Below are 72089 nucleotides of genomic sequence, written 5' to 3' on the forward strand. Positions count from 1 at the left end.
ATTAAGGATGACCTCCAACGCATCTGACTCCAAAATCCCATTTGGAATACCTTTTAGCCAACTCAAAGCCTCTCGGATGCCCAAAATCTCAGCCACTCTCGGACCAAAATTACCCGGAATATTAACTACCGGAGCGCACACCACCTTACCTAAATGTCTCTAACCAAACAGCCAACACCACTAGAAGAACCATCAACGTTACATCCAGCATCTACATTAATTTTGTAGAAACCTGATTCCAATATAATTTAACATCGATATTTTGACTTTAATTTTTATATTTTATAATATCAGGTTTACAGTTAGTAAATTATTTGTAGTTTATGGACTTAAGTGGCAATTTTCCCCCTCAACTTGTAAACAATGGGCAATTAATACATAACTTAACTTTGTGGGTAAATTAGTCACAAACTTGTTAATTATGAGCAATTAACCCTATTTGGACAAATTACAAGTTGAGGGGGCAAATTGCCAATTTAGGGAACAATTAGCTTACAAGTTGAGGGGGCAAATTGCCAAAATGGGATTAATTGCATAATTAATAAACTCGTGACTAATTTGTCCACAAAGTTAATTTATGTGTTAGTTGTCCATTCCATACAAGTGGAAGGGGTAAATTTCCACTTAAGTCGTAATTTAAAAGTTACAATTATTTTTATAAAATTATCCTTTAGTATACATTTAGTACACCATCAGTAAATCATTGGTAAAATCCAACGTATTCTGATTTATTGTTCAAGGTTTCAATTTTCACCTTATTTTTGTATTTCATTTTATGAAACTATAAAACTATTATTAGCAGTGACAAATCTAGACTGTAATTGAGGTAGGGCACAATCTAATTGAAAAATTTAAAATATTATACTCTTAAAAGTATATTGTAGACACTTATTTTCCAGACAAGTAAAAAGTGATAGGGAACTGAAGCGTCCAATGATGATTTCCTGAAAAGTCCGTCCAGGTGACGAGCTATTGATTAGGTTGTTTGAATTCAAGCAGACGCGATCAGTGCATAACTACGAACTTGAGGGATTAAAATGTAACTAACCGTAAAAAACCTACAAAAAATCCAAAAAATTGTAATCTAAGTCTAAAAATTGGACTAATTGTAATATTTTAAAAGTTTATGGGCCAATTTGCAAGTTTGACGGAATAAAATTGACCATACCCAAACTCATAGAGTCCCATAAGCCCGTTTTAATACTTCTAGGCACCAAAACAACCTTTTAGCGCCCTTTTTCTTAGCCACCAAGATTAAATACGAATTTAAACAAAATAAAGGAGGTTTTACCTTATCCTAATTCTAATAATTCTATCGCTTAACACACTTGCACATTCAACTTAAACACTAACACCTAATTAATAGAAACCTAAACTAACTTAGACTCTAGTAAACCCTAGATCTAACCTAACCTCTATAAATAGACCATTAACACAGGTGTGAGCGGAGCAGGGTTTGGGGGCCGCTCGCCCAAGGCTTATGGCTGACTTCTCGATTTGGAAATGGGTTTTGAAAATGGAGTCGCCACCTAGTTAAAATAGGAAATTCCTTTTGACCGACTAGGTATCCTTACTCGTTTATGGGTAAGATTACCGTACATCGAACCAAAGGATCGGGTTCGTGGACCTCCCCGAGACTCGTGTGCTTGGCTTATCGGTTACCAGTTTTATTTGTCGGACATATTTGCATTAATTTCATCTCAACAGTATATGCAATTCATAGGATATAAAGCTAGTAAATAGACAGGTATGAAAGCGTATAAATAGGGATGAAAGCGTGTAAACAGGTTTGACCCGCATATGACTCGACTTGTACTGGCATTTGAGGCAAGTAGCAGGTACTCCTAAACATACATCTAACCTTTGAGGTTTCTAGCAAGTAACAAAAGTCTAGATATTTTATATGCATAAAACCTAAACCGGATGTAAAATTTTGATTGATTGATTTTATTAGTGACTCCTAAAAAACCTATACAATCATTACTACGTTTTCATGGAAACCCTATAATGTCTAAGTGACGGGCTGGAATTGCATTAATTGGCTAATTTATGTGATTAGTCCTTTAACCGGTTAATTGACATGCTTTTTAAAAGTAGTAAACATTGTAGGCATTGCTCAGGGGTAGTTTGTGTTACATATAATGTTAGGCATACTTTTAAACCTCGTTGACTTTGAGTGCCTAGCATTCGTGCGGGTTTCGACTATCGGTCTGGTTGAAACCGGTTCTCGTTCAGATCACGAGAGTTTTGCGTCTCGTTAATCTGGTTCTACTAGTTTGATTCAGAGTCAATTTCAAGTTCGGGTTAACCCGAAATCTTCTCTGGAAGTTGCTGGTTTGCTGGGCCTTGAGCTCATAGACCCGGTTTATACTTTATGTTACATCGATGGACTTTTGGATCCGTTTTACATCGGGTCTGGCACATTATAGTGCGGATATTTAAAGTACATAAAATCCCTATTTCTGGGTCTAAATTGGGCCTAATTCTAAGCCCAAATGAGCCCGGAAACCTAAGTTGAAGATATGGGGTCGGACTTTGGAATCTAGGAATGAAAATTCTAGGGCAGAGGAGGAAAAACTCAGCGCCAGTGGGATTGCCGGCGCCGAAAGTTGGCAACCACGAATCGAATCAAGCGATAAATCAATGATTTATAATGGAAAATATGAATTAAAACACTTACCAAGTGATTGAGGCACCAAAGATTGAGTGAGAAACGATTAGAAACAATTTAGAAATGAGTTTAGTGCTTAGAAAATCGAGTGGGGGATGTTTAGGTTGCGAAACAACAAATTTATAAGAAACCCGAACCGTACCAGTTCTATGCCCGGTTTTGCTAGGGAGAACCGGTTGGTGAACCGGCTTGCTCACTACCCAACAAAACGAAGAAAACCCGACCTCCAGACCGGTTCTACTCAGTAGGTCCGGTCAAGGCCTAAAAACCAACTTAAAACACGTCCGAACACATCCCGAGAGCTACGATACAACCCACCAAACACACAGAAGTTGTGAACCAAACCAATACCAAACACATGAACATGCCGAAGCAAAAACAACAACCAAAACCCACCAACAAACCAAACTTTAAACAGATAGTCAAACCATCAAAATAAGTGGGAAAAACATGTGATATTACAACTATTGTTCTCATTACTTTCATTACAAATTTATTTCTAGGTATATCTCAAGTTTAAAACTCAAATTCATTTAAATTAATTTTATTTCTCTCGTACATATAAAAAATATCTTCATAAGTACACCGGGACGATGACACCTCTCATTATTAAAGAGTTATCATATCTCACCTTTTTCTTTACCATCAATATAATGCACATGATGCATGTCCTAATAAGGCATATAATGCCCTTCATGTAATGATTCGATTCTAACATTGTTATGATAAATGCATATTTATACTAGGTCTGGGAATAATTATATGTTTAAAATATTTTTACACATTATTCACAATAGTTTTATGAAACTTATTTTTCTGTGAGTTATACTAGACTTAAAACTTTGTGAGAAACTATCAGATTTCATAATTTTAGAATATCTATTAAACTCAAACCAGGCAACGAACATAAAACTTGTAGAATTTCAGAGAGAATATGTGCATCATAACATCAAATTCAGATGCATCTTGAGGAGCTAATCCAAATATTCTTGTTTGTCCTAAGTTTGTTTGAGAGGCATATCTCACAGTTCTACCTTTGCAATTTTGACCTCCACCACCTATAACCCTACCATATGGCATAACATGTTAAACTAGTCTAAAAAAAACATTTTAAAGTGGGTCAAGTTTGCTAGTAGAGTGGTTAAATTACACTAACCTGTCCATTTTAAAGTCTAAAAATTAAACACTCCATTACAAAGTGGCCTTATTGCCACATACAAAACAAGCACCTGAAACAAGATGGTAATTACCAAAATGTCTCCTTCCACAAAGTTGACATGAAGGGTCCTCAATCCTTGAGTCATCTCGTCCAGGATTCAGACTCTTAGTTCTAAATGTATTACTCTCTTTTCCACTTTACGCTTTTTATGGGTTTCGTCATGTCGGCGTTCAGTCCCTTTATTAAATATTGGTGAGCGGAAAGCGACGGTCATCATTGAATCCATTTACAACCATCATTCTTATAACTAATTATTTAACAGTCCATAATATCAAATGTGTATATATAATCTTTTTCTTATTATCGCAAATGAAGTATATGAGAAATATAGTATACAGAGAATGTTTTCTCTCTTCTTACTTTGTTTGTAATTAATAAGTCTATTATTTTGAGACGTGGGAGAAATGACTTTATGCATTCCACCAAAACTTGTTGAAAGAGTTTCTAGCCTATCTAATCTATATCATCGATTTAGCATTGTAATACCCCGTTTTTTAAGGTATTAAAGTTATGTCACGTGTTTTAAATTGTGATAATTAAAGTCAATGAGGCCAAATATAAGTTAAGATATTAAGGATATAGACCGAAGCGGGTCTAATATACTTATTGTAAAATAATAATTTAATTGAAAAATTATTATTCGTTTGAACGGGTGTAAGCGCGATTAAGGAAACCATAAGGAATTAATATATTAATATGCATCTCTAAATGGAGAGCTAAAAACTTCAGACAAAATCCAAAATTAAAACGTTGAAATACAATATTTAAGAGGTAAAAATTGAACGATATAGAAGATAACGACTACGGACATATGGAAGTATAGGAGTGGCGATACGTGGCGATGCATGAGCAGAGGCACGCGGCGTGCATGCGCATCGACACATGTGGCGCATTCACAGCAACACATGGCACACACGCACAACGACACGTAGCACTCATATGCAGCGACACGAGGCGCACATGCAAAGCGACACGCAGTGACATGTGGCACGCATGCATAACAACACATGGCACGAATGCGCAGCGACACATGGCGATGCTTACATCTATATAAAGAAAACGTTTATAATACATTTTTCTTCTTAAATCGATATATTTCTGAAAAGTGGTTTGATATGTTGAGCTTGTTTGGTCGATATTGCTCAACTCCGATATCAAAATTCGACGTTCTTTTATGTCAAATTGAAGCTATCGACGTGCTATTCAACTCTAACATTTTATTTTGTAAAATTTGGCAAAAAAATATATCAAATCAACGACTTATGTTTTGGCCTAAAACGACATGTTTGATTCGTCGTGCTCCGATTTTCTCGCCGTTTGAATCTCGAAAATCCTTTAGTTAAAGTTTTTGAAATTTAGAGAATTTAATTCTAAGGATTCGACGGGTAATCTAGCTATCGGATCAGGAGTTTGACCGTTTTAATATACGTAGTGAATTAGAAATAGCGGTGTCTGTGAATTTGCAATTTGCTTTTGTGTATTATTATTATAAGTTGTTGTTTTGTGTTATTAGTATATTAAATGTATTGCATATTCTTCGATTCTGTGATATGTTTGTTATATAATAGTTTATTTGTGAAGTGTGATTATGATTTAACGATCCGAGAAAACGCGCTACCTATAGGCCGTTAATAGGAATGCATGATCACTGGTACCAATATGAGTCGTAGATGTCTATATGTTTGATTATGTTTCGATCTGAATTTGTTATGATTTTGGTTATGAAATACAATGGAGGATTATGCATGATAGATACGAGGTTAACTCGGTGGAACTATCTCGGGACCTGTATCTCGTGAGTTAACTCGGCGGAATTATATCAAGACTCACAACTTGGGATTAAGCGATGCTATCGGTTAACTCGGTGGAGTTATCTCGGGAGCATACCACATGGATTGATTTGATTTGATATGATATGAATAGAATAAGATAAATTAGATATAGTATAAGTAGTTGTGACACGATTTAGGATTAGGGTTTCGATCGGGTCAGATATTTGGTTTGTTTTGATGTATGTTTTCTATAAATGCGATTTATATTTATATACCTTTTGTAAATGCAAACTCACCCAGTGTCGACTGACCCCCCCCCTCCCCCGCAGTGTTTCCCTTTCAGGTTTACATTGATATGAAATGGTCGAGATTCCATTCTTTGTTCCGGAAGTCTCAGTTTAAAGTATATATGGAAAGCTTTTGTTCCTATCTAGAGTTGCAATAGTCAGTAGTGATAGACCCGGTTTGTATGAAACCGTTTATATTATGTTTAACTCTAATATGATGTCTATGTTTGAATGAAGTTTCTTTTTTTTTATAACAACTGTTTGACCGTATACTAGTTATTATATGAGAAACTAGTATTTTTTTTATATGATTTATATATGGGTTAATTCTTAAAAAAATCACGAACTTTACACGAAATTTCATTTTAATCATGAACTTTAAAAGTTATCATTTAAAGGCACGAACTTTCATTTTGTTTCAAATCTATCGCCAAAGTAAAATCCGGTGTATTTTATCGAACCAAAAATTCCTAATCCTATATACTCTAATTAAAAGATAATAAGATTTAATGTCGATTTATAACTTGGGTCTTTCATTAATGGTTTATTGAAGAATTTAGTCAATAAAAATATACTGAAATAATAGATTTGAAACAAAATGAAAGTTCGTGTCTTTAAATGACAACTTTTAAAGGTCATGATTAAAATGAAATTTCGTGTAAAGTTCGTGATTTTTTTAGGAATTAACCCTTTATATATTGACAGAACAATATATGAGATATGCAATGTTTGAGTAAGACCCTGATTTCTAAATTGTTAAGTAGTGATTTTCAAAAAACAATTTTAATGTTCATTGTTATGTTTGTTAAAGGATGTTTTCTGGAAATGTGCTTTGTAAAGCGAAAAATTTATAATAATTCTAGGCTTGCTACGGGTTTCAGAGCTATCAGTCTCATTCTCTAGTGCTGGTTTCGACTAACGGTTTTGGATCGTGACAAGCATTTTATTTTTATGAAAATATATTAGATTGGATGGAGAGGAGAGTAATAAGTTTGATAAAATTAACAAAAATAAAGTTATTAAATGTTTCTTCCTCTTTTATTTTTTCATTTGTTTGGAACAATTAACATTAAGAATAAACACTAGTTAGATTTTTGGATAACTAGTTTGTAGATTGTTGATAAAGTTTAGACGAAATTTTATGGAGGCATAAAGCTTCACATTGAAAGCTGCACAATTCATTCAGAGCGACACGTGTTTTTGCGACAGTCAAAGGTATTTAATTATAGCGGTATTTGCAAAACAAATTTTAAAGTTTTAGTTTTACAGAGATTTAATCCTAATATTCAAAACATTACGAAATAAATTCCAATTTTTCCTATTTTTGCAATTTGTAGCCCAAATCGTTTCCTTTTAACTTTGTGCACACGTGACAGCCATATCAGATACATGTATTGGGATATTAAATTCCTACATTTCCAATAAAATCATAACATTTCGTGCTTTTTTACTTTATTACCTAAAAAGACAAAACTGCCGGAAAACTGATAGATGCTGCAAATTGAAAAAATATAAAAGGTTGAGATTTGTATCGCAATGTTTGAACTTTGGGATTAAATTGCTATAAGAGTGAAACATTTGTATTTGTTTTACTAATACCCCTTAATTATATGTGCATGGAGCAACTGCAAAAGGCAAAGTTAGTAAGAAAATTATCATAAAATGCCGTATTTCTTTCTTTTTCAATTCTAATTTTCGGCGCAATTTTACTTTATAACTTAAGATGCTATTAGTTTTATTTATTTTATTTGCCTATTATTAGCCAAATAAAACTGTATAGATGTGAAAGGTTACTTTTTCTTTTTATTTAACTTCCAAACGCATACACGCACATTATTCAGAAAAAAGTAGCCCAGATAATAAACAATAATTATATTATCCTATAGGCGCCATAGATTCTTGATTCTTGATGGAATTAGACGAATCCATTAAATGACAACATGGCGGTTTGCATCGATAGGCACATAGTTGTATGGGAGCGTAATGTTTTATGCATTGATCAAAGCAACCTAGATAGCAATCTCGATCAAACCTGCATGAAAGAACTAGCATAGGTAAAACTAGCGTAAAAATAATAATAAAACTTGCTAAGACACTTCTCCTTTCCATTCTTATTCTTGTTGCAGTTAATATGTATTTTAGAAGCAACCAACTAAAATAGTGTTGTTGTGTTTTTCAGTTGTTCTTATAATAAAATTTTGTTAGCTTTTATACAATCTAAGTATTCAATATCATTCATAAAAAAAGTATTCAATATTAGGAAAATAATCAAGTGAGATCCTAGTGTATCCTATTTTGTCAGAGTAATTAAAATAAATCTGTAAAGTTTAGATTTTAGATTTTGTCATTAAGACAAAATATCGTGATATGGTTTGTTTCTAAAATTAAACAGGAAAATGCTTTTAAGATTTTGTAATAATAGTCAGTTCAAATTGGTCGTACTTTTTCTAAATTTAAAATTTTAAAAAAGTTATTTTCTCAATGTAGTATTTGTTATGTTTGATACACAAATTAACTTCACATAATCTTTTTAGGGTTAATTATATATAAAATCACCATCTTTACACGAAATTGCAAAAATAACACGACCATTAAAACGTGTCAATTCAGGGCATCACCTTTCATTTCTTTTCAAAAACACCATGAGCACATTTTTAGATAAAATTTTGCTGACTTGAACACCCGATGAGAGTGTCGCGTGTCATGTCATATCAGCAAAAACGACACTAAAAATGTGCTCATATTATTTTTAAAAAGAAATGAAAAGTGGTGCAGTAGATTACCATATTTTAAAGGTCGTGATATTTATTAATTTCGTGTAAAGGTGATGATTTTATATGTAATTAACCCTTTTTTTATTAGTTCATATTAAATTAAAAATGATAATGCTCTTAATATCTAAATTCATTATCATTTAAAATTGAGTAAATGACAAAACTATTTAAAAAAAGGAAGAAAATAACAAAAATGCTAAGTTTGCTGAAATATTACATCAGCACCTAAAAAAATTGAAACTTTACATTCAATACCTTTTCAATGAGTATGCAACACATGGCACACTTCAAACAAATGAAAAAAAGTCAAAAACGTGTTAAAATTGGTCAAAAACGCGTCAGAAACGTGTCAGATCTGCGCCTGACGCGCGCTCAGATATGTGCTTGACGCGCGTGTCAAAAAAATGCATCAGTCACAAGTTAAATACTCAAACATGTATCATTTATGTATCTGTTATGTATCTGCGATGTATCAGAAACATTTTTTTTTTTATCATTTTTCCTTATTTTTTAAACAATTATAAATATATAAATACACACACACATATATTATTTATATTTATTATTTATATGCCTCTAAGGTATATGTATAATATATTTTAAATTAAAATATACATGTATTATATATTTTAAAAATACATAAATTATGTTACAAAAAAAGTATCTATAAAAAATGTGTCTTCCTATTACATGTTTGATGCTTGCATTGTTCTTTTGTTAATTGCTATTTTAATTTTTGAAATAAATAATTCATTTATTTAAATTCATTTGAGCTGTATTTGAGTTGTATATTTAACGCATTGAATATATAATTTACGGGTAGTTGAAATATATCAATAACATATATTAAAATAAAAATATGCCACATGCTCTGTAAATTGTATAAAATATTAATCAATGATATGTATTAAGGATATATTTATCATGTATAAATTATATATTAAAAATTTATCTATAAATACATCTAAAAAACATGTCAAACACGTTTTGATGAATTAATGTATATTTAAAAATAGATGTATTTGAGCTGATTCTGACATGTATCTGATATGTATACCATATGTATCTGATATGTATCAAAAATGTATCTCCAAGACTGTCACATACTATTAATGAAACTTACTGAAAAAATTATCTCATATATACAACACATTTGATACATAATCTTATAGTTATTTAACGTAACAATATAAAAAACGATTTATTCACTTCCAGCAAATGGATTGAATGACGAGATTGATGAGGTTTGGTTGCAACGAACTTTCATAGTTCTTCTGGCTATCAATACCGGAAAGTTCTAATCGCTTCCTCTACATCTTTATTCCACGATGTATCAGAGATGTATCGACAATGTATCAGATACAACTGAGATACATTTTGAATACATCTCAGAGACAACTCAGATACATTTTCTAAAAAAATAAAACAATATACTAAACTTCTCATTAAAGACATTGTTGAACCATAAATTACAAATTAAAAAAAAACATAAGAGAAATTAGCAAATAATAATATACTAATCTATACCACATAATATATAAAAAAAATATATATCTCTTAAATAATATTACTGATTATAAAAATTTATGTCATAAAAAAATATATATATCTTAAATAATATTAACGAATTTTAAAAATTTATGTCATAAATAAAAAATTTGAAAAATTGAAATATTTGTCAATTTTTAAACTCATCTAAAAAAATTCCTCAACTCTGTTACAATTTGGATTAAATATATATAATTTTATAAAAATTGAAGTTTCAGTTCAAATGAATTCAAATATAAACTAAAGTTCAACTATCACCCACCATTTTCTCAAGAAAAACACCGAAATCAGACAGCAATTCTCTCATTTAAACAAACAACTCAGCTCTTCACTAACCCAATCTATCTCGTTAACAATCACCCAAACCACTACATGTTGCTGCAAAATTACAATTCGTACGATTCCAAACCAAAAGAAATACCACCACCAACAAACACTTATTCAAGCCAAATCTTAAATCAATTGAGATGAAAATACAAAAAAGAAAAAAAGAAAAAAATTGAATCTTCAATATTTAACAATAATCACTTATAAAAGTCGAGCCAATTAGATATGCTCCAACATTGATTCGTCAAAGACGAACGACCATCTCAACGGTGTTAAGAAAAATCGACGGCGGCGATTACTGCTCCTTCGCCCCCAATGGATGGTACCATCATCCTTAGTAGTGCCATCGTCACCAAAAAGCAAGTGATAAATAATGGTGAATGAACAACAAGCTTGAACAACAGTGGACGAATCGTAAGAATGTTTCCGACGACAACTTTGGACAAACAACGAAGAAGAGAAAAATTATTTCATTCCAGCTTGAGAATATTCTGAGTTAGTAGAAAAGTCTTTTGGAACGGGGTTAGTGGTGATGGTCAGAGAGATGCCGATTGTAGGGTTTTCATGGTGATAGTTGCGGTGGCGATGGCAGTAGAGGAGATGTGAAAGGGGTGGAGGCCATAATTAAGAAAGTTGGGAGTTTAAAATGTCCAGATTTGTTACACGTGTTGTATTAGGGAAGAGTTAGTACTATGTGAAATAAATATGAAAGCTGTGATATTATTTGTAAAATTAAAATTAGCATTGATGTAAATATTTAGGAGTGTTAGCATTTTTGTAATAGTTAAGCGTGATTAGCTCAATTTTGTAATTTTCTCTTTAAAATTTAGACAATATCGCAATTTCATTTTTATTTTATTAGAAGAGCACAACGTCTCTAAGTCTTGCTATGTAAATTTACTTTTCTTGTTCAAGAAAAGTGATGGCTTACATTTAAAAAAAATTAAAATAAAAAGGATCGTTACTTAAAAAAATTAGTATGTTTCATCTCCTCTCCTTTCTTCTTTCATTTCATCTTTGATATATATTTTTTATTTAGATTTATATCCTAATTATTTTTACCATGGTACTTACTAGTTCAATCTTGGTCTAAATATGAAAACTCTAGTCTTGATTTAATAAATTTTAGAATTTGAAACTCTTAACTGAAAAAATGAAAGAAATAATTGATAGTTCAAGATGAGACTCACTATTGGTCTCCATAAAAAAAATAAGAGATGTCGTTGATAGCATTTTAAAAAAAGTTTATGGAGACATATTTGCTTGGAGGGAATTGATTTGTACATTGCAAGACATAACATAAGTTAGTCTGTTAGTGAACAGTATAAAAATAATTCAACAACTAACAACAATAATTAGTCTAATTGTTTTTTTAGAAATTTATGTGTTTATCTAAAAATAAAATATGTGCATTTTTTATCTCAATACGAAAAATTAAAAAATATATCTCATATTTTTTTCAAATTTATTATTTTACTAGGTATTTAAATAATTTATAATCTAATTCCATTATCATATAGGTATCATTATTTATCAGTATCATAATCTTTTTGTAAAATTATTTAATTTTATTCCATTATTATATGTACTTTATCATACTAATATCATAGCTTTATCATACTATTATCATAACCTATTTAATAAAAATTATTATAATATTATCATAATGTATTTTATTATAACATTATCATGATGTACTTTATTATAAAGTATCATCAAATATTATCATAACATTATCATGATGTACTTTGTCATAATTTTATCATAATATTATCATAACCTTATCATACTATTATCATAAACTTTATCGTACTACTATCATAATCATATTTATCTTTTATCATAATCGTTGTCCGTATCATATTATTATCATAATTTTTTATCATATTGTTATCATGACTTTATCATACTATTGTACAATTATCATAAACTTATCATACTATTATATCATAAACTTATCATACTATTATCATAATCGTCTATTATGATACTAATCTGATAATATTATAATATCGATATGATAATGTTAATGATACTGATATGATAATCAAACATTGATTTTTTTACATAAAATTATTTTTCTACAGTATTATGACACCGATAGATAATATTAGTTATACTAATATGATAATCAAGCATTATTTTCTGCAGAAAATTATTATTTCTGCAGATTTTTAGATCTGAAACTAAAAAAAATAAGAGCATTTTTTTAGATCTGAAAATTAAAAATAAATCGTAATAATCACCACGAGTTAAAAAAATCACAAACATTAAATATGGAAGAGAAACGGAATGACGGCGGTAGGTTGGAGGAGGAATAACGGCGGTAAGAGAAAAATGGTTTTTTATAAAAAAAATAGATATTAATATAAAGAAAAAGGGTCCTTTATGCCCCTAAGGTTTGACTCGAGGATCAAGTAAGTCCTCTACTTCCAAAAAAATCCAAATATACTCTTAACATCTTAAAAGTGAACAACCAAGTCTTCCGATTTTGACAACCAGACCCCAAAGTCTCATTTTATGAGTCCAAGTTTGGGCATGATTGTTCACTTTTTAAGATGCTAGGAGCATATTTGAACCTTTACGGATGATAGGGACTCAATTGATCCTATAGATAAAGGCTTAGTGGCATAAATGAAATTTTTCCTTAATATAATAAAAACAAGTCTTAGAATAAAAAAAGAAAAGAAGATGTACTAAAGAAGGGAGGTACGTTTTCTATCATTTTCTTGTTGTCGTAAAATTTATAGTTATGCTTATTTATAGAATATTTTGCTAAATTTTTCAATTTTTTTAGGTAATTAGACATGACCAAGGACTTGGGTATTCGCATCTTCCGGATGAGCCCGTTTCTCTAATAACCAAAAAATTTCGGCTAGTTGTTACGATCCAAAATCATGGACCGCGACCGGCTCTAGGGAACGGGAGTGATTGGTTCGGAACCCGTAATAAGTTTAAAAACCATTAAAAAAATTGCGAAACATAACATCACGTACAAAACGTTTTCTGAAACTTCTTTAAACAATAAATTGAAAATATTAAAAATACTTTCTTAAAATCGATGCATAAGCCAAATGCATCAGGGACTTACTATGCAATAACCCAATCGAATATTGCCCTATCCAACATACATTCATAATACTTAACGAATTTCAAACATAGGCAACTGGTATAACAATCAAACAGTGAAAGCGCAGTTATCAAATAAAGCATTATTTATATAAAATAAGGTAACATGGTATATAAAATGTAACTGTTTGCTATAAAACTAGGTCTACTACTAACGACTACTACAGCTTTAGAGAAAACCAAAGCTTTCCATGAATGCTTTAAACAGAGACTTCCAAAATATGAAATGGAAGCTTAATCACATAACACCAAAGCAACCTGCAATAAAACTAATGTGGGGAGGTCAGACAGCGTTGAGTGAATTCGCATTCACTAATGGTATTATATAATATAAATCGCATATAAACAAAACATATATTCAAATAAGCCAAATAATAGATTCGATCAAAACCCTAAACCTCAAACTCGTATCATTTCTTTCCCGTATCACATTCATCGCATTCATATCTCATCAATTCGATTCGATCCATGTGGTACGTTTCAGAGATATTTCAATCAAGTTAACCGTTATCATCACTTAATCCTAAATTGTGGGTCCCGAGATAGTTCAACTGAGTTAACCCACTACATACGGGTCCGAAATAGTTTCACCAAGTTAACCTTGTATCTACCATACATAATCTTCCATTTCATTTCACGATATAATCAATGAGCTTATATCAAGCATTATTAAATATAACCATCTAAACTCATATCAACACCGGTAGTCACACAACCCTATTAACACTCAATAGGTAGCTCGTTCCATCGAATCATTGTATTGGGTTTAGAAACAAATAAGCATACATTTTTACCATGCATATTGAATCATAAAATCATGCTATATAGAAATAACACATAACCACCAAACAATTTCCATAAAATTATTAAAAATATATGCCTAATAATATCTCAATATTTTCGGCCTTCACAAAAATTTAACAATTTTTATATTTTATTTTTAAAACTCACATATCTTCATTTTCCATAAATAATACCAGCACTATACTAATTGCATGTATAAAATTCTAACAAACAATTATCCGTCATAATTATTTAATAAATCAAAGAAATATTTTTCAAAATAATTCCTTGAAATATTCAGCCAACACCAAAATTTTCACATCTTTATAGTTTTTTTTTCATAAAATTATCAATTTTTTAAAAAATTCAACAATTTTCGAAGTTAAAACCTTAAAGTCCCAAAAATCCCTCAAATTTTCGATTTTAACAGAATATTAATAAACTTTTAATCTTTAAAATTCCAAAAATTATCTTTACATATTTAACTCCTTATTTTCGATTTCTCTAAAAAATCAAAATTATATTTTTCAGAAGAACATAAACACTAAAATCATAATCAAGTTTCAAATTTGAAATCTCAAAAATTACCTTATTATTCAAAATCCCTTAAATTTGATTTTTAACCAAAACCAAACCTTGATCATCTCTAAAAAATCTAATCTTTTAATAGCATGATCTTTAAAAATTCCAAATTCATTTAAACCCATATATTTTCAGATCTAAAGACCCACTTAATTATTATTTTCAGATTTTTCTTCTTTTACTTTAAATCTGAGCTTGTAAAAGTACTTATAATTTTTCAAAACCAACAATGACCCATGTTTTTTATCATCTTAAAAATTATAACTTTGAAATAAAAAATCAAGTTTCTAATTTTTGAGAAATCACCCACACGTTATAAATTTTCACCATTAAACAAATAAAACAAGTTCAAAATTGGAAAATAGAAGAACCTTTTTGATGCTTTGAAAAAGTAAAAAAATTAAAGAAAATGAAATCCTGGTTCTTTTTTGGGGGGTGGGTGGACGGTTTTAGCAAGAAGAAGAAAAGAAAAATGGAAGCTTTTTCTTAACTCTTGGAATATGAAAGATAATATTTCTATTTTAATAAATAAAAAAACACTTCACGTGCAACTTAAATCCCAGGTTCCTAACATGGTGACATATGTCCTTTAATGTGTCCTTTGCTTAAAATTCCTTTTTGTCCACATTTTATCTCCACACTACATAATTGTTTTAGTGTGGAGATATAAATTTATTTTTTTATTAAATATTTATTTAATGGTTTTTAGAATAAATAAAATATTTTCTCGAAATTATTTCCAATACTTTCTTAAATATTTATTTTAACTTTAAAAGTCAAATTTCGTATTTTATCCAATTTTTAAAATATTTTAAAATCCGTTTTAAAATATTTTGCATTTATTTATAAAAATGCCACTAAACATAACAAATCAATTTTTAAATATTACACAATCTATTTCTAACACGTAATCACATAATTCAAACAATTTAACTCGATTATAACCTTAAATTGCCAAATTAAATTTTCTATTCTCGGCTCTTATGTCAAAGGGACTAACTTTCACCGTCCGATCTTTAAAATTTACATCTGTAAATTTTGGGACAGTACACTGGTATCATAGTAGTATCATATTGGTGTTAGAATAGATTCTGATAATGTACGTGTTGAATTTAGTCCATGTGTTTAATTTTCGCTGACTTGAATCTGATATCTAAATGTTCATATATGTTCTCTTACATGTGGTTGCATTTGAGTTTTATCAGATTTTAAAATCGTTGCGTTTTGATTATCGTTTAAAGTTTTTAAACTGATTTTAGGTTGTTGGACGATCGCCTAAGATTTTATACGATCGTCTGTTTTCAATTTTTGGACGATCATCTAGAATTTAGACGATTGTATAAAACAATCTGTTAAAAAAATTGCGTTATGTTTTAAAATTTCATTTCGCTCGAGTTTATCCACTCAAACACTATTCATTGTCTTCTCTAACTGATTTTCTCTCAACTAAGACCTAACCTAAGCCGTTCTGATAACTAAACACATTTCCAAACACCCTTTTCAAGATTAAAGAGTAATTTGGCACATGCATTGCAATTCTTGGAATTTTCTTGGCTTGAGCATTTTTGGGACTTCATTTTCTATTTTTAACTTGTAACATCAATGGTTAATTGCTATAAGAGATTTGTGATCATTCTTTCCTAACCTAGAAATGCATGTTGGTTTTGTATTGGATTTATATGAATTATATTGGTTTGAAGCTTGATGATCATGGTACCATGCTCATTTCATTGTTTGATCATGTCTAACCTTACATGGAATATGTTACTATGTATGTTTAGAGGCTGAGTTTGACATGCATGAGGGTTTAACATGCTTATGGGTTGGATTATATGGATTTAAATATTGTAATGGTGGAATTATGGTTTATGCATTGCCTAAATTGAGTTTATCCATGTTTAATCATGACATACAAAGATATTATAAGGTTGTTTTGATTCTGAAAATTTTCTATGTTTGGTGTGAATACATATTTAATCCTTGTTATAATGATTTTTGGCATAATATGAGTGTTTAAGGACTTTGTTACCATTTTGCTAAATTTAAGGACCTAAATGCATGTTTGGCCAAGTTAAGGCATGAGTTATGATGCTGGATTTATATGAGAGAAAGTTATATGTTTAGTATTATTGTAGGTTTTTGGTGTGATTTGCCGAATTCAAAAGTTTAGGGACCAAATTGGCAATTTTAACAATTTGAGGGGCTAAACGGTAATTTTGCCAAATCTGAGTTTTATATGCCTTAGGGACTGTTTGTTATCTTTATATGAGTGTTTTGGTTTGTTATATTTAATTTGGTTTGATTCTGAGTGGTTTTAGTCAATTTTGAAAGTATAGCACTAAAGTGCACTTTTTATAAAATTCGAGAATTATTTGTAATTTGACCAAATCTCGAGATTTTTCCAAGGGCATATTTCGATAAAATATTTTGATTTAAATAGTTTGTAGAGATATGCGTTATCGATTTAAAGGTTTTGGCTTGAAATAAGTAGTTTGACGATTTTCGATAAATCGGCGAGTTTTTGGCATTTTGCCCAAAGGCTGTTTTGAAAAGTGTTTTAAAGGTTTTGGTTGATAACAGCATGCTCAGAGCTACGAGTACCCTTTTACTTGTTAATGTTTAAATTTAATTAAAACAAGAAACATCAATTGTGTTGATATGTGTTTTGTGTCTTACGCCATATCTTTATAAGGATGCATGATGTTGGAGAAATATAGGCGTGTAAACTATTGATATTTATCATTTTAAGAGTTAACTACAAAAATATTCGAATATTAATGAAAATTATAAAAAAAATACTAACTAAGATCATTTATTACACTAGTACTTAAATTTTAAAAAAGTTTACATTTGTAATGAAACTGCGACACATCAGCACTCATAAAAAATGCATCAGTACGTCAAACGCATCAGTCAACGCGATAGCGCGACAATGAATCAATGTTAATTCTTCAAATGCATTAAAGATACATCTTAAATACATATTTGATATCTATTTGATACATCTTAAACACAAACTTTTAGAAATATTAAGTGAATATTATATGTATCTTTTAAGTTTATGGAAGGTTTAGTTTTCGTATATATCTATCAAAATATATGACGTGCATATGAAATGTATCTATATCATATATTAGATCGAAAGATATGTGTTAAATGTTCAGAAGATGTATAAATAATGTATTATAAAATATATATTGTGTATTATGTATCAATGATTGTATACATTTATGTATCAATAATGTATATCTCAAATATATCTGGTACACATCTCATATATTAAATTATATTTGAATAAGAATACGTTGGAACTATGTCTGAAACATGTCAAACACATTGAACTATCATGTATAAATTATATATCAAAAGTTTATCTAATAAATACAAATAAGAAACATGTCAAACACATCTAATAAATGAATATATATTTAAAAATGACTATATTTGAACTATTTTTTATATGTATCTGCTATGTATTGGAGATGTATTTCGAAGTATTGAGATTATACTTATGACAAGATAGTGTGCTAACGCGTCTGGTGCTCTAACACGTTTTGATGCGTCTGACCTACTAACGCGCCTAACGCATACAACACATGTCTTTTCTTAATGGAAAAGATATAAAATGAAAAAAAAAATATAGTTAATGTAAAAAATCTGGACGCTTAGCATTTTTCAAAGTTGGTGATAGTGTCATATTCGTAAATTACAATCACAACTGGTAATCTTTCTTTTACTTTTCAAACCTCATTCATTTCAGAACTTATCAAATTTATCATATCTTCCTTTCCTGTCTCCAGTGGATCTACTACAGTTTCTTTCTTATTCATCATCGGAGTATCGGATTCAACAACTTTTTTCCTTACCGTCGGAATTGCAGACAGATTGGTTACTCTTTTCCTCGCCATAATAATGCTAACAGGCGCTGAGAGAGAAAGAGGAGAGAGAAAACAATCCTCCACCAGTTCCGTTACTTGGATTTATTGCTTTTTATGCACATATTTTCTGTTTCCTGTCTCCAGTCACTGAAAACCGCCTCCGTCATTGATAACCGCTTGAAGTTTGTTGTCCACTATTTATTTTTCATGCTAACGTTGTAAATCGTGACCACCACAATGTAATACTATTGTACAAAAATGAGATCAATATCTTCTTGCCCTTCTCTTTTTTCACTATTTTTTTCTATGTTCATTAAAATGCAGATACCCAAGTGATTAACATGAAGAAACCGTCAAGAAACATTGTCAATTTTTGCATGTTCAATTTGTTGTGGTCATCAAAAATATCAGACTGATGAACCAAATTTATGTAAATTAGTAATCCTTTCTCTGATTTCTTCTTTATTTTTTGGATATTCCAAATTCAAGCGTTTTTCAAATAGTGGTGAGCCCAGTTTCTTCATGTATTTTTTTACAATCATGCAGCCATTAAAAGATTCATAAAGTGACTAATTTATTTTATTATTTGTTTTATTTTTCTACATTAATTTGATTTTGAAAACAAGACAAGATGCTGAATAACATAATATTTATTTTGAGAAATTTAGGAAAAATACTCCAATTTTTAAAATATTTGTAAAATCTACCTCACCCATAAAAAGATAAACAAAATACTCTCTGTTTTTTCACTTTTATGTTTTTACTCTAACATTTATTTTTATTTAGTTTTTTACCTTCTTAATTTGAAACAAATACTCTGTGAATATAATTTTTACTCCTCTCTTTTCCTTTTCCCTATTTTCTCTATTTATCTCAAACAATAATCACAGGTTTTGATTTGTTCAGTCTTTCGAGCAGGAGGCGACGGTGACGGTGGTGGAACGTGGTGGCAGTGAAATGGAAATAGGCGGATGGACAATAATGACGATGTGGAAGCTGCTATAGGAATTGAGAAGGTGAAGATAAGAAAGTGAAGCAAAACGGAATAGGAGGTGGCGACGACACAAATCTGCCGCTGAAACTGCCGCCTGCGACACAAATATGTCGCTGCTCCGCCGTACCTCCACCGCTACTCCAATGGAAGAAGATTTACTTATAGCATCATCCTCAATCGACTGCGGAATCAGTTTCTGGTACTTACAAACATGCGCCGAGCAGCTCCATTATAAATGTTGTCCCTCTCCTTCTCACGGTCTCTCAGGGTGCACGATTTCATTGTGGTTTATGAAAACAAGAAAAGGGGGAAATTAATTGTAGAAATGATGTTCTGAGATGTTATTGGAGATTTTAGATTGTAATTTCATTTGTTGAATTATGATTTTAGTTTTAGGTTTTAGTTTAAATTCACAATCCAGCCAAGTTAAGCATAAGTTGTCCCTTCCAATTCATTCTCCTTTTACATTTGATTTTGAATTGTTGCAGAAGGATGAAAAGGCCCCATCACTATAATGTAATAATTTGACCTGGGTATGAAATTTAAGTTATTCAGTTTGCAATTGTAGTGCTCATTTACTTTTGTTTTTTGTTGACATAGATAGATAATTATTCACATAGGCCTAGATGTTGAAATTATGAAAATATTATCTAATTTTTGTATAAATTATATGAAATAATTTATAATAGTTCAACACTAAAATAATATTATGATAATGTCACGATAATGTATGTTATGATAATATTATGATAAAGTACGTTATGATAATATCTATGATAATGTTATGACAAAACAGTTTCTGATTATCATGTTAGTATCACTATATTATCATGTCGTTATCATAACAACACTCTAGTGTGATAATGTTATGATAAGTATATGATAATGAAGTATGATAAAATTATGATAACATACGTAAAAAATAATTATAGAAGAATTTCATGATAACAGAATGATAATGTTATGTAATTTCGGATTATCATGTTAATACCACTATGATAACAGAATGATAATGTTATGCAGTGTCTGATTATCATGTCAGTATCACTATATTATCATATCGTTATCATAACACTGCAGTATGATAATTAGATGATAATGAAGTATGATAATGTTATGATAATTGGATGATAACGTACGTGAAAATATAATTATAAAAAAATTCATGATACCAGGATATGATACCAGGATAAGAAGATGATAATTAAATAATAAAGTTATGGTAATAGTATGATAATATGATACCTATATGGAAAAAAATTACATGAAAATTATGATAACGAGATAATAATATGAAGAAAATAGCATATGATCAGGTTCTTATTGATAATAAAATGATAATATTATGATAATATGGCATGAAAAAAATTACATAATAATTATGATAACGAGATGATAATAATCTGCTACATACGATACTGATAATGGCATGATAAAAAGATGTTAATGCATATGATAAACTGATAATTACATGCTAAGCTGAAGCTGTGATAATTATATGATAATGTGATACAGTGATAATCATATGATAATGTGATACTGTGATTTTGTCTAATATTATCCAGCAGTATCAGCACATTATCATATAATAATCTGCTATATACGATACTGATAATGATATGATAATAAGATGATAATGCAATATGATACATTGATAATTACATGTTAAGGTGAAGCTGTGATAATCATATGATAATATGCTACTATGATTTTTTATTTAGTTTTATATTTTTAAATATGCTATTAATATAATTAAATATTTAAATAGTAGCATAAATTTTTAAATTAAAATATATTTGATAATACTGAAAAAAATGAAAAAAAAATGTTTAATTTATTGATATTGTGTAATCTGCACTTTTGTTAATTTAATTAATGAAGAAAAAAAAGAAAAAAAATTGAAGAACAAAAAAGGAATAAACAAAAGAAATGAACAAAAGATTAATAAAAAAGAAATAAAAGAAATATTGCATGATAAAAGAAATGTAACAGGTGCAATTTGTCGAGAGAGAAAGAAAAGAAAGAGAGAAAAAGAGGGGAGAGAGAGAAAAAAAGAAAGAGTTTACACATGTTGTATTATTAGAGTAAAAACATAAATATTAAGGCATTGAGAGTATAATTCTAAAAGAGCAAAAATTATGATGTATTCTTATTAACTTTTTCTTATTGAGGTATAAAGTCCTATTATTTTTATATTTTAGATAAATTCCTAAATCTCTCATTTATTTTCTCAATTTGTCTTTTGGGTCATTATCAATAACCGAGTTTATGTTTTTGAATTTTTTTATTTTATTTTTTGAACAATAATTTTTGAAGTATTTCGTACACTTTGCGGTAATTCTTTTCTTTAAAGCCTTTTTTTGTCATTGGATTTTGATCGGATATTAAACTCTGTAGGTCGCCAAATTTTTCTCAAATTACAAAAAGATCACTAAACAAACCTTTCTTAAAAAAATAGTCACTGAACTATATCCTTTATTATAAAAGGGTTTATCCATATAAAATGTATTGTTTTCACGCAAAACGCAGCAATTTTACTTGCGTGACAAGCCGAAATTATAAAAAAGAACATAGTTCAGTGATCTTTTTGTAATAAAAAATATAACCCACTTTGTTTTTTTGTAATTCACTAAAAATTTAGTGTTTTTTTTGTAACAACAGAAACATTTTTATAACAAAAGGTATAATTTAGTGAATATTATATAAGAAAATTTTTGTTTAATGACCTTTATGTAATTTAAGAAAAGTTTAGTTACAGAGTTTAGCTATTCATGTGGCTGAGAGCCCTCACAGCCCAGGTACAACGACGCAATTATCAGGGGCGCGTTCTACCACTGAGCTAATAGCCCATCGAAGGAACAAATTTGATAAATATCTATAACTCTCGGATAGAGTATTCGAACGGAAAAATCTATTAAATAATGAACTATTGGTTTTAAGCCATCTCTGGCGATCCAATTTTGATCAGTTGGATTTGTTTTTTTTATTTGCTTTTTATTTGATATTTTAATAAAGTGGTGATATCTTTTGAAAATTATAAAATATTTAATAATTCATTTATATTTTTTTAACATAGGATAAAGCAGTTATATTGATAGACTAATGTGATCATTATTTGCAGATAACAAGTGTGATCATTTTGTGGATTTTTTATTATCTTTTTAGCAAAATTCCATCCCCTTTGGGATGTTTATTTTCCTTTTGTGGGTTCTATATCATATAAATGAATATTTATTAATATGTAGATATTTTTATTTAGGTAAGAGGGGCTTCTTAAATGGCCCTTCTAGCTTCCAGTCTTCTTCGACTGTTTCATTGGACGGCTTTATTATCAGGTAAGATCAAAATTAATTTTATTTTTATTATTCATTTAAATGATCAGGTACGTTATATGAATTAGTCAAACAACTTTGACATCTCAACTTATACTTTGCATTATAAAGTGATGTTAAATATTAAAAGGCTCAAATGGTAAGTATCTGTCTAATTTTTTTATTAAAATTAAGCTTAATTACTTAAAAACCACCCACTTTAAACTTTTTTTTCGTTTATACCCTGATCTAGAAAAAAAAATCATTTATACCCTGACGTATGTGTTTATGTTTCACCTCTACCCTAAATATCAAAAAAGATGATTTATTAAAAATAATTAAATATAAGGATTATTTCATACTTTTTTTATTAAATAAAAATACAAAAAAATTATTGTTTCACCTCTATCCTGACGTATTTAATTTTTTTTTTCTAAATAAAAAGAGGTTAATTTAGTGCCTTGGGGTAGAGGTGAAACATAAACACATACGTCAGGGTATAAATGAATTTTTTCCTAAATCAGGGTATAAACGAAAAAAAAGTTTAAGGTGGGTGGTTTTTAAGTAATTAAACCTTAAAATTATATAATATACCGTTTGTTTAACAAAATTATTCACATTGTGTTCATTTTATTTTAGGCTTAATTCCTTAAAAAAACCCCACCTTGTATTTTATTTTTGTTTATACCCTGACCTTGTAAAAACACCATTTGTACCCAATTTTGAATTTTTATGTTTCATCTCTACCCAAAAGCATTAAATTGTACTCTTTTCATTTGAAAAAAAGTTTAAAACAATCCTTCATTTTTAACTTATATACTAATTAGATATTAATGTTATTAATAGTACAAAAATACCATTTTCTTCAAAAATTAAAAATAATAATATTTTTTTAAAAATTTTTTATAAAATATTTCCAATTTTTTTAATTTTTTTTTTAAAATTCCGAAAAAAAATTAAAAAAATTAATTAATTATTTAGATGTATTTGATTATTTTTTAAGTTTAAGGATTTATTTGTATTTTTTAAAATAGAAAAAAGTATGTTTTAAGTCCTTTTCCAAATGAAAAGAGTACAATTTAATGCTTTTGGGTAGGGATGAAACATAAAAACCCAAAATTTGGGTACAAATGATGTTTTTACAAGGTCAGGGTATAAACGAAGAAAAAATGCAAGGTGAGGTTTTTTTTAAGGAATTAAACCTTTATTTTATTAAACGAAGACATTATTAAGTCACGTATGTTTATTTTATATAAAAATAATTTATTATCCTCATGGAATAGTAATTCTTTCCTTTGTTTATATATTGTTATCGCACAAAAAAAATTGAAAAAAATAAAAATAGGCCAAGAAAAAATTGTAAAACATGACAACTATTGCAGGGTTATTAGTCAAAATGGTACCCAATCTTCGCACCTTATATCAAAATGGTACCCAATTTTTAATTTGTATTAAAATGATACCCAACCTTCTAACATTTACTTTAAAATGGTTTTTTTAAACATTTTCCAGCCACTTTTAATGACGTGGCAACCGGAAAAATAATTTTTTTATTGATGTAAAATAAGAGTTCGTTTTAATTGTTTAAGTTATATAAAATCTTATTTGTCATGGGATGTGGTAAAAATATAAAATATTAGTTTTCTGGTTGCCACGTCATCAAAAGTGACCGGAAATTGTTTAAAAAATCATTTCGATATAAACGTTAGAAGATTGTGTACCATTTTTATATAAATTAAAGGTTGGGTACCATGGCATTTTAATACAAAGTGCGAAGGTTAGATATCATTTTGGCTAATAACCCACTATTGCAACATCCTTAAACTTTGATTGATCTCAAGGACAGTTTGCTCCGTAAGTGAACTCTTTTCCGCCATTTTTGCTGTTCTTGCTGCTAATTCAAAATCGAAAGTCACCAATTTTTACCTTCAGATTTCCGGTAAGTCCATTCTATTACAACCCATTAATTCTTGTTTCAAGAAATGTTTCGTTTTACCTCAAAATTACTGATAAATTACAGAACCATCGACTCTAAATTATTTTATACTCGCTGTGTTGAAACAATACCAATTCTAGATTCACCTCCAAAAAACGAACAATCTTTAACAGTTTCATACCTCTCAAATTCATGTGGGTTGTCTTTACAACGGGCAATTTCCGCCACTAAATATGTTCACATTGAAAACACAGATAAACCTAATTTGGTTCTTGAATTACTCAAAGCTCACGGCTTTGCGAATTCCCAAATTACCCGCTTAATTTCCAAGCACCCACAGCTTATTTTATCTGATCCTGAGAAAACCCTTAAGCCCAAGATTCAATTTCTTGAATCATTGGGTATTGCTAGAGCTGACTTGCCTAAGATTTTATGTTTAGAGGGGCAAATTTTACTTACTAGTTTGAAAAACAAGATTTTGCCTACTATTGATTATCTTAGGGAGATACTTGAGAGTGATGAGAAGGTTTTGTATGCGTTAAAGCGGTGTCCGCGGACTCTTAGGATAGGTACTGATGCAATGGTGTTGAATATCGACACTTTGCGTGCTCATGGTGTGCCGAAACCTAATATACGGACTCTGATTATATTGGATCCTTTGTCTATATTGCTTAGAGTTGATTTGTTTGAACAAGTTGTTCGGGATGTTAAGGAAATGGGATTTGAGCCGAAGAAAAAGAATTTTGTGTATGCTTTACGTTCTATGTCGGTTATGAGCAAATCATTGTGGGAGAGTAAAAAGGAGCTTTTGTTGGGATTTGGCTGGTCGGAAAAAGAGTTTTTGTTGGCGTTTAGATTACAGCCGATGTTTATGCTTACTTCTGAGAAGAAGATGAAGGTGTTAATGGAGTTTTTTACGACTGAACTTAGTTTAAAGCCTTCGGATATTGTTAAATGCCCTAATCTGTTTTTAGCTAGTTTGGAGAAAAGAATCATACCGAGATGCTCCGCTTTAAAGCTGCTAATGTCAAAAGGCAAAGTTTCTGATGATGTAGATTTTGTATGGGCATTATTTTTGAGTAAGGAAAGGTTTGAGAAAACATATATTACTTGCTTCAAGCAGGAATATCCTGAATTAATTGAAGCATACCAGGTTTAACGCCGTAATTCAAGGACTTGTAGCAGCTAAGCAATAGATAAAACAATAAATGCATCTCTTATGTCTGGAAACTATTGATGGAGATCAATTTTGCTGATCGTGTCAAGCTTAATCTCGTAATCGGTTGTAACAACTTGCAAGCAGTTCTTTTGCTGACAATTTTTATTCCTGCCCACCCTCCTTGATCCCTAACACAAGAAGAGTTAACAGACATGTGATGAAATTCTGAACAACAAATGAAAGCGGAAGGTCAGACTTCCAAGACTAATTCAACTTCCTTGGGGGAAAATAAAAAACCTGAACAGCTTTATTGTTGATCGATAGATTATAAATACTCAAGTTCTTTTTAGCAAATTTTGATTTGTTGTAATTTGAAATTGACAACGTCAGCTTCATATTATGTTTATTTTTTGGCAGTGACCTAGTGGTGAAACTTTGCAAGGACCGTAGGTGATTCAGTTTCTTCATTGATTCTAATCATATTCTTTACTGAGCTTCGATCTATATCCGATATGCCTGATTAAATTTCTTTGATAATATCTCTAAGTTCATAGTTGAAGTTATTAACTTATTATAGTTGCGCCTGCAAATCAGAACTATGGTTTATTTATCCCCTTTTGCCTGTAGAATTTACACAAGGACTTGGAGGGTTTTACTAATATTGGTGGAAAAAACTTGCTTCCATTATGTTATCGATATCTCTCAATCTTATTGCTTATGTTTCACTGATGTATCGGATTATCCGACTGTTTATTTATGTACTATGGAGTGTTCTTTAGCTAGTTGCCGAAAACAGTGAATGGAATTTGTTCTATGCTTGAATGAGTTTGAAAGCTCTACCATTTTCTGTCAGAAGAAGCTTGTAAATGTAAAATTTCAGAACTTCATAAGCATTTTCAGAAATGTAAATGAAATGTAGGAGCATAGCATGATATTTCCACTTTCTACAATAACACACATACCCAAATTTGGACTTAAGATTTACAACTGAAACCGAAAGCTAGTCGATGGGGAAGCATTACTTGGTTTATTATTATTATTCTCGAATATACATGGCTATATCTTATTCGCTGTTTATCCATACATCTCTAAGAAGTTCATATCTGATGGAATTTTGATTGCCCGTTTCCTTTGATTTCCAACTGACTTTTGTTGGTGCTGGTGAAGACTGAGAACCATCTATGAAAATTGAAGCCAATGGTGAAATCAATTCATCAAGCTCATCATCACTGGTATTTGACTTTTTGAGCATTGAACCACTTCTTCTTAGCTGAGATTGATTTCCACATTTTCCAATTGCATCAGTAATTGAAGCTGCTGAAGGTGGCAAATACAGCGGTGCAGCTGCGATGCTTGGTACTATTGTCACAGTCTCTTCCTCCGTTTCAAGAGGATCCTGCGTCAAGATAATACCAAATTAACCAAAATCTTCAGCATGTCAGTGTAGGTCTATGTACTATGAAAATAAAAATGCTGACATGGAAAACAGTGAAATATTAATTTGTTACCATAACAGGTGATATATATACGAGTTTTGTAGTTTCAGAAAGGCTTCTAGAAACGGAATAGAAACGACGAAACGGCTTGAAAACTTTTCATGCAACAAAGGTGTAGTCTAGTTTGCAATATGATCTGTAACGGATTTAGAAAGGCACTAACCTCAGATCCCAGGGCTTCAAGCACAACATCTGGAATAGGATCTGGGCAAAACTCATCTGGAACAAAATTGTCAATAACCTTCTTGATCAACTGGGTACCAAACGTAGGGCATACCTTCAGAAGCACATTAAAACAGTTCAATAAGGACTTCAATAATAAATAAATAAATATGCTCATATCAATACTGAAATTTAAAAAATAAACAAAAGTACTCAGAAGTAATCATTCTATACTATTAAAAGTTTGTGACATATGGCCTATTTGGTTCAACTGTTTGCGGTGGTTGTTGGAATTGTTCGACGAAATCCAAAAACTCCTGCAACAGCTTCATTTTGGAGCTTTTTGTTTCAAGGGTTTCTAGCTCTAAACCAAACATGGCCGCAAAAGGAAACAAACCCCTTACTAGTATGTATGAACCCATGTAAACTTAGAGATGAAGTGTGAGAGTCTGAATGAGTCTATCAAACCTCTTTTCTAATGGATCTACTCAAGAGCATGTCCTTGGGAAGCATCATGAGATCACTCAATGCATTAAGAAGATAAAATGACTTGAAGGATGTATCTATTCTCTCATCATCCTCATCTTTGTCATTTTCATTCTCAAGCAATTCGTCGTCAATACCAAAGAGGTCAGTCAGCCATCTCGACCAGTTGCCAATCTGATAACTCAAACAACAGTGAATGCCAATTAGAAAGAGCAATTGTGATTTCTTTAGCTTTAGAAAGCTAGAAAATAATGTTTTTAAAAACAAAAATCCACCTAAAGGGTGACAGTAAATACTAAGATCAGAGAAATCTAAAGCTAAGGTCAATCATGCAACAATTTCCATATCTTACCGCATTTTTAAGCTGCACTCCAGCTCCGAAGCTTGATCTACCAGCTGGAATTGGGAGAACCTTGGAGTCACTAATAGGATCGGAAACTGGATCAGTTGGAATGTCATCATCAGATTCGCGAAGAATGGCATTGAACATTGCCACATCTAGTCTTGCCACACATTGCTCCATTATCTGAATGCATATTGAAAAATACATTAAAAGAAGAAAGAAATCAATAAGGTTGAAAAAACAAAACCAGAATCACACACTTTTCTAATAAAATGAACATTTAAAACATGTTAAAATATGTCGATCAACTTCAGCAGAATTGCAGTAAATTAAACAGAATTGGAGAGTTGAACATTCTCGGGTTCTCTATCTATTCCTTCTGCTTGAATGTGTACAAAAAGACTATGTCTTGCAATATGCTGACTTCAATTCAGTGAAGAATTTTGAGTATATTTAAATTGGTGAATACAAATTCACATTACAAGAACATCCAAGACAGAGAAGTAGCCTGCCTGCAGTATCTTTAACACATAAAAGGAAAACGAGGGACAAAAGAGTGAGAACTTTATAAGTTACCAGTCTGGCAAGGACATGCAAACAGCCACACTCGTGTCCACCAGCTCTAACAGGGCAAAGTCTCTCACAAGCATCCTTGAAAGCTTTCTTCCAAAGTTCTAATGAAAAGTTTCCTTGATCTTGATCAAATGAACTTGATGTCCTTCCCAGGTTTTTCTTTGAGCTAGAACCAACAAATCCATAAATTGCCTTTGCAGCAGAAGATTGCATGTGCGGAGTAAGTGTCTGGAACATAAAAGGAAAAGAAACAACCCAAAAGACATTCAATAGTCACATTCTCTGAAAATATTAGATGCATACATTGAAAAGAAAAAAGAGATAAGGGAGGACCTGCCACCAAATAGACTCCACAGTTCTGGAAAAGATCCAAGTTTCAACTCTTTCTAGCGCAGATATAAATGAATGTGGATCATTCCAGTCACTTAAATCTCCCAAAAAAACATTCTTATTTTCAAATCTACCGTGTGATGACTCTTTCCATTTCATAGATGATGATATTATCTTGCTTCCCTTTCCACCAGAATATGGTATCTCTTTGTTACCAATTGCTTGACTTATAATTGCTCTCAAAACAATAGTGTTTGATAGCCAAAATGTCAGCCTGCAGCATTTAAAAAGAGAATATACATGAGCTTACAGGAAAATTGTAATCCTCAATCAGCAAAAACCTGGCAAGCAAGCAAGCATTATATCAAAATGATAGAATTGAAGTACATTCACAGACCTGGCACAAGTCCATATTATTCTTTCAAGAAGGAGACATTTATTGGATAAAAAACTGAAACATTATACTTTGTAAAACCACATGATGGATCACTATATAGTGATCTGTTTACATGGTAATGCAGATGAAGGTGCGTCTTAGCATACCTAGGAACATCATTCCCACAGGCCTTTGCCACCAGAACTAGTCCTGAAACAGCACTTTTAGCTGCACTGGCTCTTCTTGATCGGGAACTTTCTTTACAAGCATGAAGATATAGCCTAGAAAGACGCCGAGCAGGAGCATGTACCTTACTCATGGAACTTCCATGCTCAGCAACTACAGAGTAGAGAGCAGACTCAACACCAGCAGCTTCTCGTAACTCTCCCTCGAGCATTTTTATTTTATGTTCCAATTGCTGGATTTTTCCATTTAAAGCGGTTGTTCTGGTATCTTGTGGATAAACCTTGGCATTTTTTCTTTCACCGACTTTGAAGTTCCCTGCAGTACTCTGCGAATCCCCATAGGCACCAATTTCCTTCACTTCATCTGGTTGATTTTTGCTGATTTCTACATTGATCCTGGCAGAGTCTGACAATGACCTAACAGATTTCACAGGCTTTAACCTATCAACTTTGAGGATATTTCCTTTCAATTCAATTCCCACAATTGAAGCAAGAGGATCCGTCCCAAGTGAGCCTTCACTTCTAGAATCATTTTGTGGAAATGTCTCCATTGTTTCAGTTTCTGAGAATTGTCTCTTCTCTTCATTCCTCAAAGTGTCTATGTCCTCCATATAATCATTATAAACATTATTATTAGTTGCAGTCTTGCCCAGCAAATCTTCGCCGTATCTGATTGATGAAGAAGAATGAACATTCTGAGAAACCTCAACCTTTGGCCTCACCGATGCATCTGAGTTGGGAGACTTCAATACAGAAGCACCAGCATTTACTGGGCTCCCTGGATCAGAAGATAAATCTACAGAAGATGAACAAGAAGAACTCTCTTTAAGATTTTCTTGTGACGAAGTTTGCTTTTTAATCCCTGGTTTGGAAGTAATAGCGTGTTCTCCATTAAGTCTTCCTTTACTTTCTCTCAGTTCAACTGATCCATTCTGCATTTAAACAGGAAGGTTAGCTAGTCCTATTATTGAAGATATTCATTAGTATAGTGATATACAAAAAGGCTGTTCCTCGTATTAGTCTTTCTAGGTAAACTACAAATAACAAAGATTAGATTGCACTATATACTGATCACAAGTAATCATAAGGTAGTATCCACAATCCACATAGCTCCACCACTATTATGGCTATCTAGGTTGAACAGAGACGGAAAAGTTGAAATAGAAAATACTGAAACCGAAAAATGACGAAACATCTTCAAGAAGCATTTCTGGAAATGGAAATGAAACGCATAAACGTAGAATTCGATAAACTTCCACACAACATAGCTGGCTATGAATGTCATGATAAACAATAATAGCCATAGTTGAAAGTTGATGGAGACCAAGTGTTAAGAATCAAAGTGGATCATTGGAACATTTCTCTTAAAAGAGAAATAAAAAGAAACAAGAGAGCAAGTACCTCTTCATTTTGGGGAGGCAACCCCACATTATTCAGAGATGAGTGTGACGAAACATCGTCATCAGTGAAAGAGGTAATCTCAGTTTCCTCAGCATATTCTTCATTCATCAATACTGAAACAGACTCCCCACCATTCTTATCCAGCGAAACGCCTTTCGTTACGCTATCCCTTGACAAGAAGCTGGTTCGACCTTTATGATATGGTTGGATGTTGACATATAAAATGGGTTGAGATGTGTTCCTAAAGCTCCTGCTGCTACTCACAGGAACACTCACACTTACTGTTTCCTTGACAACACCATAATCTGCCAAGTCAATTATAGCAGTACCTAGTATCTGCATTTTGTCTCTCCGAGGTTCACACAAGTGTAATTCTAAGCAATTCTTCTGAAATGAATCAGAATCCTTGCCTTTTCCAGACATGTCCCTTACCAATGTAACAGGTAGTCTAAAGAACTCATCAAACTCGATCTTCCCTTCGCCGACAATTGAGCCAAGTGAAGGAACAACAATGTTCGTTGATCCTGATTTACGATCACCATTCTCCCATTGAATCAAGACCGAGCGTAGGGATCTCAAAGACTGTGATGGGGGCCAAGGCTTAATATCTTGGATGTGAATTAGATAATCTAGCTGAACTGAGGCACCTTTTTTGCTTTTTCCAACCATTTTGGCTTAAAGACTTTTCTTCCGAGGAATTTATAAAGTCCTGTAATCTACAAACAAATGACAAATTCCACTCTAAACTAAGATAAAACAATGCTCAAATTTCAACCATCTCATCCCCTGGTTTCAAGCATTTTCTCGGCAATCAAGCAGCAACTATAGCTCCGATTCTGCAAGTAGACAACAACTCAACTTCATGAACTCATTTAAGATAAACATCCACACCTAATCATTGCCACCAAAAAGCAAAAAAACACAGAAAAACATAAAAAAAAAACTAATTATTTCCAACAAAAAGTACAAGCAGAGCAAGAAATGTCTTGACAATCTAGAGAAAAGCTAACATTGTGAAAAAAGCAAGCAGTAAACAAGAACACATGTCTGATGTCTCTGTTCGAACCAACAAAAATAAGATAAATTTCTCATTCTTGAAGCTCATTAAAAATGCCAAAAAAAAACAAGACCAACAAAATCTACTAAAATAGAAAAAAGAACCAATATTTACATAAAAGAATCTTTTTTTACTAGATCCTGATCAAACCCACCAAATATTTTCCATCAAAAAATGAAACTCAAAGCTCAAAACTAGCAATGACAAAAATGCAGGCCAGCAAAACCTTCATATATAAAATAAATAAAATGCAAAGCAAACATTTTTGTTTGCTTTTTTTCTGGTTAGTTTGTTTGAACTACCTGAGGAAGAAGCTAGCAGCCGAGAAATGGGAGAAATACAAGAACAGATGAAATGATTTAGTTGAGAGCTTTCTGGTTCATCTTCACATTACATTACACTAAATATTTAAGTATCTATCGGAGAAGAAGAAGTCTGTATTAGTGACTGAGAAAATAGAATGTCTGGTACCAATAAAAATATAAATAAAATATCAGCTTTATTATTTTGAAATAATTAGTATAAATACGACATCGTTTAGGGAAAAGTGGTGTCATTTTTAATTTGGTTTATGGGTGGTGCTGCTTGGCAGAATCAGTTTCCAACATTAATAAATAAAGTTAATTAAAAACCAGTAGCGTTGATAAATCTAAGAGTAGTAGCAAGCCCACGCGCAACCCAGTAGTGTATTTTTTCAATATTAGTTTAAAAATATAAATAAGCCCTCGAAAAGCAGTTTTCTTAATGATATGTTAGAGAAGAGTGGTTAGTGGCCTGATGATGACATAAACTATGTTTGTGCGCTGTTTACGCATGTTGTATGTGTTAATTGTATTATTCCAATCTTAACGCATAACGAATTTAATACATATGTATTGAGTGTCGAGAGTAGTTGAAGTTGTGATTATGATTGACGGCCTTTAAATAAGCGAGTCATAGATACCTATTGTGCGATCCCTAACTTGCCCGGGACTCCATTATTATGAGATCGGCATTGCTCATTGTTTTTAACTGCTTTGATATTTTGATTTTATCGAATATTTTAAAAAAAAATGCATTACGATCTCACAAACTGAATTGTAAAATAATAATATGTTTATTAGATTAGAAGTTTAACTAATTTAATCAGATTAATCATTAAATAAATGTTTAACTTGGTCAACAATTTACTAAATAAAATGGTAAATTGTTATAATTAGAGCATAAAATTAAAATTTTACAATTGTGAAATATTTTAAATCTTAAAAACATATTTTATTATCAATTAAAGTATTAAACTACACCAGATATTACTATTTCATATATGTAATTAAATTCATTCAGAGAGTAAAAAATGCGTTAAGAAATTGACAATAAACTTCCTAAAACAAAGTATAAAGGCTTAATTCCTTAAAAAGACTCCACCTTGCATTTTTTTTTCGTTTATACCCTGACCTTGTAAAAACACCATTTGTACCCAATTTTGAGTTTTTATGTTTCATCTCTACCCAAAATCATTAAATTGTACTCTTTTCATTTGAAAAAGAGTTTAAAACAATCCTTCATTTTTAACTTATATACTAATTAGATATTAAAGTTATTAATAGTACAAAAATACCATCTTCTTCAAAAAATTAAAAATAATAATAATTTTTTTTAATTTTTTTTAAAAATAATTCCGAATTTTTTGTTTATTTTTTTAATTTTTTTAGTTTTTTTAAAAAATATTTCTAACAAAAAAATTAAAAATAATAATAATTTTTTTAATTTTTTTATTATTTTATATAATTAAAAAAATTAATTAATTATTTGGATATATTTGATCATTTTTTAAATTTAAGGATTTATTTGTATTTTTAAAAATAGAAAAAAGTATGTTTTAACTCTTTTCTAAATGAAAAGAGTACAATTTAATGCTTTTGGGTAGGGATGAAACATAAAAACCCAAAATTGAGTACAAATGGTGTTTTTACAAGGTCAGGATATAAACGAAAAAAAAGTGCAAGGTGGGGGTTTTTTAAGAAATTAAGCCAAGTATAAATAACTAAATACTACAGTTGTGGTGGGGCTGAGTTAACTGAACGTGAGTTGAGTAGAGTACCTAACTCGAACACGTTGCAATTACGTGTGTTTAGTTGCGCGTGGGTTTGATTGGTAATGCGTCGTTTTCTATCTGGGTTGGCTGGTATTCACCGACATTATTGTGCGTCACCAATTTTGACCCCACGTTTGTTACAGTGCACACAACCGCTGTTTTCTCTTTGGTAATCATAATTTTTCTAATTTAATGACCAACCAGTACAAAATTACCCTTAAATATCATTGAAAAATAAAAATAAAATAATGTATATCATGCATCAAAATTTCAATCTAGTTTACTGCCTGCTATTTGCTTAATGTTAGCTTTTTCTAGATTGTCAAGACATTTGTTACTCTGCTTGTATTTTTTTCCTTTTTTTTATTTTAAAACAGTATTACAATCTTATCTATATCTATACTATATATAAAAGTTTGGATGGGGCAGACAAATTTACTGTATAATCCTTTTCAGTTTACTACTAAATAAAGATTTTATAGTCATTAACTAATTAGTTATTTAATTAGTCACTATTGTAATTAAAGTTCTAATTAGAATAGGTAGCTAAATTATCTCCAATTTAGTTTTTAATATGTAAAAAATAACTAAATTGTCTCCAAATTAGTAGGAATACCTATCTTTTAGTTTGATTGAACTACAAAATTAAAATACTGTATTTGGTCAATATAATATTATTTAAATTTCTGTTTTATTATTTTTAAAGATATTATTAATAAAATTAAGTTTATTATTTAATTATGATAATTATAAAACCAAAAGAAGAATAAATTTAATATGGAAAAAAAAATTTAATAACCGAATATATTATATTTATTTTTATAAAAATTCTTAACTAATTTAATATTAATTATAAATAAAAATATTAATATAATTATAATAAATTTACTAATATGTTCATTGACGAGTTACGTTACGAGCAACGGACATAGCACGTAATGCGAAGCTAGTATTGTAATATTGTCAAGACATTTGTTACTATTTTATTTTTATTTTTCAATGATATTTAAGATTTATACTTTTTTTTTCTCAATAATGTGTTGCCGTTTTGATGTATGATATACTTCGATGTAAGATTGTAATACTGTTTAATTTAATGATATATACATGTAATATTTAAATTTAACAATATCATTGATTAGAATAAGCTTTAGTTGTAATGAGTAGGGGTGAGCAACGGTCGGTTCGGTCATCGAACCGCCCAAAAATTCAAAACCGTTCGGTTTTTTAAAAATTTCGGTCACCGAACCGTATTAACCAAATTATATCAAAACCGTATTAACCAAACCGAAATATTACGGTTCGGTTCGGTTCGGTTCGGTCGAAAACCGTAATATTTTTTGTATGGTTTTTAGAAAGAAAAAAAAACAGTTTTTTAAAAAATAAATAAAAAAAATGGAAAAATTTAACCTAGAGAGTACATGTTCTTTAAATTAAATCTATATTTATCGTTTTTTATTATAAAACTATAAAATTAAACAAGTTTAGTATATAAATGTGAGTATATGAAAGTTTAAAACAACGTAATTTTTAAATACGGTCGGTTCGGTAATTACAGTTATTTTTTTGTAAAAACCGTAAACCGAACCGAATAGTCAAAATTTTAAAAATTCGGACCGTAACCGAACCATATTTTCAAATTATATTTCGGTTTGATTAATTCGGTTCGGTTCGGTTTGGTTATTCGGTTTTGACCGTTTAATGCTCACCCCTAGTAATGAGCATGTCATTAGTGTGCTAAAAGAACATTTGAAACTGTTGCTATGTATCAGTCATGTTGTTTAATAAAATGAGATATAAACAACATTTATGATACAAAAATAAGCATTGATGTTTTTTTATTAAAAAATATTGAGTGATTAGGTCAATAGATTTCAACAGAAATTAATTGTTTGGAACTCTTGTTTTATATGACTACTTTAACAATCTTGACCTACTGCCTTGGTGCACCCTTCAATCAATCCTTCCTATTCAATTACTCTTGCATTGTAACATTTTTCTTTTATATTCCGAACTTTCTAAATTTTTAATTTTACCGAATTTTTTAATTTTCATTTCCAATTATACCTATTTTTCAAATTAAAGTTTTTCCAATTAGAAAAGGTTCAAATATGCCATTGATATTTGACATATAATCTCAATGTTTAGTGCTTTCTAAAATATTAAAGATTTATTTAAACTAGTCAAATATAAAAACCATATTTGAACTTTTTTTAGAGTGAAAGAACTCATTTAATAAAATTTGTAAAATTGACACTGAAAATTGAAAAATAAAATAAAATTAACAATTTTCAATTCGAATTATAAATAAAATTGTCGAAAAGGTTTAATATTTTTGAATGATTACACCAATTTATAATCTATATATATCATTTCTGGTGGGATTTGACTGCTCTCCTTTCTTCTCTTATTGCTTAAGATTCATAGCTCAAACTGACAAATCCCAACAAGACAGGAATAAATATCATTTCTTAATTCAACAAACATACACCAATCTTCAAGAAAGACTTGTACAACAAGTAACATTCTATACATAAACACGAATTGCCAATCTTAACTTCAGTTTCTTTGCATGTGCATCTCTTTAATCAGGTTTTAGGTACATCTTCTTACAACCTTTTTTAGGATTTTTGGTCCTTACACATATTTTTTGGTTATTCAGATCTGTACAGAAGTTAATGCAAAATCAACAGAATTTTTGCAAAATTAAGCCTGCATGAGTAAGATGATGTGATTTTGTTAACTGCAACAACTCAAAATGGCAACATGATAAGAAGCTGAAGGGTGTGCATTATGTGCAAACCAAACCGATAAGAATTTTAAATATTTTGAACCAAACCCGTGAATTCAGTTCGGTTCTGTTTTTTAGTATGGTTTGCACCAAAAGGGAGCTAAAAGTTCTATATTGTCAAAATCGAATCAAACCGAATTTGGTTCGGCGTTTTGCACAACCCTTATGGAGGAGCATGTGGGAAACGCAGAAGAAATATAGTGGAAACCCATAACTTGGCAGGTAAAAGTGAAGAGATTCTGTCAGAAACAAGCCACAAATGTTCATATCTTTGGCTGAATCTGAAAGCAAGTTCAAGAAATGATGAAATAATGAAGGCTTCAGCTAGGCTATATCAAAAGCTTTTCATGCAAGCCATAAGGAAAACGGATATTGCTCTAGTCCTTGTATTTTTCATAATTTCAAACACCAACAAATGTGTGGAAAAAAATTCTTAATCTAGCTGGCTTGTTCAACCTTAGGACATCCTACATTGTACAAATGCTTGTTACCACTAGAGTTCCTGTTTTCAGAAGGAAATTACATCTAACAAACTGTATAACGATCAAATGTGACATTTACAGCTTTACACTTTGCATTTCAATCCGACAAAAGCTGTCGCAACGTACATATGAATAAAGTTGCTGGTTACTATGGACACATCACCTTGTGGAAGGAGTTTTTTTATCTTCTGTGTTACTTATGACAGTGATGTAGAATCTGATTTTTGATCAGAATCGGCAGTGGTCTGGACTTGAGCTGCATATTGTAAATTCCATAAGACATCCTCGAAAGATGGACGAGATGAAGGCTCGGGAGAAATGCATTTGCTTGTGATAGCCACCACAATTGATAATGATTCTTGCGAGCATGTCGTTAAAACAATTGGGTCTACAATGCGCCTTCGACCGTCTTGGCTTCCAAATGATGCCTGCAATTTCTGGCACATATATTAGAGCTACATTAATCCAAGCTAAAACAGGACTCTATACCTCTATTTCAAGATCCTGTTTTGCATATCAACACACATAAAATCTCAATGAACATTTTTTCAGACAATAAAATGGTAAATTTTGTTTAAAACATAGGATAATTCAGAGAATTGCAAAAAGAGAAGAAGTCCGAAACAAGAAAGCCATGGAATCGTATAATAATCTTTTGTTTGGAATTGAAGAATAAAAAAATTAACAATGTAAAGGATTTTAGCTTACCATTTCATGGAGCAGAAATGCTTCTCCTTTGCCAGTAACTATAGGACCAACAAGTGACTCAAGAAGTATGAACCCAAAATTGTAAACATCATCCTCTAAGTTTGTTCTGTAACTGGAGGAAAGGTGCTACAAACTATTAAACAAATCATAACACTAAGTGAAAATTTAAGGAAGCTCAAAACAGTTTATAATAATTATTTCTTATGTGAACTAAACATGTCATTCTGTACTTTTATGTCGATTTGATCATGTATAATTGATTTGATAGAATTACAAAAGTGGTTTCCTTATCATCTTCGAGATAACAATATCAACTTGGTTGAAATAATTTATAAGGAGGAACGAAGTAACTCCTAGTTTTTAGCAATGGTGGTATATTGAAAATAATGTTATGGGTAACAATGGCAGTAAGGAATATATAAAGTAGCACAAGCTCTGGTCACAAATATGAGGAATGTGGAGAGTGCGGGAGGTCGACAGCAGCGAAAAGATGTTACAGTGAGATAATGATGCCTAATCTATGTTGCACGGAAACTTGTGGAGTTCAACGTTTTGGCCTTTCGTTTCGTTTGCAGAAACCCTTTTAAAACTCCAAAATTTAATATTTACATCCTATTCTTTGTAGAAAAATGTTATTAGTTGTTTTCTATTTCAGCGCTTTCCATTATAACATTTTTGTTTCCGAGCAACATAGCGCCTGATCAACCAAATATGATTTTCTCCAATACCGAGAGAGAGATGCATCTTCATAATCAGCAATATGAAGCCTAGTTTTTGCAAATTCTATTATAGAATTACTATATGCTTTTGTTAAGTTCTGAATCTCCAGTTCAGTTTATAGAGCATATTTTATCTCGAAGAAATTATAAGGAAACCACTTTTCGTGCACAGTACAAAGAGTTTAGGAGCTGAAGCACTTAGAACAGAGTAATACCGTGATTTTGCTGTCTCTGCCTTGACCTACAGCACAGATGAAATATTAATTGGTTACCACTTTGAGCCAAGCAAGGTTAACAAATTAACATAATTAGCAGCTAATATACCTCAATTTTTTCAATTTCTTCTGTCATTACAGCCATGCCGTAATCACTCAGTTTTGCAATTCCGTGCTCATCAAGTAATATATTGTTTGTTTTAAGTCGATTATTCAGAGTACCCGGAATCACCCCAGTATGTAGAAAATGCACGGCCTTAGCAACACCAATAAGAATTGCCAATCTATCTGGCCAGTTGAGGACTTTCTCTGGGCAAGTTTCTGCACCGGGATAAGCAGTTACTATGTCATGCAATCATTCCTTCAGCTAAAAAAATGAGTAAATAAAGAAAATAGTGGTTCTTGAATCATTTTAGAGCCATGTGGCCAGACTAGGAGAATAACCGAATCGAGTCAACTTGCAAGTGTTCGACTTTATTCAATTACATCCTAGGGCTGACCCAACTCTCTCTCAAACACCTAGTCATATCTAAAAACACAAACATATGCTGATCCTAAGCTTCCCAGAAAACTAACCTGACAAATGGGCATGATAATTTCCATTAGTTATATAATCATATATAAGGAAGACTTTGGTGCCACTTAAATCGTCTAGCCCGCTGCTGTCAATGCAATATCCCAAGAGGCTAACCAAATTTGGATGATGAAGCTTTGAGAGCAAATCCAGCCGAACTCTAAGATTTTGAATTGAACTTTTCTTCAACAAAGTTAGAGACCGTATAGCAACATTTGTGCCATTCGCCAATGTTCCTCTATAAATCTGACAAAGAAGTACTGATGAAACTGAGCGGCATGGAATGCCAAACAAAACTATAGTTGAACTTATTTTCAAAGTGAAATTCAAATTAGATCTTGAAGTTCTTGAGAGGTTACCTTTCCGGTGGAACCTTCCCCCATTAATGTTGATGAATCAAAGTTGTTTGTGGCTTCTGTCAACTCTTCAAAGGAAAATACACGACATATTGGGGCGCCTTGTGTACCAAGCTTCACTGCTTGAGAAATGTATCCTGAGAAGCAACAAATTTTAAGAGTTACTACTAATTTCTGCACATTGGTCAGGGAAAACTGAAATTCCACAAAAACTTACTGGCGTTTGCAAGAACATCAGAGGAAACTGCAGTAGCTGCATTATCTTGCACAGCCTTGGCAAATAAATTCTGCTCAAGTGTTCTCTTAGAACAGTATCTTCTGCAGCAACACAGAACTCCAAACGCCAAAAGCACCATAGCAAGAACTGTTCCACCAACGACAGCAATTATTGTTCCTACTGCTCTACCTCTTGATTGCTTAGCTTCCTCACAGACTGACTCTGGTTGCTGATTTTGAGCATCAATGGATAAACAATTCTCAGCAAACCTAACTGCTCTGTTATTTGACATACTCCCCAAGCATGAGGGAAGCTCACCCATAAACATGTTCGCGGAAATGTCGACAAATCCTAGGTTGCTACCGCAAGTAAGATCGTCCGGAAGTGATCCGCTAAGCATGTTAGAAGCTAAATTCAAGTACCTGATATCCGGCAAAGAGAACAAGGAAGATGGAGGCTTTCCACTCAGATGATTTATTGACAAATCAAGATGTTGAAGATGACTCAATTGGCCAAATTGGTCAGGAATTTTGGCAGAGAATGAATTATTGCTCAGGAGCACAGTAACCAACTCTTTAGGCATTGCAGGCAAGTCAGAATCTAATTTGTTCTCTCTCAAATCCAACACATGCAGGCTAGTTAAGCTACTCAAGTCGGGCAATTTACCAGTAAGCTGATTATGACACAAGGCAATATCAGTTAATGTAGTTATTCTGCTAATAGAAGAAGGAAATTGTCCCTTAAAATGATTACCCTTCAAGCTCAAAACAGTGAGATTTGGCAATGAATCAAACCAATCAGGAACAGATCCATTGAAATAATTTCCATCTAATATCAATGAATTAAGCTCTACCATTCTTGAAACTGAAGCAGGAATTGAACCAACCAAAAAATTAGAGCTCAAATCCAAAACTTGAAGTGAATTCAACCTATGAATCTTATCAGGAAGTGGTCCCCAAATCCCCAAAGACACTAAACTAAGAACTTTCAAAGTGGTTAGCCTTGTCAAAGTAGTAACAAGAGAATCAACTGAGAAACTGTGAGATAAAGTTTGAGTAGGAATAGGAAAGCCATTGAACTCACTAACCTTGACAGTTTTATCCCCTTTAATTCTGAGCTCAGTAATAACATTGTCCTTACAAATGATGCTCATGTGCAAAGTTGAAGACAAATTGCAAAGGTCTCCATTGTAATTGCCCCATATATCCAAATGTGAAGGGTAGTCCAAATGCTTCCTCACCTGCAGTAAAAGTTGAGCCTGGTAGGTTTGTAACTCATGGGTACTGGAAATAAAGAATACCCATGAAAAAAACAGTGAATAAAACCAGGTTGATGACCCCATTGAGGACTAATTCTCATGCATTAGAGCCATTAGAAAGTACAAAGATTGAAGCTTTTCCTGAACCTAAACAAACCCAAGAAGAAAATTTAAGAAATTTGGACATGAATCATAGAAAAGTTAGTAACTTTTAGTGAATTGAAGAAAACCCAGAAATCAAAAGAGGATAATTCTCATGGGGAGATGAAAGAATGGCATATTTCTTGAAAATTGGTAAGTGAAGTTAATGAAGGAAAAGAATGTAGGTAGTTAAATGTATATTCTCAAGAAACAAACAGAAAACAGCCAAAAATCTTATAGACAAACCAAATGGGTAGAGACAAAGATAAGGCCTTGAGAAGTGGAACTAAAAAGTTTGAAGAGGTGAGAAGAGTTTGTGGTATGAATGTCTACAATAAATGTGAAGCGTGAGAGTAATAAAGAAAAGAAGGGCAATTTATTATGAAATGGCAAGGAAGTAGTTGAAAATGACCGTACAATGAAAAGCTGGTAAACAAGCATTTACTGCAATTTTCTATTAACTTAGATAGTTTACGGACTGCTAGAGTCTCGTATTGTTAGATGTTAGCTACAGAGACGGGGTTTGAAACCGCGACCTTATTTACCACTTGGAAACGCTTTAACGGTCTAGGTCCACATATGCTATTTACTGCAATTCAACTTGATTAGTTTGGATATGTTTTCAAGTGAAGAAGGAATGGAAGAGAAAAGAGGAATTTTCTGATATCTGTAAGTTTGTAGAGTCACTTGTTTTTGTTACTTTGGACTGACTGTTAAGAAACTGCAGCTTTTGTTTGGAGTTTAGTTATATGGGTTTGAAGCTGAATTGCCTTAGTTGTTTGTATTTTATGTTCTGTGATTCTTGTTGTAGCAGTATCAGTGTATCAGCGCCACAATTGCCATCACATGGGGTTGGTTTGGGTGGTTTCCTTCTTTGTTTGATTTGGTTTTGGTTGATTTTACTAAAATGACCCTGGAATTTTCTATTTTAGTTCCTAGATTTTCAAATTATAGTTTTTTATCAACATGGTAAAGTTATTGATAAACTTTGGTCAACTGGAAATTTTGTCAGGAGATTATGTTAACTAAATCTTTGATTTTATAAAATTAAAAATCATTGCTTCTTAATTGATTTTTATGCTTGTATAATATATTTTTAATGAAACGGCTCCTTTCCTAAAAATTTGCATGAATTTGATATATTTTATGCCATTTTTTTGAATTTGTGTATGTAAATTTTTGACTGTTTAAGATTTTTAGCAATTGTTCAAGGTTAAGATTCACAATTTAAGGTTTTTTTTTTTAAGTTCGGTTAAAGTATATTCAAAAATAAAACATAATGAATTTCATTTCAAGTGTAAATGGTGCTCGTATTTGCACGTCAAAATTTCTTTAAATAATTTTTATATTATTTATTTTTATATTTAGTTATGTAGATCAATTGTTAAGATTAATTTGATATTTTTGTGATTTTTGCATTTGATTTACACCCATATATTTACTTAACATAATTAACCTTTGTTTCTAGCAGAGAAATGTGATTAGAAAAGCCACCACACCTACCAAAAGAACCAAGGTATAATTAGAAAAATGCCTAGAAAAAATATTAGTATCTTTTAATCATAATTTTTCAATTTGAATTTTATACTCCAACGTGTTTATTTTTTTTATCTTTTTTACTCTATTCTTTAATTTTCATATTTTACCACTTTAGATTTATACTCCTTCTTCTTCTCTTTCTTTTTTTTCTTTTTTTTCTTCTTTTTATTTTTTTTTCTTTCAGTTCATCCAAATATTTCTTTCAGTTCATCCAAACATAACAGCTACTAATTTAATAAATAAATTAAATTTTTCAGCTCATAATAATTTAATAGATTGAGTTTTCTAATTCTATCATCACTCTTTAAAAATTTATTGTGAGTTTCAAATTTAGTTTCCGATCCGCTCGACTTTTTAATTCGTAATCAAATCGCTTCAAATTTCACTTCAAATTCAAATCCAACAATCATAACTTTCTCCAAAAAAAAAAATTAATTATTAATTTATTTGTTCTTATTAAAAATCTATTAAAAACGATTTCAAACAGTTTCAAATGCAGTTTCAAATAGAATTTCAAACGGTTTCAGAAAGTTTTTAAAACACAATTTTATTATCATTTAAAAATGTTTATACAATAGTTTCAAACAGTTTACAAGCGTTTCAAGCAGTTTCAAAAAAAAAAATAGCTTCAAACAGTTTACAAAGGTTTCAAACAGTTTACAAGCGTTTCAAACAGTTTCATAAAATATAATTTGCAACCTTTATCTAAAAACAGTTTATAAATATTTTAAACAGTTTACAAAGGTTTCAAACAGTTTAAAAAAAAAAATCAAACAGCTTACAAAAAATTCAAAAACAGTTTACAAAGGTTTAAAATAGTTTCAAACGGATTTTAAAAACAGTTTCAAACATTTTATAAAAAAAAGTTAAACTAGTTATAAAAACAGTTTAAAATAGTTTATAAAGTTTTCAACAATTTATAAAGGTTACAAACAAACAATTTAAAACGAATTTTAAAAACAGTTTCAAACGGTTTATAATTAAAACATTAAAAATAGTAAGAGGAGGAGAAAGAAGAAGATTTAGAATAAAATGGTATGATGGTGGCGATGTAATATTCCGTTGCTTTAAATTTTCTGAGACGAATAGGATTAATTTTTTCATCGTTGATTTTTTATTTGTTTAAGATCTTTATAAATTGAATATATTAAATAAATTATAGAAAATTTAAATAGATTTTATTAAAAAGAATCATTAAAATAAAAATACGAGAAAAAAAGAAGTTATACAGAAAGAGAAGAAGAAGAAGAAGAAGAAGAAGATGAAGAAGAAGAAGGTGCATATATTTTTAAATGATAAAAAATACAAATACAAATAAATTAATTTAGTTGGAAGTACAATTAAAAACAATAGAAAAATAAGATAAAAAAAATAAATTTTCAAAAGTGAAATATGTATAATAAATAAATTAAAAAAGAGAGTGTTTTTGTCTAATTTCCTCAGAGAACAATACTTATGTATCAGCAGAGTTGTCAATTTTTTAATGAAAATAGGGTTGTCAATCGAAAGTTTATTAGGAAGTCAATCAAATAAAAATAAAGTTAGGGAACTCAAATACAAAAATAAAATAACCCGGGAACCTCATTGTGGATTTTACCTATTTCAAATGATAGTATTCAAGATTACTACATCATCACATATATAATCAATTTATTTTAATCAAATATGGGTTCACACTATAATCTAACATTTTATATACTCATTAGCATAAAATTTGTCATGTCATTGATATGAGAACATTATAATTTGAACAAAGGGTTAATGCGCCCCCTAAATTTGTAACACGGGGTCATCTGACTCAATTTATATTTTTTTAAGCAAATAACCCCAAAACTCTTCATTTTTGGGTCAACTAACTCATAATTTATATTTTTTATTTCAAAAAATAGATTTAGAATAATTATATCGCAACAATTACGGAAGTATCTAATACTTTTTTGCATCCCTCACCTACGATTTGTATTTTACGCGTTTTAAAAATACAATTATGGGATTATTTGACTCAAAAATGAAGAGTTTTGGAATTAATTGCTCAAAAAAATATAAATTGAACTAAATGACCCCGTATTACAAGTTTAGGGGGCGCGTTGATCCTTTATTCATTGTAATTTTATCATTGTGGAGTGAGTGATGATCCAAAAAGAGCATAAACCTAAGCAAAATCTTACTGACATTTTTGGTTCAAATAATTTACTTTGGTGTAATCATTGAAAAATAGTGTGTACTAATTAGGATAAGATGGGGGCTTTTTGGGGGGAATAATTGTGCAAATTATTAGAACTTGGATTTCAGCTAAAGCTCAACCAAGTGGACCCATTGTTGTACTCTCCAGACAGCCTGTTCTAAGTTCAAAATCACGTTCTTTAAGGGAGAACTTGCCTTCAAATTGGAATCCCATGACACTCCTACTTACAAAATATATTTATTATTCATCATATAAGAACAAACAAATTTATTATTTTAGACGTATTACAATATCAATAAATTTAGTATTTTAATTTAAATTTTAGTATCTATTTCTTAAAAATAAAAAATTATTACAATTTTTAAAATGTCATCCAAATATAATATATTAATTATAAAGAATTAAATCTTTTAATTTTATAATAGTGTATTTTTACATTTTTAAATGAGCATGCTAGTAGAGAATCAACGGCGAGACAGGCGTTGCATATGATTGAAGTGTCCAGTGAAGCTTAGGGTAAAATACAATTTGAGTTTAGGATAATTATTATGGGAAAGAAAGGTCACGTGGTTGATGATACATTGGTAATACTGAAGTGCTGGTGGATAAAGGCTTTGTAGAAAGTACAATAGCTAAGAGCATCCACAGTCGTTAGACTGTTTTTGAGTCTGATAGCCATGCCACGTCAGCTTTTCATAAAACTCATATTTATTATACAATTTCCACAATAGTTAGACTTTAAAAAGTAAACTAATAAGGGTCCCACATTTTTATTTATTACATTGAATACAATTTAAAAGAACAAAACAAAAAGTAAAAGAGAAGAGTGAGTCCCTTATTGAGTGGTTGGTGCATATCAACCATTCAATAAATATTAAGCTCTCACAATGGGAAGTGTTTAATACCAATAGGTTATTGAGCTTTAAAAACTCCCCATTGTGGATGCTCTAAGGTTCATCGCGAGCAGTTCGGTGTTCGACTCGATAAGAGCTCAATTCGTGTTCATTCGTATTCTAAACGAACTGAGTTCGAACTTGATTTTATGTTCGTTCAATATAAACGATCGGAACATGAATATAGTGGTCTTCTTGGATTGGAACACCTTTTAAGGGTTAGATCTGATCATTGTCCAATTTTTTAAACACTGAAATCAACAATAAAAGTAGAAAACACCTCTTCCTATTCGAAAAAATATGGGATTGCAAAGAGCATTTCAACTAGGTGGTGTTATCTCGTGGTGGGAGCTCCCTCTCATAAAATGGAGGTCTTAAATTTAAACAACCACACTCGCAACTTAAGAGATTAAATCTCTTAAGGGACACACTCTATTAATAATATGGTGGCATTAAATATCTAAATATTAATACTTGAGATTATAACAGTCTATTACCATCTTTGTCGGAAAAAAGAGGGTTCAATGAATTAGTGACCTCGTTATGGAGTGATCGGAACATGTTAGAATTGATAATGGATGCTTTTTTTAACATGGGCAAAAACTTAACTGTTTGGTTTAAAATAAATTTTGAAAATATTAGAGCTAATCTTAGAAAAAAACTTGCGACCGTAGATGTCCTATATTTTTATTTAAATAAAATCCAAGTAAACAATAATAAGCTTTAAATTCATAAAAAAATAAAAATATATTGAGAAAAAGTATATTAAATAAAAATTATTTGATTAAAATTTAAATTAGTAATTCAATATTTAGTGTTGGAAATTAAAAGGTACTATCTAAAGAGAATAATGGTATAAAAACTGAGGAATTAATTCCAATAAAATACCAAATATTTACGGATTTTGTCAATTATAACTAATTCTTTAAAAATCGTCGGTTTTAGCCAATTTTGAAATATTTAAAATCTTTTTTAGCCATTCGTGAATAAAACCAAAAAATAATTATTGGAAGCAAAATACTACATGAAACAAATAAAGAAAAAGAAATGAAATTAATTTTTTTATTAAATAATCTTGAATCATTGAATTAATTACACATCAAAATAAATCACAAATCAACAAAAACTAATTGTTAAATTAGTTTACTAATGATTTATGAACAAAGGATCATTTCACCCCCTCAACTTGGCACGAAATATCAAAAAAGTCCAAGTTCGTAAAACCGGATCACTTTTCCCCTGTATTTGGTAAAACCGGATCAATTTCACCATTCTGACAAAAAAAAGAGTGGAATTGCCAGATTAAAAAGCTTCACATAATTAACTCTAATTAAAATTTATTAACTCTATTTAACACTCTATTAATCTTGATTAATTCAAACACTAGTTGATAAAAAAAGACTTTTCTGCCCTTTTGGTATTCATCATCTTCCTCTTTATATTTTTTACTTCATCCTCTCATTCCCAGATCTGCTACCATTTTTTTATCTACCGAGTACTGACTACTCCCTCAAACAATTGGAAACAAAATAGGAACATCTCAAATATACAAAAGAAAAAAGACTGAAACCAAATATATCATTTCAAATCCCAAATTTCCAGTAACCTTGAATCAAAAAGAAACCCAGTAAATAAAAATTGATACCGCAAAAAAATTTAAAAAATTAACATCTCAAATATACAAACAAAACATATGCTTGCGACTGGAGATGGACGAAGATGCTTGCGTTTTGAAGATAGCGACGGTGATGTTGCTGAGTCTCTCCTTTTGAGCGTCGGATCTTCAAGTCCGGCGACGATTTATTTCCTAGACCCAGCAGCTGCTCCTTCGTCAAGGCCGGCAGTACCTGCTTCTCCTTTAAGGTCGGCGGCTCCTGCAGGTCTTCCAAGAATGGTTGCTTCTCCTTGGCTCCGATCGATGGTGTCCAGCATTCCTTCAAGAACAGCAGCTATGGCACGAAACAGATAAGGAAATGCTTGAGAACGGCGCAACAAGAGAGGATATAGAGAAGGAGCAGGATATCTCCGGCAAGCTATGGAGAAAGAGAAGGAAATGGCAGAGAAGGAAGCTGCGGGATGTAGAAGAAGAAAATAAGTTTTAGGGTATTAAGGGTTAAAGTGGTTAAAATTAAAAATGGTTCCTGTTTTTTTAATTAAAAATTAATATAATTTTTTAACTTCTAAAATTATAGAGAAATCATACATTTAAAAAAATAATTAAGTGTCACTTTGTAAATAAAATAAATATTAAGGATTATTTTAAACTTTTAACCATATAATACCGGAGAGTGCGTCCACTCTTGGAGGTGAGAGTGGGGGAGGGGGGATTTGATATGTTTTTGCCAAGTACATGGTAAAAGTGATCCACTTGCGCGAACTTGGACTTTTTTGATATTTCGTGCCAAGTTGAGGGGGTGAAATGATCCTTTGTTCGATGATTTATTATCAGTTTACTAAGAATCTAAACTTGAGATCACCATAATCAAAAGAAGCTCAAGACAATAATGTATCAATAAAAGCTATGAGCAAACCCAACTTCATATGGTCTCCAACATCATAGATTCCTTTGGACAAAGTCTTTTTTGCTCGACTCCCGACATTAAGACCCAAATCAACCTCTCCATGATATACTACTATCTCTTGACTTACCAGCTGCATTTCAATAACAATAATATTCAATAACTAGTATGGAAGCTACAAGATTACAGGAACAACCTAAGGCAATAAAATCAGCTTATGGTAATAAATCCTCAACAGATATGGTCTCCAATGAAACATTTCAAATTGAAAACACAGCTGTAGAATAATATATTATGGCCAATTCTTTCCAACAATAAATGTAATTACCGTTGCAATCTTTGTATAAATTCTTGTACCAATCATAATGAAAACACACTGAAAACCATTTCAACATTTTCTCTAAGTTGGTAACAGAGCAGTACCAAGGCTAACGCCACTTCTCCTTCTTCTTCTTTTTTTCGAACACTATGAGTGAATCTAGTGCAACAGCAACCAGTAGCAGTACCTTAAATCAACTCAATCTTCCTGAACTTATTTCACTTCCACAATTGAGTAGCCATCATCAAATTCTTCTCAAACAAACAAACTATCTCTTATGGCTTTCTCAGGTTCGCCCTTATATCATAGGTAAACGTCTTTTCGGCTACATAGATGGTTCGCTTCCAAAACCACCACGAACGATCCCCACCTCCGTTACAGATCCTACTCCCATCTCTAATCCAGCTTATACACATTGGTATCAACAAGATCAACTCATTATAAGTGGAATTAATTCTTCTCTCTCACCTGATATTCTCCCATCTGTTATTGGCCAAGACACATCGCAAGATGTTTGGAATGCTCTCGCTGAGATGTTCTCTACCCATTCTCTCGCTCATGCCCAACAAATTTGAGTTGCTCTCATTACTGCCAAAAAGGGGAGCAAGACCATCTCAGATTATTTTCAATCAATGAAACAACAATCAGACTCTTTAGCCGCCATTGGAAGTCCAATTTCAGAACTTGATTTAATTACTTACATCCACGGAGGATTAGGATCTGAGTATGATCCCCTAATTCTCTCCATTACTACTCGTGTTGGACCTATAAAACTTCAAGAACTCTATGGGCATCTTCTAAGCTATGAAACTCGCCTTGATCAGCACCATCTCATTGATCTCTCATAAGCCACAGCCAATACTGTGTCTCGCAACTCATCTCGCCAACCATCCAACCGCAACTACAACAATGGAAAAAATATTCCCCACTACTCTGGTGGTTCCTCTATTCGCAACTCCTGGAACAACAACCAGTTTAGTAACTCACATTTATATAATGGTAGCAACAAACACAACAAACGGCAAACACGCTGCCAACTCTGCTCTCAATATGGTCATTATGCTCTACAATGCGATATGTACAAAAAACAATCACACTCTGGACCAAAGCAAAATCAGAACCCGTCTTTCTTCACTGCTGTCGCGCCACCATAGTATTCTCCTCAAGCCAATTTCACCCAAGCTGGTTCAGATTCAAATTGGTACCCAGACTCCGCTGCCACTCACCATATTACTGCAGATTTTGACAATTTAAATTTACATGCTGATGAATATACGGGCGCTGACGTCATTCAAGTTGGAAATGGTTCAGGTTTGTCAATCCATCACATTGGCTCTTCTCTTTTAAACACTTCTCATCATTCCTTTAAATTAAAAAATGTTTTACATGTTCCAGATATTAAAAAGCATTTATTATCAGTTGTTGAGTTCACTAAAGATAACAATGTTTATTTTGAATTCCACCCATCTTTTTTTTGTATAAAGGATCTCAGAACAGGGGCTACCCTTCATTCCGGACCAGTTAAAAATGGACTATATCCGTTTTTCCAAGTCCATCTTCTCAACCTTCTAAGGTCGCATGCATTGGTGAAAGAACTGATTTCAAGACATGGCACTCACGCTTAGGACACCCATCTACTCGTGTTGTTTCTTCTCTTTTAAGTTCAAATAATTTGCCATGTTCCGTTTTTAATAAAAACATTATTTGTGCATCTTGTTCGCAAGCAAAAGTTCATAACTTGCCATTTTCCAATTCAACCGCTATTTCCACCGGACCATTAGATCTCATCTTCAGCGATGTTTGGGGAGCTTCTGCTGTTTCATCAATTGATGGCTATCAGTATTATGTCTCTTTTGTTGATCATTACAGTTGTTATACTTGGCTATTTCCTTTAAAACAAAAATATGAAGTTGAGTCCATATTTTATCCTTTTCAAAAATTTCTTGAACGATTTTTTGATAGAAAAATAAAAGCTATTCAAACTGATTGGGGTGGCGAATTTCGTCGTCTCCATAAATTTTTTCAAACAATTGGCATTCAGCACCGCATCACTTGCCCACACACACACGAACAAAATGGACTAATTGAAAGAAAACATCGCCATATTGTCGAAACTGGTCTTACTCTCCTAGCCCATTCTTCCGTCCCAAAATGTCATTGGCCTGCTGCCTTCACTACTGCTGTTTATTTAATAAATCGCTTACCCACCCCCATTTTGCAAAATCTTTCTCCCTTTGAAAAGTTATTTCATCGCAAACCTGATTATCTAATCTTACGTAGCTTTGGATGTGCTTGTTGGCCAAACCTCCGCCCGTACAACAAGCATAAAATGGACTATCGATCTCTTTTATGCGTATTCCTTGGCTACAGCCCTTCTCATAAAGGCTACATTTGCCTTCACCAACCAACTGGTCGCACTTATATCTCTCGTCATGTTCTTTTCGATGAAGGCCGTTTTCCTTTTGAAGAAACATGTATCGCTAATTCTGCACCAGAATCAAATGTAGCCCCAATTGCACAATCCTCTCCACTTCCCTTTTTGCAGGTTGCACACACTACACCTAGCCAACTTCCTATTGTTCCTTCTTGCACACCGTCTCTTACCCCTCAGGTATGTAATGAATCTTCTTGTTCCATTTCTTCAACTAATACTTCTCCCTCTTTGCAGGTACCTGCTGATTCAAGGGTGACCATTCCTTCAACATCAGAGTCTTCAACCTCACCAACACCATCTAACATTCGGATTTTAAATCCAACCCGTCCGTTAACTCGCCTTCAGAATAATATTCATAGGCCTAAAATTCGTACTGATGGTACCGTACCATTTGGTCAAGCAAACACCGTTACAGTCTCTCCACAAGATATCGAACCCACTTGCGTCACCTCTGCCATTAAGCATCCGCAATGGCGTCAAGCCATGAATCTTGAATTCGACGCCCTTCTTCACAACCACACTTGGGATCTTGTTCCTTTACCTCAAGGTGTCAATTTAGTTGGTTGTCGTTGGGTTTTTCGAATCAAGCGCAAGTCTGACGGCACAGTTGAGCGCTACAAAGCACGTCTCGTGGCCAAAGGATTCCATCAACAACCAGGCCTCGACTATCAGGAGACCTTCAGCCCTGTCGTCAAACCTCAAACTATCCGACTCATCCTTTCTCTTGCAGTTTCTAAACAATGGCCCATTCGTCAACTTGATGTACAAAATGCTTTTCTTCATGGAGAACTCGAAGAAACTGTTTTCATGGCTCAGCCTCCTGGATTTGTTCACCCCGAACATCCATACCATGTTTGTCGTCTCCGAAAATCACTCTACGGACTTAAGCAATCACCTCAAGCTTGGTTTAGTAAATTAAGCTCTTCTTTGGTAAGTCTTGGATTTGTACCTTCTAAAGCTGACTCGTCTCTTTTCCTTTTAAATACAGGTACTTATCAACTAATGATTCTTGTCTACGTCGATGACATAATCATTACTGGTTCTTCGAACAGTGCCATTCAAGTCATTATCCATCGCCTCAAAGGATTATTTGCCTTTAAAGACATGGGTCCTCTCCATTTCTTTTTAGGCATTGAAGCATCTTGGTCATCCAAAGGCCTTCATCTCTCTCAACAGCGTTACATTCATGATTACTACATCGCACTAATATGCACACCTCTAAACCTGTTTCTAGTCCTATGACTAATGCTTATGCGCTTACTCTCTTTAATGGATATTCCTTCGACGACCCTACACTATATCGTAGTACAGTAGGTGCTCTTCAATATATTTTACTGACCCGTCCTAATCTTTCTTTTGCAGTTAATAAAGTTTGTCAATTTATGCAAAGACCAACAACTGAACACTGGACAGCAGTTAAACGAATTCTGCGATACCTCAAAGGCACATCTCATATTGGACTCGTAATCACTCCTAGTCAATGTTTTGATCTACATATTTTTATAGATGCGGATTGGGCCAGCTGTCCGGATGATCGTCGATCCACTACTGGCTACCTTGTGCAATTGGGCCCTAACCTTTTATCTTGGACATCTCGTAAGCAACGCACTGTTGCTCGTTCAAGCACCGAAGCTGAATACCGTGCTCTTGCTAACTCTACCTCTGAGCTTCTTTGGTTGCAAAGTCTCCTTCAAGAAATTGGCATTACATCCACTACAGCGCCCACCCTTTGGTGCGACAATCTCGGTGCCACTTACCTTGCAGCTAACCCAGTAAATCACTCTCGTACTAAACATGTCGCCATCGATTTTCATTTTGTCCGTGAGAAAGTTGCTCAAAAACAACTTATTGTCCGTTTCATCTCCGAAAAAGATCAACCTGCTGATATTCTTATAAAACCTCTTGTTGCTGCTCGCTTCATCACCTTGCGAAACAAGCTCAACGTCACCTCAGTCCCGTTGATCTTGCAGGGGCCTATGGAAGCTACAAGATTACATGAACAACCTAAGGCAATAAAATCAGCTTATGGTAATAAATCCTCAACAAATATGGTCTCCAAGGAAACATTTCAAATTGAAAACACAGTTGTAAAATAATATATTATGGTCAATTCTTTCCAACAACAAATATAATTACCGTTGCAATCTTTGTATAAATTTTTGTACTAATCATAATGAAAACACACTGGAAACCATTTCAACATTTTCTCTAAGTACTAGGCATTGCAATAAAGTAGTACAAGAATTTTTTTTTAAAAAAATGGTTAAAAAGAGATCACATTTTATCTCAAAATAATAATGCTTCATCTAAGTATTATCTCAAAATTCAGTGAGAGAACATCTATACTTTTAAGCATGGCAATAAGCAATTGACAATAATATTAGCAAATTGACAAAATTCATTTATAATATTGACAACAGAATGCAAAATCCAGATTTTGGCTATGCTTGTAGTACTTATAACATTTATCATTCTGAAATGTCCTATACATGCACATAAATAGCAAATGTGATAACTAACTGTTAAGCGGTTTACTAAAATCTGATCACTCGATGTTGAAGGAACTTTTTCTTAATCCCGGATGACCAGCAATTTAGATATTGCATTATCGTTTCACGGTAATATTGAGCATAACAATTGGTAAAATATGCACACCCTTTTCACTAAACAGAGCAAAACATAACCCAAAGAGTAATAAAATGAAAGTAATAACGGGTTCACCTTGGAGAGACAATAAGTGAAATCTAAAGAGAAGACTGGAAATTTGCAACCGATGATAGAATTTGGCAGTTATGCGAAAAAAAACATTAGCAATTAATATGAAAAATCCAAAATAAAAAAGCCAACAATTTCTTACTTCTATAAAAAAAATGAGTTGAAAATTCAAATGGGTAACTGAACTTATTGGCCGATCTTAATAGTTTCATGTAGATTATCCTATCTCTAATATGCAGGACCATGGTGAGCCTAGAACCTCTCACCCGACGTGCGCACACACAAAGACTTTGTCGGACAAACCACCACCACCATCAGCGACGGATTTACATATGGTCCAAGGGGGTCACTGGACCCCCCTGGGTTTTGTTTTCTTCTGTTTTTAATTACTAATAGAGAGTGTCCTATTAATTAGTACTACTAATTAACTACTATAAATAAATGAACCAACAATAAGAAAGGATTGCCATATTATAGACCATAAAACTACCACATAACTTTTTTATTGTATTTAAAATCAACAAATACAAAAAGTTCATTTCATTGAAAATAAATATTCCATAATTTTACCATATATGATAGGTTTACATAATAAAAGATCATAATTTAATTAAAAATACTAATTAAATATACAAATAAATATAAATTTTATTATTTACAATTTTTTATTCTAAAAAAGTATAAACTCAAAATAAAAAGTAAAAATATTACTTTTTATTTTTAAATGTTATATGCAAAAAAATCAAATTACGTTCATATATCAAAATGATAAAAATAACTAAATAATGTAATTGTAATTATATTTATTTAATAGTTAGTAAATCTTCGAATTGGTTTTTTAGTATGTAGAGTTTTTTTGAATAAATATATTAAACTCATAATGTTGTTCAAATATCATCTTTAAAAGTCAATTTGAGGTCGATTTAGAAAATATATACTCTGATCTATGATTATAACCTAATATAATGATTCTTATATGATATGAGAAAAAGTTCGTAGAGCTTATTTATAAAAAATTTGCCAACCATGTCGAAAGATTAATACGGCATAAATTTAGAGCATCTTTGATGAAATATCAACTTTAATTAGAATACACAATTATAAAATTAATACAAGATTAGAATATATTTCTATTAATTTATTGATTTTTAATCATAAAAGTTTATAAAATTTTAATTTAAAAATATATGTTTAATTTTTTTTTATTTTTAATTTGGACCCCCCTGACAGAAAAGTCTGTATCTGTCACTGACCACCATAGAGCATCAAGCTAAATTTCGACAATCAACCTTCCTTACAATCCACATAGTGCACTTGACCAGAGATTAAAATTCATAGTGCGGTTGTTGTTGTTGTTGATGTTGACGGTGATAGAAGTGGTAGTCGGAGATTGAATCGAGATTTAGTTTAAGTTTAGAGATCTCTTGATTCTTAAATAACATTATTTTCAATTTTTTGAATAGTAAAAATATAAAATAAAAGCAAAACAATTTAAGCAATTTAAAGTGTAGTTTTGTAGATGGAATGGTCGGATAATATTATTGAGATTATTTTAGGCTTCCACGTGCTGGGCCTAATTTCCTCTAAAATTTTAAGAGAAAATTAGAAAAAATACTCTCTTTTTTTAAATAATATGACTTCCTATCTCAATAAGAAAAAGATAGAGAAAATACCTCACCTTTTTAATATAGTTATTTTTTTACTCTAAGACATATTTATATTATAATTATACCTATTTCTTATTATTATTTTACTCTAATCATATATCTTTTACTCTAACAATATTTTATCATAACATTTGTCACTTTTCTCTTTCTTTTCTCTTTCTTCTTCTTCTTTCTCTTCTCTGCCATTTTTTCTTCTTCTTTCTTCTTCTTTCTTCTTCTTTTCTTCTCTATTTTTTTCGTTGTCGCTCCTTCATCGATCCGCTGTCGCTCCGCCATCGTTTCAGCGTCGCTCCACCGTTTTTTAATATTTGATTTTTAGCGATTTTTTTCTTAATCCGTGGTGACAAATACAATTTATTTTAACTTTCAGATCTAAACAAATTACTCTTGATTTTTTCAACTTTAATCTAAAATTATGATGAGAAAACGATTTTCTGCAAAAAAACTGCATCTGATTATCATATAATTATCACTGCATTATCATATCATTATCATAAAACTGAAGAGAATTTTTTTTTTTATAAAAACAACGTCTGATTATCATATGAGTATCACTGCATTATCATGTAGTTATCACAACATTGTAGAAAAAGAAGATTTTATGTAGAATTACCATGTCGTTATCATAATATTATCATATGATATCGAGATGATAATATTTATGTTACCTATATAATAATGGTATGATAATATCTATGATAATGTATGATAAAATAGTGGCCGATTATCATGTTAATATCACCATATTATCATGTCGTTATCATAACACTGCAGTATGATAACTAGATGATAATGAAGTATGATAAGGTTATGATAATTGGATGATAACGTACGTGAAAATATAATTATAAAAAGATTTGTGATATCAGTGATAACCATATGATAATAAAATAATAAAGTTATGATAATAGTATGATAATATGATACCTTATATGGAAAGACATTTCATAAAAATTATGATAACGAGATAATAATGTGAAAATAATAGTATGATAATGTTAATAATAAAATGATAATAGTATGATAATATGATATCTGCATGAAAAAAAATTACGAGAATAACTATGATAACGAGATGATAATGTGAAGATAATAATATGATAATGTTTTATAATAATAAAATGATAATAGTACTCCCTCCGTCCCACAAAGATAGGCAAAGTGCCTATTTTAAGTGTCCCAAAATATAGGCCAAATTTGCATTTTAATTTGAGTAGTTAAGTGAAAATGTCATTTTTATCCTTCATTAATAATTTCATGTTTCAATAAAAATAGTCAATTCATTTTTCAATGTATATTCTCAATTATAGTACCAAGAAATATTTATTGTTGTTTTTTTCAATAATTTTCTTCTTTATATACTTCTATGGCTTTTGATAATACTATCTCTACCAAAATTTCTCACATAGCACTGCTACTATTCGTTCACATTCATAAATTTTCAAACACACTATCAAAGAAGATTGTACCATGGAAAAGGAATGTGTGTGCTTGAAAGACAAAGACAATATCAAGAGTATGGCTAATCCATCTGAAACAGACGTTCATGCAGAAAAAAAATTATTGTCAGGTTTAGATTTAAATTTGCCACCAAAAGAAGATGGGTATATCTCTTTTGCACAGCATCGTGAGCTTGTAACCACTGACATATTGAAGATCTATTTGCCTTGTTATTTTAGTACTTAATCTTTCTTCAGTTAATAAAGTAATTCTATTTTGTTTGCATAATATTGATGTTTATTATACTGTCTGTACCTGTCTTTTTTTTTAATGTTGTTAGATCTGTAACTTCAATTGCTTGCTTAAACATACAACAAAAATGGACAAAAAATATGTAAACATACTCTAAAATGGACAAAAAATATGCAAACGTACTTCAAAAATGGACAAAAGATATGTAAATTAACCATAAATCAAGCTACAGATATGCCAAATCATGAAAAACAAACTAAAAGTTAATATCATAGGCATTAATGTAATGATTTCAGCAACTATTATCAATAGCAATGGATACACTTTGAGCAACCATTTTAGCAACCAGTATCTTAAGCAATTAGATCAGTTGGAGCCATCTTCACCATTAAGTGCAGCCCTTGCTTGAATTAAAACTTCATTGTCAAATTCAACACATTCTTTTAATTCTCCTTTTCTCATCAAGCTATGCTTTTTCATATGAGGAATTTTATAATTATTTCCTCCATAAACCTTCATGACTTCCACCATACAAGATTGTAGCGTTAAGAATATATTGTTTAATTCCGCTTCAGGAAAGTTTTGATAAGCGTTTTCAACTGCCATAATAAATTGATCGATTGTCGTAGGAGCCTCTTGGTGTTGAAGGGAATCGATGGCTCTAAAAAAACCAAGATCCAATACGTTCATATCGGGACTATTAGGAGGTTGACAATATAATGAAATTTTAAAACCATCTGTATTTGCAGCAGTAGTAAACGCAAAATCGTTGATATCTAAATGCGGTTTCGCATTATCTTGTTGTATCATAATGGTTTTACTGCAAAAAGGTGGCCATTTTTCTTTAATTGCAGGTAGCAATTTCTCAATTAAAAACGATCGAATAGTTTCTTTAGTAACCGATAAAAGTGGTTTAGTTTCCATAGTACCGGCCCTTCGATTTCTACTGTTACGCTTAGCCGCTTCTTGAAAAACAAAAGGCCAAATTCCAATCTTTCCATCAAAAGACATACCTGATTCTTTATCAACTTGAGGTCGTGACACAGCAGCGAGAAACATAATTTTTGTTATAAAACGTTTGCTCTTACAAGTTCGATGAGGCTCCTCTTCATTCGGATGGAGATAATATTTGTTTGATATTCTCGACATGTAATACCACTTCTCATCGATGTGTATTTGGTTGTTCATGTCAAGAAAGCGAGGATTGTTAATAGCACTTCCATCGACCATTGATAAACAAAATTTCAGCCTTGATTTCATATTCTGATCGGTCAAATATGGCTTCAAAGAATTTGAATGAGCTTGGATTGATCCTTCTTTAATTCTCCTATGAAAGGTAGATTTTGAAATGTTCAATACGGCTGAAGCAGATCTTATGTTTGTTCTACGTTGAAAAAGTACGTCTTTAATTCTTTCACAATCAAATTCAACTCTCTTGCGACCAACATTCCGTAAAAGCTTTGAGTCTAAATCAGGAAGGGTACCATCATGCATAAGAGACTTTGCTAGACTCCATAAGCGAGAAACTGATCTTCTTGATATAGAAAATATTCCAGCGACTTCATCGAGTATCCCACTCGGTAATTTATTCAATTTTTCAAGTTCACTCCGTTGCAGTAATATTTTTATCACATCTTTCTTCTGCTCGATTGTAAAGTTTTTTCTTTTATTCCCAATAGACATACAAACACCAGTTTCCATCTCTGAAGAATCATTATCTTCAACTTGAAAGTCTTCAAGAATTGTAGATTCAATGGGTGGGTTTTGTTCAGAATTTAGTAGTTCAGGTGAAGGAAAAATATCAGATGGAATCTCATTTAAATCAAAAGAGTTTTGATTGCAAAAGTCACTCATATTGTTGTTTTGATATTTTCTGTTTAGATGAATGCTGATCTTGTGTTATACACAATGAGTTACGTTTCTTATACTAATAGGTTAGAAACCAGTGGTAATTTTGATGGCAAGTTAATCAAAATTTGGAGCCAACTAAAATTTTCAAATTTTATTTAGATATGTCCCGCCACTTTAAATTGTCATGGCTTATATGTTCACTTTGTATTCTTGATGGGAAAAAAATGGCGCTAATATTTTTTAGTTTTGGCTCAAAAATAATCTTTCTTATCAAACATTAATTAGACATTGAAAAGCTAAAAACAAATTGTTATTTTCAAAAAGTGACTAATGAAATGTTGATATACTAAGATACTTAAAGTATGGGTATAATGGGAAAATAAATAAAAATAACTAACTTTAACTAATTTAACTAATATTTCTTAATTATTGTGTAAACCCTACTTTGCCTATATTTGTGGGACGGAGGGAGTATAATAATATGACACCTTCATGAAAAATAATTACAAAAAAATTATGATAACGAGATGATAATGTAAAGATAATAGTATATGCTGATAATGTTAATAATAAAATGATAATAGTATGATAATATGATATCTGCATGAAAAAAGAATTACAGAAAAATTATGATAACGAGATGATAATAATGAAGATAATAATATAAATTTTATGATAAGATTTTATGATAATAGTATGATAATATGATACCTGCATGAACAAAAAATTATGATAACGAGATGATAATGTGAAAATAATAGTATGATAAGATTTTATGATAATAGTATGATAATATGATACATGCATGAAAAACAAATTACATATATAATTATTAAATAAAAAAATTAAATATTTTTATACTAAATATATTCAAATATTTTATAAAAATTTATTTTTTATTATTAACATCTTTTTTAAGTAATTTAAAATTTAAAAAATAAACTATATTAATGTTGTGAAAATATTATGATTATATTATTTTGAAAAGTTAAAGAGATAAAGGAAAAAAGACATCAGATAATTAAAAAAATATTTATAATTAATTTAAAAAATAAAAGAAAATAAAGAAATGAAAAAATTGAATAAAAAAAAAATGTCAACAAGTAATTTAAAAAGAAAAAAAAACACCAACAGGTAAGTAATACAAAGATGAGTAAAAAATTGGTAATTAAAAAGAATAAAAGAACTATGGCTTGCATGTGTAAAGGCTGACGCGCAGAGAGAGAAAGAGAGTGTGAAAGAGAAAATTGCATATAGAGTATAATGACAAATATTTAGTACACGGGGAGTAAAATTCAAAAACAGTTAAAACTCTGATGTATTTGTGTTGACTTTTCCATGTTGAGGTATAAAATTCTATTATTTTGTTATTTTACGTAAATTCCTAAATCTCTCAAATTTTAATATCTTAGTTCAAATTGCAGCAAATTATAGGTACATTTTATGGATATTATATACAAAGAGTTAAATCACCAATGTAAACTAAATAATATATATATATATATATATTTTAATTACAATATAAATTTTAAGTTTTAATAGTTTAAAAATAAATTAAAATTTATTTACAATATTAAATACCGTGTACTTTTTCAGTAAAAAGGTCGACTCAAAGACTAAAATATGCAAATTTTCAGCATTTACGTTAACATTCATTATTAAAGTATTATTTAACATTTCAAGTTATAAAAAATTGATATTTAGTGTATAACTTATAAGAATATAAAATTTATTATTTTTAAAATATCTTATCTTTTAATATATTTACAGCCTTTTGACCCATCTTTACATAATTTCCCTCTCTATATTTATTTAAAATATAATATCAAAAATACTCTTCTATATATTAAAGTTTTATCTCATTTTACGTCATTTGATTTTCATAACCACCACACTTTTTCTCTCTTCTAGCATAAATTATCTTTTTCTCTCTATTTCTCTCTTCATATTAAATTTCTCACTTTCTCTTCACTTTTCTCCCTGTCAATTTTTTTTTTCTTGTCTTCTTTTTTAATCGCCGCTTTCTTCCATCTAATCGTCGCACATCTTCCGGTGAATTTTCCGTCATATTTTTTTCACCGTCGCACTTTTCAGTTGATTTTTCATTATCACTTTTCAATGATTTTTCCGTCGCTGCGTTTTTTCCAATGGATTTCTCGACGTCGTTTTGTAAAGAGATTGTTATATATCTATTATTTTTATGTTTATAAAATTCTTCTATTATTTATATAATTATTTCATCTTTTGCTTCATAAATTTGTACTTTTATTTTGATACTACTGATTTTGTAAAAATGAATTGATTTATGGTGTATTAGAGTGTTTTTATAATATATTTACGTTGATGTATTTTTGATGTTTTTCGGTGTATCTATGGGTTTTTGGTGTATTTCTGCCGTTTTTTTAGTATATCTATGGTGCATTTTGCAGTGTTTATGATGTATTTGCAGTATTTCTATGATACACACCATAAAAACACTACAAAATATCATCGCTACATTATATATACACTATCGTTACACTATAAAAATATCATAATTATACTAAAAACACAATAGATACAATATAATACACCATAATTACAGTAAAAAAATATGATAAAAAAAGAAAAAATACCAGAAAAAAGAATAAATTAGTAAAAAGTGAAAAAATATATTTATGAAATAAAAAAAAAATTGTGAAAAAAAGTTAGAAAAATAAGGATAAAAAATAATGTAAAGATAGAATAAAATAAAAAATAATGTAACATATAAAATTCCCTCCATATAATTTATGTTGTAATTATAAAATTTATAATTTATTTTATAATTAGCCCTATTATAGTTATTGCCCAATACAATTAGTCAAATGAAGAAAGCAAACTTGATTCAAAGATTCATTCATGGGACCAATAACAAGTCAGACGTAATGATAAAAATTAGTAAAAGAAATAAGGCTCTTACTTTGTAGTAATGTACTTTATATATTTTAATTGTAAATTTTTTATTTCTACTTTCAATAAAATTTAAAGTAAACGACTTTGAATTCAGTAATATGATTTTGAGTCTCTCCGAACTTTTGCTCCTCATTTTCTCATTTTAAAGATCACTGAACTTTTAAATTTTTTCATTTCAGTCATCGAACTATTCTTTTTCCTTTTGATCATTGAACTTTCATTCTTTTTTTATTTTGGCATTTCAGGCCAAAAATGCTTAGGTGACAGCCGGAAATTGACACGTGACAACCGAATCTTGCTAGTTTTATTTTGAAAATTTATCACACATGCATAATTTCGCTTTTAAAATGAGTATTTAAGTCAAATTATGCATATATGACAAGTTTTCAGATAAAAAAAAAATTTCGGCTGCCACTGAAGCATTTTTGGCTAGAAAATACCAAAACGAAAATAAAAATAAAAATTCAATGATTAAAAAAAACAAAAAATAGTTCAGTGACCGAAATGAAAAAACTCGAAAGTCCAGTGATGGTCAAGATCAATTACCCCATTTTCTCTAATAAGTTTCTCTTTTTTTTTTCTTTCGAGGGTAGGTGAGGGTGATTTCTGATTTAGATAAAAAAAAATCATCTTCTCTCCGCCCAAATTAAATTTTATTTCTAAATTTGTTTTATTATACAATCTCTTCGGAATGTAGTTTTATCTTGTGTTTGAATAAATCTTTGTACAAGTTGATTTTCTGAATTATTCAAACAATTTTAGTGTTTCTTCAGAATTCATATTCAAATTTTTGAAGATTCAATTTTTTCTTTGATGTGTTATTACCGATTGCTTCTGAAGTTCATTGAAGATGATCAGAAATATTAAGATTCAACGGATCAAGCAGATCGTCAGCAAAATTGAATGGTAGTAAGTCAAGATTCTCGCACCAACGAAACTTTATTTATCGTTGAGAGTCAAGATATCACCTTTTTAAAGAGATTAATGTTCTTGATTTTTCTTCTTTTAGTTATTTTTTTATATCTTTTTATTTTTTTAGTATTTATTTTTAAATTTGAAAGATCATATTTTTAATTCTTGTAATATGACTTTTATAATCTTATATGTTAATCATCATCAATGGATTCTGTTTTTGAAAAAAAATTATTTTGAATTTGATATTTTAACTCGTTTTACCCTTTCAATTTTAAATTGTCCAATAATTTTTTGACACATTAGTTCCAACATGTAAAGGAATAAAATAAATAAAAATATTAAATCATAGTGTTTTTTTTTCCTTTAAATTGTAAATTTTCATTAGTTGATTTTTGTGTGAAATTCACGAGGCAAAATAAACCTTTATTATCACTACTCAATACTATCAACAACAGTCAGAATTAAAGTGCAAGATCTATTCAAAATTTAGTATGCGCAAGCTTAAAATTTAAAGGAATTATTTATAGATAAAAATAGGGGTAATTGATTATGAAGATCATTAAACTTTTGAGTTTTTTTATTTCAGTCATTAAACTATTCTTTTTAGAACAAACTTTCAATTTTTTTTTTATTTTGGTATTTTCAGTAAAAAATATTTAGGTGGCAGCCGTTTTTTTATCTGAAAACTTGCCATATATGCATAATTTACTGTAAAAATTCATTTATAAAGTGAAATTATATAGGCTTAACCCCTGAAAAATCCCCCACCTTTTAACCCCCCTTCGTTTGCACCCTCACCTTTTAAAATCTCCAATTTTACCCAAATTATCACCTTTCATTTTCAATTGCACCCTATAAATATTAAATTGGGCTTTTGTCACTAAAAAAAAGTTGAAATCGATACTTTATATTTTAATTCATGTTCTAAATAGTTCTTAATGTTTAAATTTCAATAACAAAACTATATTTAATGATATTTTTAATTGATTCATATTTTATATAAAAAAAATTAACTTTTAAAATTTTAAGAAATATGGTTTTATTGTTGAAATTTAAACATTGAGAACTATTTAGAATATGAATTAAAATATAAATTATCGATTTGAACTTTTTTATAGTGAAAAAGAACTAATTTAATATTTTTAGGGTACAATTGAAAATGAAAGGTGGAAATTTGGGTAAAATTGGAGATTTTGAAAGGTGAGGGTGCAAATGAAGGGGGGTTGAAAGATGGGGGGTTTTTCAGGGGATTAGCCAATTATATATATGTGATAAGTTTTTAAAGTAAAACTAGTAAAATTCGGTTGTCATATGTTAATTTCTGGCTGCCACATAAGCATTTTTGGCCTGAAATACTAAAACGAAAATGAAAATTCAATGATCGAAAAAAAAAAATTAATAACTGAAATGAAAAAACAGAAAAGTTTAGAGATTGTCATAATCAATTACCCTAAAAATAGCTATACTTGAAGAATGAAGACTGCACTTAGAAAATGAAGACTATATTTGAAAGACAGGCTATAATTATAATTTGTAAATAATATATATTTTTTAACTTTTTTATCTTTAAGAAAAAGAGAATATAAATTATGTTTATTATAGGTTTAATTGTTAAAAAGTTAAATTTTGTCGACCTAAATTTTATAAATCTATCTCAATTCGATAATTTTGCTGTAACTCTGTTCAATTTTCTTCCAATCAATTTAATCGTGTCAACCTTTCACCTCCATACAACATTTATTTGTCTTTTCTGTTCATTTTGATCTTTAAATTTATTATCTATTTTTAATCTAACCATTAAAGAAAAGAATTTATAATTAATTTTTATCGTCTTTTTATATTTTTTAAAATTAATTGTTGTTCTAAAAAATAAGTTCTATTAAGAAAATTTGTATCAAATTTTTTATATACGAGACGGATGTAGTATTAATTTCGATTGCAGTGCAAATTTGTGCACAATTTACTTTGCGTTAAAAGAAAAGATTACATTACTAATCAAAGAAAGTAATAAAAAAAAAGTACATACCAAATAATGGATAATGATATAAAATAAAAAGACAATTTTAATAATATCATTATTTTGTTAAGGTAGCCCGCACGAGTTTGGTCTAGTGATTTAAGTCTCAGTCATCTGGACGCCAAAGGTCGTGAATTCAAACTCCGGCTATGCTCTTTCTTAATATGGAGTGGTTGAGGTTGGGTTACTGACCATTATAGCACAGATTTATCAAGTATGTGGGCTTACGACGGTCCACATCCCGAAATTTGACAATAATATTAAATTTCGGTTCAATAGAGTGAGTTCTCGTCAAAAAAAAAAAGAATTTATCAAGGTCGAGGGTTTAATATTTTTTCTACAAAAGTTCCAAATCTTTTTCTTCAATAATAAAAAAAACCCTGCATAAACCGGTTGCTTTAGTTTATATATCCATAATTAATTTGTTTTCCCATCTCTTTGGCCCACCCACAAAGCACTTGTCTCAGATTATTCCGTCAATTTCAGAGGATTTGGAATTAAATAAATAAAATATTCTTTAGTTTAACATGATTGGGACACCAGTAGGGATGCAGTGAAAGAACACAACTGTTTTCTGTACTTAGGGTTTCTACAAAAGCCTGCATGCATATCCGTAATGCTGATTCCAGTCCCACACCAAAACTTTCATATCTTTAGATTATTTCAATAAATTGTTGCAGCACTTAGTGCACATTTAGATTCAAATTCAATTTTCATACTTCCATTCAGTAGATTAAAATGGTTTTTTGATTAAATTTACTTAATTTGGTTAATTCTATTTGATAATAAAATTTTTAATTTTTTTTTTGGCAAAATAGCAATTGTATTAATTTCGGTAAATAGAAGTACATAATGTTTGAAAGAACTAGATAACAGAGATTACAATAATAACTCCTAAAAAGGAGGCTTTAAGGACTTATTAGCCACTTCATGGGCCATCCAAGTACACATTCGCTTAACATGTGCAAAGTAAGCGAACGGTATAAAATTATGACTTCTATTATTGATGAAATATCTTTCTCGACTTATTCCAGAGTCTTTGCAACTTCGGGTGATATAATCCCTGAAAAACAATGAGAACTACAATAAGTGATAAAACTCAAAATTTTCATACAAAACATACCGACGACTGTTATTATATTATTGCAGAATCAGAACTTATCTTAACCATTGCAGATGGTGAAGGCCTTTATCGACGTACTTTAACCTCACAAGGAGTACAATATCCTCACAAGGAGTATGAAATCTCACAAGGAGTACTTTAACCTCACAAGGAGTACTTTAACCTCACAAGGAGTACTTTAACTTTACAAATTTTTTTTTTTTTTTTTGCCAAAGATAACAATATAAATATATAATAAGAAAGGTCATCTCATGAAGATGATGAAACTCTCTTAAAATAAAAGAACTAAAAGTGGACTTCGCGGCTACTATTTGAGCCATCCAATTACACATTCATTTAACAAATTAAATACCATTATATGGATAATTTGTTAAACGAACGGTAGCAATTATGAATAATAAACATAAAATAAAAAATGAAAAAATTACTTACAGTTAATAGCGGCTAATGTGCTATAAATATTACCTTGATTTTGTAGGAAAGCAAAAATTGAAATGTCGAGATCATCCAGAGCAACAATCACCATAATAGAATACCTGATTATTTAAATTACGAACAATAATAAAATTAATTCGATCTTACCTGACAGTAGCGGTGTCCAATGAGGTAGCCGAGGAAGGATGTGAGCTAGAGGGGCCATTTGAGAAGCCCCTCTTGCATAAGTAAACGTGATAAAAAACACTTTGATATTTTTAATGATTTGAAAGTTACAAAAATTAATGGAAAAAATAAATAATAAAACATATGATGAGAAACTCACAAACCCAAATAAAAATGTAATCAATTTTTTTTTTATAGCAATTCACTTATTTAAAAGAAAGTTTGAAATTTGAAAAAAAAAAAAATTGAACATATTTTAGTTTTGAAGCAACAACGGTAATTAAGTAATTGAGAGTATAAATAAATATTTTTAATTATAATTAGTAAACAAATTATAATTAAAAGAATATATAAGAACATTTACGAAGCTAATTAAACCACAACAAACCTAAGAACTCACAACACCATTGTATATTTGTATTCATAGAAAAAACCAAATTTGGAGGCCTTCATTTGTTTCTTAAAATCAAAATTTTCATTTTCAGTAATTAATGTATGAATATTACTTTTTCCTCTTCTTGAATGAAGTATAAGATTCAGATTTTTTTAGAGAAAGATTCAGTTTTCGTGAATGATCGTTATATAAACAGAGTTGGGATCAAAATAATTTACCAACACACTAGATTTTATAGAAAATAATCAATTCAAAAAAGTACAATATCCAAATAATTGCAAAAAGATGTTTATATCCATGGAATTGGAAATATAGTAGATGAATGCTGTAAAAAGACAAAGATGTCGATTGTTATTCAAATTCTAAAGGGATCAGTGAAGAATGGTACTGAGTTGGTCATAGATTAAAATTATAGAGAAAAAAATGATATATTCTTAAAATTTCTTCTTTCAATATAAGTTATTACCCACAAAAAACGCACACACATAAATAATAAAAAATAGAAAAAATTACCTTACTGCTTGGATCACAGAGGGAGTATATTTGAGAATGGACATTTATGCAACCAGTAAAGTTGGAGTTCTTAGTATGAACAATGATTCCGACGGAGTAGCCACCGCGGAGGAGGCGGTAAATAAGAAAGCCAAAGGAAACAATCGATTTGATTAATTTTCCTGGTTTGCAGAGGATGAAAAAAACCTACCCTTCGACTGAAATTGAACTTCCTCTCTGATGTACGAATTTTGTTTGTAATATAAGACACATGCACAAATAGATTAATAATATAAATAGATCAACAAAAAATTATAAGGAAGACGTGTGATTCCTTTTCCTGTCTTGACCCTTCCGCATTGTCAAGCCTTCAAATACGATCTTTACTTCCTTTCACACAAACATCAAAAATTTACTCTTGCACAGAAATCGGCAGCGATGGCACCAACTGGAGTAAGTGAGGAGAAGGAAACGGTGGTTAGCGGTAGAAACGAGAAGGCGACACAAACAGGGAAGCGGCAGCGAAGAGTGGCAGCAGTGAAGGGGCGGTTGGTGTGAGCGGCCGTGATGGGAGAGACGGTTCCGAGTTGATAGGAAATTTGGAAATATTTTTACCACTAGATTAATACACTTAGTAATACATTTACGCTGATCATAGTGCATTGGCAATGGCAATTTCCTCTTTGTTTATAACTGTCAAAAAACCAGCACAAGAGAATTTGCATTTGAGTACGAAATGAAAAGACGGGCTCCGATCCATAGTTAAGAACGTTAAATTTTTAATTTGATTATGGGAAAAAGTTTTAAAAATTTACTTAACCGAATTAATATTATATTTCGTATTTCTATCGAATTAATTTACTAGTTCTACATGTTTATATTCCTAAAAATTTTGTTTATTCAATTTCAATTAAAATTAATAATTCGATCTATTCAACTAAAAGAAATATAATAATTAGTTTTGGTAAATCAATTGCTTCTATACTAAACAGAACGTTTGCTTATCCTTCACCGGCCAATCCATTGATAAATACTTATTTCATATCCAACAAATGACATCAATTGGAAGCAACACTTTAGGGCATCTCCAACCCAAAACCTATTTTTAAGTTTCAATTTACCCACTTTTAGGTTTGCTACAGTGTTTTTACTCCAACCCATTACCCCATTTTTCACACCAAAAGAATATTCTCTTTTATATTTAATACTACTACATTTAACCATTTACCATTTCACATCTATATTTATATTTTAAACACATACATCCTCATCTATTCATTTATTTAATAATGCTTAAATAATATTAAATTAAATATTAATTTTTTTAATATTATTTAATGTCCAATTATAAAAAATAAAATAAATAATAATTAAAATTGAAACAATAAAATTATAATTATAATAACACGTTATATTAAAAATTAATAATAAAATAACACATTACATTCAAATATTAATAATAAAACTACAATTGAAATAATCTTCTTCATGCCTCCGCTATTTATAAAAGGTTTCAAATTTGATCATGTGTGGCATACTATAAAAGATTTTGAAAAATTTAAGGATAACAACAATAGTACAAGACAAGTTCATCGATTACCACGTTTCAACAATATTTTATCCGAGTCCGAATATTCTCCTTCTGAATCTCAAATACCGAAATCTCCCGAGTAGTCACCATTTTCTGATAATTTAGAAGATCATAATATTGGTGGTTCTTCACGGCCCATTGGAGTCAAAAAAGCTAAATTGAAGAGAAAAATGGCCGAGCAATTTTCTACTATTGTTAGCATTAAAGAACAAAATGATAAGGTTATAGAGTTGCTTGAAAAGTCCGGTTCGGATAGGCAAGAACAAATGAAAATGCAAAACGAGCAATTTCTCTTTCGAAAAGAGAAAGAAGAAAACAAAATATTATTCATAGACTTGAATACTATTTCTAATCCGAGAATTCGGGCCATTACTCAAGCTGAGCAAGAGAAAATAATTCAAAAAAGAGAGCAGCAACAAATGTCACCGCAACAAGATAATTTTAGCCAATATTTTCATGATATTGGTGGATCGAGGGGCAATTTACCAGATTATTAATTAAATAATTTTAATTTTAATGTTTAATGTTGTTTATTAACTATTATGTTAATTTCCGTTCTAGGATTAGTTTAATTATAATATTTATCTACCCGCTTTAATGTTTAATATAATGTAATGTTTATGTTTAATGTAACGTAATTTTTATGTTTAAATAAAAAATATGTTGTTTAAATTTTATGTATTTAATTTAAAGAATTTATTTTATTTATTTTATTTTTACCTATAAAAATAATTTGGATTACATTAATAAAAATTTAATTGGTATTTAATGAAAAGTTGGACCAAAATGAACATTTGCAAAGTTAGCTATATAAATTGTAATTAAAAAGTAAATATCCAATTAATCAAAAAATGGGTTTGTGTGAATAGTGCATACCAAGAAGTGGGTTGCTACTATTCACAAACAAAGAAATGGGGTGGGAAGTAGGTATGGGTTGGAGTTGAAAATCATGACCCAAACCCAAAAATAGGTATGGGTTGGAGATGGTCTTAGAATTGTTATTTTTGGTTTAGTTGTTTCTTATAACTAGTAGCTGTTAGCTGTTTCTGATGATAGCTGATAGAACATACGAGTTTGGTGAAATTTGATAAGCTATTTTTGTTTATATATAAAATGACCGTAATGGTATAATTTTTATTTGTATCTATTAAATTAAAAATATATTATATTATATAATATTTGATAAAAATAGTAATAATTATTTTTATAAGAACAAATATTTAATTTAAACTTATTTATATTTTGTTTGATAAATTTATGATTTATTCTAAACAATTATTAAATTATAGTTTTTTTTAATATTAATAAAATAATTTTACATAATTTATAAACGATTAGAGTATTTTAAAATAATTAAAATAATTTTATATATTAAAAAATGATATAGTAAACAATTCCATGGTTTTCTCTCTCCTAAACTTTCTCAGCGCATTATAAGCATTTTTGCTATCCTACGCCGTCTCCATGGCGAAGAAGCAAGGGAAGAGAGCCAACATCCAAACTCTCAAGATTGTTAAAGGGAATGAAAGTCCAAAGGTTAACGAAGAAGTACAGAAGGTAGATAAAGCAGAAATAGAACCTAATACAGCTCCTAGGGTTATAGAAAATGAAATTGCAGAAGCTAAGGCTAGTGATGCTAAAGAAGATGCAGATGAAGATAACAGTGAAGAAAAATCGAGTACTAAAGAAGTGAGGAAATGGGTCGATCTTGTGAAAACAAATCGACAGAAAAACCCAGATTGTGGTCTGAAATATATTCCTCCGGTGATAAATAACGGAGTGAGAGTGGCAAAAATTCAGGAAGATGATATTCTTAATGAAGTGGATAGATGGAAGTATGTTGTTTTAGGGTGTGTGTATGGTTTAAATCCCAGATTCTACAAGTTGCAGAGCTT

General features: G+C 30.6%; 6 protein-coding genes and 2 long non-coding RNA genes across 10 annotated transcripts in view; 4 read left to right on the top strand and 4 right to left on the bottom strand.

Moving 5' to 3' along the window:
• The first annotated feature begins 25058 nt into the window (after window positions 1-25058).
• On the top strand, window positions 25059-27092 carry LOC126680487 (uncharacterized). The gene is made up of 2 exons (XR_007641182.1): window positions 25059-25214; window positions 26788-27092. It is a non-coding gene; the product is annotated as an uncharacterized LOC126680487 (long non-coding RNA).
• Window positions 25214-26874, top strand: LOC126680486 (transcription termination factor MTERF5, chloroplastic-like). Its single transcript, XM_050375615.2, has one exon. It carries the CDS (start codon window positions 25258-25260, stop codon window positions 26368-26370), a length of 1113 nt encoding a protein of 370 aa, XP_050231572.1. The 5' UTR covers window positions 25214-25257; the 3' UTR covers window positions 26371-26874.
• Window positions 27093-27275: 183 nt separating the features above from the next.
• LOC126680485 (uncharacterized) lies at window positions 27276-33245 on the bottom strand. The gene is made up of 9 exons (XM_050375613.2): window positions 33082-33245; window positions 31723-32558; window positions 30304-31253; window positions 29764-30034; window positions 29434-29658; window positions 28867-29040; window positions 28497-28688; window positions 28030-28143; window positions 27276-27766 (listed from the first exon to the last, which is right to left on the bottom strand). The coding sequence occupies exons 2-9, from the start codon at window positions 32389-32391 to the stop codon at window positions 27434-27436; spliced, it is 2928 nt and encodes a 975-aa protein (XP_050231570.1). The 5' UTR covers window positions 32392-32558; window positions 33082-33245; the 3' UTR covers window positions 27276-27433.
• Window positions 33246-38001: 4756 nt separating this feature from the next.
• Window positions 38002-43067, bottom strand: LOC126681049 (probable inactive leucine-rich repeat receptor-like protein kinase At3g03770). Of its 3 annotated transcripts, none has more exons than XM_050376422.2 (7): window positions 40916-43063; window positions 40702-40835; window positions 40345-40588; window positions 39878-40089; window positions 39769-39794; window positions 38835-38946; window positions 38002-38563 (listed from the first exon to the last, which is right to left on the bottom strand). In XM_050376422.2, the coding sequence occupies exons 1-7, from the start codon at window positions 42255-42257 to the stop codon at window positions 38324-38326; spliced, it is 2310 nt and encodes a 769-aa protein (XP_050232379.1). In that variant the 5' UTR covers window positions 42258-43063; the 3' UTR covers window positions 38002-38323. The 3 variants fall into 3 exon arrangements, with proteins under 3 accessions (XP_050232379.1, XP_050232380.1, XP_050232381.1); XM_050376423.2 differs by having other exon boundaries at window positions 38002-38554; window positions 40916-43061; XM_050376424.2 differs by lacking the exon at window positions 38002-38563 and having other exon boundaries at window positions 38838-38967; window positions 40916-43067.
• A 15576-nt stretch (window positions 43068-58643) lies between these two features.
• LOC126681939 (uncharacterized) lies at window positions 58644-60131 on the bottom strand. Its single transcript, XM_050377495.1, has one exon. The coding sequence runs from the start codon at window positions 60129-60131 to the stop codon at window positions 58644-58646; it is 1488 nt and encodes a 495-aa protein (XP_050233452.1).
• Window positions 60132-66824: 6693 nt separating this feature from the next.
• LOC126682524 (uncharacterized) lies at window positions 66825-69325 on the bottom strand. Its single transcript, XR_007641461.1, has 2 exons — window positions 68625-69325; window positions 66825-67057 (listed from the first exon to the last, which is right to left on the bottom strand). It is a non-coding gene; the product is annotated as an uncharacterized LOC126682524 (long non-coding RNA).
• A 766-nt stretch (window positions 69326-70091) lies between these two features.
• On the top strand, window positions 70092-70691 carry LOC126681940 (uncharacterized). Its single transcript, XM_050377496.1, has 2 exons — window positions 70092-70190; window positions 70278-70691. Exons 1-2 carry the CDS (start codon window positions 70092-70094, stop codon window positions 70689-70691), a joined length of 513 nt encoding a protein of 170 aa, XP_050233453.1.
• A 967-nt stretch (window positions 70692-71658) lies between these two features.
• Window positions 71659-72089, top strand: part of LOC126681941 (uncharacterized) — a 1155-nt gene continuing 724 nt past the window's right edge. The window contains exon 1 of the mRNA XM_050377497.1: window positions 71659-72089. This exon is cut by the window's right edge and continues 454 nt beyond it. Within this exon, the coding sequence (XP_050233454.1) occupies window positions 71659-72089 (431 nt within the window).

The sequence above is a fragment of the Mercurialis annua genome, linkage group LG5 (assembly GCF_937616625.2).
Source record: "Mercurialis annua linkage group LG5, ddMerAnnu1.2, whole genome shotgun sequence".
NCBI classification, from domain to species: Eukaryota; Viridiplantae; Streptophyta; class Magnoliopsida; order Malpighiales; family Euphorbiaceae; genus Mercurialis; species Mercurialis annua.

Bases quoted from the DNA above. Each gene is read 5' to 3' on its own strand.
- LOC126680486 (XM_050375615.2), top strand. From the start codon at position 25,258: ATGTTTCGTTTTACCTCAAAATTACTGATAAATTACAGAACCATCGAC.
- LOC126680485 (XM_050375613.2), bottom strand. From the start codon at position 32,391: ATGGTTGGAAAAAGCAAAAAAGGTGCCTCAGTTCAGCTAGATTATCTA. The intron at 29,041-29,433 runs GTAACTTATAAA...ATATGCATTCAG, and splicing joins TGCATGTCCTTGCCAGACTG to ATAATGGAGCAATGTGTGGC. The intron at 28,144-28,496 runs GTTTGATAGACT...GTGCTTCTGAAG, and splicing joins GTAGATCCATTAGAAAAGAG to GTATGCCCTACGTTTGGTAC.
- LOC126681049 (XM_050376422.2), bottom strand. From the start codon at position 42,257: ATGGGGTCATCAACCTGGTTTTATTCACTGTTTTTTTCATGGGTATTC. The intron at 40,836-40,915 runs GTAAGTTTTTGT...GTTGCTTCTCAG, and splicing joins TGATGTTCTTGCAAACGCCA to GATACATTTCTCAAGCAGTG. The intron at 38,564-38,834 runs GTAAGCTAAAAT...TATATGTGCCAG, and splicing joins CATTTCTGCTCCATGAAATG to AAATTGCAGGCATCATTTGG.
- LOC126681939 (XM_050377495.1), bottom strand. From the start codon at position 60,131: ATGAGTGACTTTTGCAATCAAAACTCTTTTGATTTAAATGAGATTCCA.
- LOC126681940 (XM_050377496.1), top strand. From the start codon at position 70,092: ATGCCTCCGCTATTTATAAAAGGTTTCAAATTTGATCATGTGTGGCAT. The intron at 70,191-70,277 runs GTTCATCGATTA...TCTCCCGAGTAG, and splicing joins ACAACAATAGTACAAGACAA to TCACCATTTTCTGATAATTT.